This window comes from Monodon monoceros, unplaced genomic scaffold (genome assembly GCF_005190385.1).
Source record: "Monodon monoceros isolate NGI ecotype Baffin Bay Population unplaced genomic scaffold, NGI_Narwhal_1 Super_Scaffold_21, whole genome shotgun sequence".
NCBI lineage: Eukaryota > Metazoa > Chordata > Mammalia > Artiodactyla > Monodontidae > Monodon > Monodon monoceros.
The window spans coordinates 32,395,223-32,467,311 of record NW_021703778.1 but is presented as its reverse complement, the minus strand read 5'-3'; the positions used below and the strand labels follow the sequence as shown (position 1 = coordinate 32,467,311).

The window sequence follows — 72,089 nt, the reverse complement described above, 5'->3', positions numbered from 1 at the left end:
TTTCATTCTTTTTAATGGGTGAGTAATATTCCATTGTATATATGTACTGTGGGGGAGGGGTGGGGGGAAGGGATAGTCAGGGAGTATGGGATTGACATGTACACACTGCTGTATTTAACAGGGATAACCAACAAGGACCTACTGTATAGCACAGGGAACTCTGCTCAGTGTTATGTGGCAGCCTGGATGGGAGGGGAGTTTGGGGGACAATGGATACATGTATATGTACGGCTGAGTCACTTTGCTGGGTACCTGAAACAACATTGTTAATCGGCTATACTCCAATATAAAATAAAAGGTTAAAAAAAAAATAGAGACACAGTTCAAAACAAGAGAGGAAGTTGTCTACTCTCTCTACCATATTTTAATCACATCTCCTTAATGCTATTCATCCAAAAATTTATTAATCTGATTGATATTGTTTGAATGTCTTCTAAGTGCCAAGCCCTATTCTGGGTTTGGGGGACAGCTCTGTTTATAGGAAGTAATCTTGCCTTTAAGGAGGTTTATATTCCAGCAGGCAATACAGAAAGCTGAGGTGATGATGAGACATTCTATTGGAGTCATCACGACCATCTCTTTCACTAGATAGAGTGCTCCTGGAGGGCAGGGACCATCCAAGCTTTTTCATCTCTATGTCTTCAGTGCCTACCCCAGAGTGAGCAAATAGTATCTAATTGCTGAATTAATAAATATAGGTAATTCTGGACTTATGCCAATAATTGGGCCATATCTTGACCCTGCAATCCCACTCCTGGGCATATATCCAGAGAAAACAATGGCCCGAAAGGATCCATGCATCCCACTGCTCATTGCACCATGAGTTACAATAGCCAAGACATGGAAGCAACCTAAATGTCCATCAGCAGAGGAGTGGATGAAGAAGATGTGGTACAGATCCACAATGGAATACTACTCAGCCATAAAAAAGGACAAAATAATGCCATTTGCAGCAACATGGATGGACCTAGAGATTGTCATACTGAGTGAAGTAAGTCAGACAGAGAAAGAGAAATATCATATGATATCCCTTATATGCGGAATCTAAAAAGAAATGATACAAGTGAATTTATTTACAAAACAGAAACAGACTTGCAGACTTAGAGAATGAACTTATGGTTACCAGGGGGGATGGGTGGGGGGAAGGGAAAAAGAAAAAGAAAAAGAATTGGCCCATATCTTCCTAGCTAACTGAGCTATTGAGATCTTAGATGAGCCCAGAATTTTGGAACCTAAAAGAACCTCAAAAATCAAGGAGTCCAGTCCCTCATCTATAATTTCAGTTTCTTCTATAATATTCCTACAGTTGATTTCATGAAAATGGGTAAGAGTTCCTAGGAATGGAGGTATCATGAGAAAATAAGATGATGTTATTTTTGCTAAATTTTAGATGCGGTAGAGATGGAGATTTAAGAACCACGGGCTCCAAGAAAGCCTGTGATCCGTCTCAAGCTGACATCTATTGGTGGTGTTCCTGTCCTTCATTAGTACAGATAATGTGACATGCAATTCAGACTCTGTTACAGTGAGCACTATGGCAACCGGAATTTTTGCCTAATGAAACAATTGCCGAGCTTCAACCCACAGCCCTCTGATTCCACACACCAATCATCCCAGCAAACTCAAATAAAAGAATCTGGACAGTTCATTGAAATTCACTGTGATCCTATTTGTCTCAGAATTAAAACCACATTAAGTGGGGATGTGTGACAGTTCATTTGGGCTCCTTTGCTTTGGCTTGCTGTGCGAATCAGGAATGGATACCAGGGCAATATTTAACCCAGTTGAACATGAGTAAATACACGGAAACAACATCCAAGTCCTCTTCAAACCGCTTTGGCAACGGTGAGATTGAGGACAAGTAATGAAAGTGCTAAACACAAATAATTTCAATTCTTTTAAACGCTTGCTGGTTTCAGAGCGCAGCTACTCAATATTTCTCCCATAGCATCAGCATCACAAGAAATTAATATATGTCATATGGTTGAATTTTTTCAAGTCTTTACCATTTTCTCACTACCTCCTGTTCGGGGAACACGTGAAGCTTTGTGATATGAAGACTCAGGGGAGCTTGGGAGGGCCTCTGGGATTATGGAATCTGTGATTTTAATGCCTCGCATGATAAGATGAGTTGTTAGGTTCCCATTTCATAGGGACAAAGCCAGATGGCAGAAATTAAGATTTGGGGATTCAGAGAACAGCAACACATGTTTATGCTCTTGAGAATAAACTTGGGAACATCTGGTAAGGACATGGAATGCATCTTTAGGAGCCAGGGTTATCCTATTAACTAGAATGCAGAAGGGCAAAGTGGACGCTCTGGAGACACAAGCTTAGGTTTGTATCGCAGCTCAGCTCCCTAGAAGTTGTGTCCCCTTAGCCTACAGACCTCCCCTGATTGCCTCCCTGTAAGATCACCTGTAAAAGGGAGGAAACTCCAAACTCCCAGGATGTGGGAGGATTGCTGGGAGAAGATGGGGTAATGCATACACAGCAGCCAGCTTGGTGCCTGACACAGACTCCTACTCACTGTGATTCTCTTCCCCCTCAAGGAACACTTGGGTTTACCCACGTGCACACAGAGTCCCTGGAAACAGTACATTCAAGCAACCAGTCTGGGGGCCCTTTAAAAAAAGAAGCATCTACAGGAACAGTTATGGGAATGATTGATTAACTTTAACCAGTACAATTCATTATGAAGGCCAGGAGGGAAGATATTACCGTGACAAATTGCTCGGCTATTTTTTTTTTCTGTCTTTACATGAACACATTTGTCAGCACAAGAGGAGGAGAGAAAAATAAACAAAAGAAGTTCTAATGTCAAAGAGACCTCTTATTGATATAGTTCTGCATGACTTTCTCATTCAGAATGAGACAAGGTAGTCTCTACATATGAGGATAGCCCTTCCCCGGGACAGGAGAATGGCCAGGTAACCTCAGGAGGTGGCTCCAGAGTATTGTCCGTCCAGCCCTCAGCTTCTGTTCCCCCCCCACCTCTTTTTTTAGCAGGGATGCTGGAAGAAAAGAGGAAGGGGGCAAAGATAAATGAAAGTAGTATTTCCTTCTTTGACGATGGCCTGAGTGTATGATGGCTAAGAACTTCAGCTTCAAAGTTGGAGAAATCTGGATTTGAATCAAGTCCAAGTTCAAAGTTATAGCTGTGTAACTTTGGATCTACTTACAAATCGCTCTGAGCCTCAGTTTCTGCATTTATAAAATGGGCATAACAATACTTGCTTATTAAAGATGGGGTAAATACTGAGTGAGACAAATGACATTTATCAATGTCTGATATTCTATTCTATTATTCTTCGGCTTCTTTGTATATCGTATGTATCCCCACTCAATTATAATTAGGGTAGGAGAACTGTGTGTTTTGTTCACCCCTGTATTCTCAGCATCCAGGACTCTGTCTAGCACATAGTTGGCACTTTATTAAGATTGATTGGATGAACAAAGAGTTTAGCTCAGTGTCGTTATATAGTAAGATCTCAAGGTACGATGGCTTTCAAACATGCAGTGAAGGGGTGAAGGAATCTTTGAGATCTGAGAAGCCAACTTAGATTCAACAAGAATGTGAACTCTTATTCCACAACACCTGGGTTTAAATTCCACATCCCCACTTTTTAACCTGACCCCTCTGGGCCTCTGTCTCCTCAACTGTAAAACTGGGTTGGCAATAACAATAGTTCCCACTTCAAAAAACGGTGGTGCACACAAGTGTGATGCTTGGCTCATTGTAAGAGTCTACTGTTCTTAGTTGGCCGTGGATGGAGTGAGCTGACACGAAGAAGGGGCATAACACAGCTGGAATCATCAGATCCCATGGGTCTTGAATGAGCGTCAAAAGTCACGGCCAACTAGAGTTCCAGAGGTGAGACCTGGGGCCTGGGCTGGTGTCAGGCCTGTGTATCCCATCCTGGGACTGAGGTTCACTGCAGTTCCAGTCCCATGGCAGGTCTGGGGAGGGTCCTTCCCGGTGGACGAGGCCTCCTTAAAGGCACAGGGTCTCACACTGGGGTAGGCACCACGGAGAGCACAAGGTGATTCTCACTCCCAAGGAGGGCTTCTTTGAAAGTTCTTGTCACCTAGCTCACCACCCCGCACTCCAGGACTAAGAGCCTTTTATTACAAGATCCCAGGACACCTTTCCCCGTCTACGCGCATGTGCCACGGGGGTGAAGACTTGCTCCATGTGTGTCTCTCCTGACAGACTCAGATCATGAGGCCAGGACCTGTGTCTGACTGTTCCCTCCTCTAGGCCCAGCAGCCGGCACTGTCCCTGGCACATCATATGGCTTCAATAAACAGTCTGTAGAAGGAAGGAAGGAAGGAAAGAAGGAGGGAGGGAGGGAGGGAATCAGTTTATAGGCAAACAAGGAAAGTCTAGGAACATGCAACATGTTTGGCTGAATTACACTTCCTGTGCCACAAATGTGCCTCTTTGCTCTCTCTCTCTCTCTCTCTCTCTAATTCAATCCCTGCCACTTGCATTTCAGTAATAAAACACTGCAGGCATAACCTATGCACCCGGATTTCCCACGCAGACTCAGACACACAGGAGGTGGGTGCATTTGGGTCAGGACGCCCCACGGAAGAGCCCCAGCTGTGACCACAGGCATTTGCAGACCCTGCACGAGGTTGGCTCCCACCTGACGGTGCCCTTCAGACCTGCACAGAACATCCTTGTGCCCAAAAGTCTGGGGCCACTCTGAGGGGAGATAGGGAACCAGACCGCGAGGAGCCAGAGCCCGAGCCTCAGAAAGCCTGGCACGTAGCTTGCAGCCAGCACTGGAGACAGTGATTTATTTCAGAGGGATGTGTTTGCTGTCCAGCCGCACAGCCAGGGAACCTTCTCTTCTCCACTGGCCAAGCACGTGCGCGCGCACCACCCACACACAGACCCTCACACATACACCCACACATTCACACAAACATAAACACGCTCTCTCACACCCATACACGGAAACCCACACACGCCTTGGGTACTAACATACTCACACGCATACTTACAACTGCATGCGGTGCACACGTTAATCATCCTGGCCAGTGAGAGAAGAGAAAAAAATGAAGCCGTGTCCTCGCCTTTCACCTCCGCCCTCACGTGTGTGGCCCTCCTTGCTGAGCTCTGCGCCCTTCCCATTGGGCAGCCGCTGACGCTGACAGGCCCAGCTGGGCCTTGCGCGCCTTCCCAGTTGGCCAGGCCTCCCTTGGCCAGGTCTCCCCAGTTGCTGGCTGCAGAATTCCCCACACCAGCCCCTTCGGACCGTCCCTTTTCATCCCTCTATTTTTTTTTTTTTTTTATAATAGTCATGAGCATTTATTGAGCTTTTTTTTTTAATATTGTTTTTTATTTTTTTTCTTATTGGGGTATAGTTGCTTTACAATGTTGTGTTAGTTTCTGCTGTACAACGAAGTGAATCAGCTGTACGTATACATCTATCCCCTCCCTCTTGCGTCTCCCTCCCACCTCGCCCCCATCCCGCCCATCTAGGTCATCACAGAGCACCGAGCTGAGCTCCCTGTGCTATACAGCACCTTCCCACTAGCTATCTGTTTTACACATGGTAGCGTGTATATGTCGATCCCAATCTCTCAATTCATCCCCCTCCCTGCCATGTCCATACATCTGTTCCCTAAGTCTGCGTCTCTGTTCTTGCCCTGCAAACAGGTTCATCTGTACCATTTTTCTAGATTCCGTATACATTCGTTAATATATGATATTTGTTTTTCTCTTTCTGACTTACTTCACTCTGTTTGACAATCTCTAGGTTCATCCACGTCTCTACAAATGACCCAGTTTTGTTCCTTTTTATGGTTGAGTAATATTCCATTGTATATATGTACCACATCTTCTTTATCCATTAGAGAAATGCAGATCAAAACTACAATGAGGTCTCACCTCACACCAGTCAGAATGGCCATCATCAAGAAATCTACAAACAGTAAATGCTGAAGAGGGTGTGGAGAAAAGGGAACCCTCTTGCACTGTTGATGGGAATGTAAATTGATACAGCCACTATGGAGAAAAGTACGGAGGTTCCTTAAAAAACTAAAAATAGAATTACCATATGACCCAGCAAACCCACTACTGGGCATATGCCCTGAGAAAACCCTAATTCAAAATGACACATGCACCCCAATGTTCATTGCAGCACTATTTACAATAGCCAGGACATGGAAGCAACCTAACTGCCCATCACCTCTCTGTCTTTCCCAGCAAGTGATAAACTCCCTGGCCTCCCTGTCCCCTCCAGCTCTTCCGCCCACCCCGCCCCCCCCACCCCCGTCCCAGCAGGAGATGGGCTGCAGGGCCTGGGGGAAGGAAGGAAGAGCACACACGGGCCTCAGAGTCGACCGACACAGGTCCGGTTCTTGCCTGCTCGCTTTCTGTCTGTGCAGATTTGGGCAGGTCTGTCAGCCTGTCCTGATCTTGAATTCCCTCATCTGCAGACCATGACCCCTTGAATCTGGGATCAGTAAGTAAATGAGATAAGGAGCAGGACAGACACAGCGGGCGCTCTGTACCTGTTCACGTCTTCACTCTGCTCTCTCTTCCCCAGGTGAATTCCTCCATCTGCGCCTGGGTCCCTCTCCTTCAAAACACGAACCTTTCTGTCTGCTTGGGCTTCTGTCCCTTGACCTGTAACCAGGCCATAATCTTCTGCTTCCTAAAGAAAGCCTCCCTTGGGCTTCCCTGGTGGCGCAGTGGTTGAGAGTCCGCCTGTCGATGCAGGGGACACGGGTTCGTGCCCCGGTCCGGGAAGATCCCACATGCCGCAGAAAAAAAAAAAGAAAGCCTCCCTTGACGATGCCTCCTCCATCACCCACCCCCTTCTCATCATTTACTCTACAGTAATTTCCCTGCATATGAACAAGTTCCATTCTGAGAGCGCGCTTGTAAGTGCAATTTGTTTGTTAAGTCCAACAAAGTTAGCCTAGGTACACAGCTAACACAATTGGCTATATAGTACTGTACTGTAATGGGTTTGTAATACTTTTCACACAAGTATATTATGTCTGCTGAAATAAACATAGATACTAGGGATCCAAAGAAATCATAAAGACCACACATAATACTGAACTTGGTTTTAACAAACGTGGTCACAGTGAAGTAATTGGATTAAAAAGATGGTAACTGAGTTTTACCTATCAACCCAATATCTCTAATATCTAATGTACATTCCTATTCAAAATTCTTCAGAGTGAAATTATTTTATGGGCTTGAAATATAATTTTTAATGTCTTTATTGAATTTGTTACAATATTGCTTCTGTTTTATGTTTTGGTTTTCTGGCCACAAGGCATGTGGGATCTTAGCTCCTGGACCAGGGATCAAACCCACAACCCCTGCATTGGAAGGTGAAGTCTTAACCGCGGGACCACCAGGGAAGTCCTGAAATGTTTTATTCTAAGGTTGCGTATTCCAAGAAGTTCTGCACTAGTACCAAAGAAATTAACACTTCTATTTTTTACTGTCCTCTATACAGTGCTGGACAGTGAAGGACACAAAAGCACAACCACTTGTAGAGGATGCACGCACATGACAGTGTATGCCAGACACGTGAACTCACTTAGGTGGTTGGACACGCAAATGCACGTTCACATCTTTTTTTTTTTTTTTTTGCGGTATGTGGGCCTCTCACCGTTGTGGCTTCTCCCATTGCGGAGCACAGGCTCAGCGGCCATGGCTCACGGGCCCAGCCGCTCCGCGGCATGTGGGATCCTCCCGGACCGGGGCACAAACCCGAGTCCCCTGCATCGGCAGGTGGACTCTCAACCACTGCGCCACCAGGGAAGCCCACGTTCACATCTTTGAAAGTTTGCAACTTGAAGGTTCGTACGTAGGGGACTTACTCTATTAATACAATATTTACAATATTGCTCTTCAGCTCCTGCTTCCTCCTCTCCTGCACATCACAATGAGCTGTCCACCTACTCCACCTCCAGTCTCTTTAAATGACACTTGCTCATGGCTTCCCTGGGGTCTGCTGTGCCCAATTCAATTGCATCCCCTCCGGGCCTCCTGGTGCTGGTGCCAGCACCGCCCCCTTCAGCTGGGGGTAAGGGTGGAGTAGTGGGTGGCCAGAGCACAGGCCTGACTTCCAATCCCAGCTCAGCCACTCACCAGCTGTGCCACCTTGGGTCACTCACAGTCCCTCTCCAGGCCTCAGTTTCATCATCTGTGAAATGGGGCCCCAAGGAGCACCTGCCGTACTGGGCGGTGGTTTTGAGAGCTACATGAGGTAATGCACGCTGGGTGTTTCCCATGTAACAAGCGCTCGATCATCATTATCTCTTATTTTGACCCTTCAAATCTTCCCCTCCCCAGAACCTTGAACCTCCGACCTCCCCTGGTCCTCCTCCTCATGTCTTTTTTTTATCCTTTCAATTTGGAAATACACCATATATGCAATACAGTATAATGTGTGTATAGTTTGAAACGTGGTCTTTTTTTTTTTTAACTTTTTTATTATGGAAAATTTCAAACAACGCAAAAGTGGAAGCAGTAGTATAATAAACTCCCATGGACCCATCAACCAGCTTCAAGAATTATGAACACAACGTTACTGTGGCCTCGTCATGTCCTCCCCAGTGCTCGTACATGGATGCTCTGCAGGGCTCTGTCTTCAGGCTCCAGGGTGTGTGCTAGAAAACCTGATCCCTTCCACAGCAGCCACCCTCCTCTCCTCTCAGAGGACCCCACCTCCAGGCCTCTGGCCCCGGTGCCTCTCTCGGGTCCCAGGTCTGCTATGGGACTTTCGCACATCTCTACCCGGACAGGGGTTCCCACTTCCTGGGTTTAGATTGCCATCTCTGGTCTTTGAGCAGGGAGCTGCATGATCGGGCTATTCTATCTTGTTGGCTCTAACGGCAGTCCTGCAAGGTAAGTGGTATTGACCCCATCTCAAAGATGGGGGGATGGAGAGGCAGCTAACCCCAACCCTGTCACTCCACACCTGAAACAATACCTTTTTTTTTTTTTGGCCGTGTCACGCAGCTTGTGGGATCCTTGATCCCCGACCAGGGATCGAACCTGCGTCCTCCCGCATTGGAAGCACTGAGTCTTAACCACTGGACCGCCAGGGAATTCCCAACAATATCTATTTTAAACATGCTTTTCTCTAGGCACTATGCCAGTTACCTTACCATTTTAATTGTTCCAGTGACCCTAAGTAGGAATGATTCCCATTTTACAGATGTGTAAACAATTTCAGTGACTTTCTCAAGGTTGGGCCGGTACCAAGCTGAATTCCACTGATGAAAAGAGTGACCTAAATAAGGTCACTGTCAAAGAGTCAGCTAAGCTCCCTCCTTGCCTCCCTTTTTCCTCCCTCCTCCCCTCTGTACCTGCCACACTTACCATGCATGCACATAGATAACAATTCTGAAGAGACCCAGTTTCTGGAAGATAAGACAGACTCTATGCCATAAGCACCCCTGCTAGAAAGGCTGACAGAGCCATGCCCTGGAGTGCAAGTCTATGCAGGGTTGTCTTTTTATACCCATCCTAGGGTATACCCATCCTTTATACCCTAGGAGAAACCTAGACTTTTAGACTATATTTCTTTGAGGCCAGTTACAAAAACTCTTCAAATCAGAAAAAAGCAGCTCTGTATTTCATAATCTAGTAAATTTCATGGTTTACTGCAATCTTCCACAGACAGCAAAAGTTAATTTCAAGGAGATTGTCCTTTGCGTATGGAACAGATATTACTTTGATTTTCTTTGAAGAAGCAGACTTTTAGTTCCATGAAAATAGTGTAAACGATGCAACAGTTGACTCAGTGAGACTGGGTTTACTTCTGAGTAAAGCCAGTGCAAGCGGCTTCCAAGATGTAGCACTGCACCCTACAGTTTCAGACTTAGGTAAAATTTGAAGCAAAATGGTTTGTAGAAAGAGCACTGTCACAGAAATGAGAAGCCTGCAGTTAAAGTACCATCTCTCCTACGTGCATGACCCTTTGTAAAATGAGAACGGCAATACTCATTTCTCATCGTTCCTCAGGATGCAGGAAAACACCCAAAATTTTTCTTAAAAAATTTTTTTGGAATAGTAATACATTCACATGGTTAGAACTTCAAAAAGTACAGAAGGGTATATAGTGAAAACTCTTCCTCCCACTCTATTTCCCGTCCTCCGAATCCCATCCCTCTGCAAAGGGTAATCACTGTTATTAGTTACCCTTCTAAAGATGTCTTATGCACATAGTTAACAATACAATGATATATTCTTTTTAGCACCTTAGTTTTTAAACAAATAGTGACATACTAGACACAATTTCTGTGCTCGACTTTCCTCACTTAATGTGGCTGTTAAAACTTTCAAGTGATGCACAAATGCAAGGAGTTATTATTATTATTTTAAAATATTATCTCAATAACGTACAATGATAATTATGAAGATTAATTTTTCTTAGAATTTAGAAAGGAAAAAAGAGGAAACTTTAGTATAGTAAAGCTTGGGTGCTTAATGAAATAATTGTGTACAGAATGTATGTGCTACATATTACAAATTTCTCTAAATTTAATTTGAATACTCCCTGAGTCATAAATAACTAGCAAAAACACTTTACGTACAAAGGACGCTTTCCCGCTCCACTGCGACACTGGACCACAGAGCTGTCTTGTGTTAACAGTGCCACCTAGAGGCAGAAGGTCATTCCCCACCACAGGATTTCTTCCCCAGCTGATTTATTCTTGGCTTATCTACACCTCAGGAAATCCATTTCCTACACATAGACACATTCATATCTCTTCTTTTGATTTCCTTGCTTTCTCTCTGTCTTTGAAAACTGTTGAACACAGGAAAATCAATTCATTTCCTTTTTTCTACATTTTAATTTCCATTACAAACTGACTCCAAGTGTGGCCCAAGGGAATTCTTTTGGGTCCCTTGAAAGGAAAGTCATCAGTTTTCAAGTGGCATCATACAGAATAAGAAGCAAGTGGATCCTCGGGTCCTGTGAAGGCACCAAAGCCCTCTTCGGACGCTCGAGCCTAGTGGTCTTCAAGTTTGAGTGTGCACCGGCATCATCTGAGCGGGCCTGTTAAGATCCAGAGTAGGCTTGAGGTGCGTTTCTAACAAATTCACAGGTGAAGCTGACGCAGTCTCCTGTGCTAGATGCTGTGCTGCCCAGAGCCTCGCTCCAGCCCGGAAACGCACAGTCCCCCGGCCACAAGAGTGTTGGTGGCTGAGGCTCTCCGGTGATCTGCTCTCTGGGAATTGCTTTCAGCTTGAAGAAAGCCTTCTCTCCCAAAGCCACACCATGCCCCAGAGGCAACATCTCTGAACGTTATTCCCTGCAGAGGCAGAAAGGCCCCGTCCCTTGCTTCAAGGTGGGACAGCACCGCCAGAGATCCGCTTGTGCTGGGCCCAGCTCTCGCCCGCAGCTGCCCTGTGGTCCACATCCTCCTCCCTCCTCCCTCCTCCAGGCTGCTGATCCTATGGGCACTTCCCCGTAAACCCTGCAAACAAATCTCTGTCCCATCGTCTGACTCCTGGAGACCGTAACCCAAGACACCTTTCTGAAACTAAAATCTTAGCCTTGAAATATAGAGAAAACTATGTAAGCAACAATGTGAAAGTGCTTTGTAGATTTTGTCATGCTGTCTGTACGTAAAGGACCATTATAGTTACTACATGTATCATTTTCTTCAAATTTGTCTTACGCTAGTTTTTATTACAAATAGAGAACGTTCCAGCTAATTTACAGAAGTTTAGCCTCAGGAATTTATAATTCACTGAGCATTCCAACCCCACATTAATAACATGCTTTCTAAAGTAAGCGCCCTTTCTTTTAAAAGCAGCAACTCGTGTGACTTTTTCACTTTTAATACAAATATGAAGACATACTCCATTCATTCCTTTCACAAATAGTCATTGAAGTCCTCTGGGCTTGGCACTGTTGTGGGCGCTGAAAATGCAGCGTTTATGGAGATTCCATTCTAGTATGAAAAATAAATAATTATGTCTGCATAATGACAAGTTCTGCAAATGAACTAAGATAAGTGATGTGCATAGACGGTGACTTCTAGGAGTTGAGCTACTCCTTGATCTTGTATAAAACACAGGTCTCAAGAGCATTATGGACTGGACCTCCAGAGCTGGGCTAGGACGGCAAATGCTACATTGCTCCTGTGGGTCACATGAGAGCTTTGTTCTACAGTTCTACAGATATTTATAGCATGCCTACCCTATGTCAGTAGCGGTATTGAAAAGGCTTGAACTTCCAAGTACAGCAGGAACAACAGTGATAGAAGTGTGGCTACCCTAGGGAATAGCTCTTGACCTAGCTGGTAGACGAAGTTAGTCTTCTCTGGTGGGTGATAGACCTCACCCACCGGAGAAGGTGGGTGAGGTCAGTGATTCTCACACTTGAGCATGAATTAGAATCACCTGGAGGACTGGTCAAATTACAGAATACTGGACCTCCATCCTTCCCCCCTACCTCTGAGGTTTTCTCTTGCAGTAGATCTGGGGTGGGACCTGAGAATTTGCATGTCTACCATGCTCCTATGCTAATTAGCACTGTGTTCATTATTATTATTATTTTTAGAATAACCACTGCCCTTTGCTACTAGACTCCTCCCTCCTTAGGTTTTCCTCAAGCAAGAAGTCGATTTTTCCACCCCATTAAAATCAGGCTGGGCCTTGTGACTTGACCTGGCAATGAAATGTAAATGGTGTGTCACTTTGGAGCAGAAGCCCTAAGAGCCATTATGTACTCCTGCTATCTTTCTCTTCCCCTCTGTCAGGAGACAGGTATGTCCCAGATATGGGGCTGCTCATTCAGCCTGGGTCCTGTAATGAAGAAGAACTGAAATCTAGCTGCACTGATTCGTGATGAACGTGCAACACAGGACATAAACGAACCTTTGTTGTTATAGGCAGCTGAGGTTTGGGGATTGCTTGTTAGTGCAGCATATCATGGTCTAAACTGACTGATACAGAAGACTTCCTAGAGAACACGATACTGAGTAGGGTTTTCAAGGTGCATTGTCCAGGCGGAGAAGAGGCGTTTGAGATGGCAGGCAGGCTATGTGGGGTATCTAGCGCATGAAACACTTCAGTATAGAAAGTGATGGGAGAGGTAGGCAGGAGTCAAACAACTGAATCTCGCATGTCAAATTTCATCCTCTAGAGACCAGATGACAAAAACCTCAGATGGAACATGCCCCAAATAGAGCCTCAGATACCATTCCCTATCCCCAAGCTGTTCTTTCGAAAGTCTTCTCCAATAAATTAAACAGTACCGACACTTACCCTGTTCCTCAAGCCAAAAATCCAAAAGTCATCCCTGATCAACTTGTGTCATTCTCTCACCCCTCGTCAGCAAGTCTGGTTGGCTGCACCTACAAACACAAGCTCAGTCCTTTCTAAATCCACTGCCTCACGCTGGCCCAGCCACCAGCATCTCCCCCTAGAATCACTGCAACTACCTCCTGACCAATGTCCTGGTTTCCAGCCTTGCTTCCCTGTGGTCCATTCTCCACACTGTAGGCAGAGCAAGCTCCTAAAAGTATAAGTCAGATGATGGGTTATGTCATCTCCCTGCTTGCAGTCTTCCAGAAGCTGCCCATTATATTGAAAATAAAACCGAACATCCTTATTGTGGCTGATAAGTCCCTACATCACCTAGCCTCTGCCTACATCACCAATTTCTCCTCATACCAAATTCCCTTGTCCAGTTCACTGAGTTCAAGCTACCCCGGCTTTCCTTCGCTCTGCAAGTTCCCTCTGGCAGAAATGTTCATCTTCAGTCCTCCATGCACCACATCCTGGGGGGAGCCTTCCCTGGCTACCCTAACTCAAGCAGTACCTCTGCTCCTAAGCTGAAAATCTTTCTTCATTACGCCTATTGTTGTTTGAAATTATTTTATGTATTTGCAAGCGATTGCTATCCATTAGAATAGAAGTCCCAAGACATCAGGTCTAAGACTTCCATGAATTCATTTGTTCACACATCCACTCAACAAATATTTATTAAGCATGTAGTACGTACAAGACATTGTCCCTTCTGGGGACAATATTTCAGCCATGAGCCACTGCCCTGGCACATTCAAGTTGCTTCATAAATACCAGTTGACTAACTAAATAAATGAATAAACCGAAGGGTAGAAAAAAGATTGGATCAGAAAGAAGTATACAGGTCACACATACATTGCTAATGAGAAAACTGAACTTTAATGATAAAACAACAAAATGCTGTTTAGACTGGCTGAGACACCCAGATCAAACAGCATCGGTCCCAGAGAAAATGAGCTAGGAAAGGCTCCCTCACTGGGACTTCTGAAAGTATACAAGAATCATTAAAATGGAGAACATGACTGCATAACCAGCATAAAAATACCACGCACATGTTCTTCTATTAGCAGGATAACCACTCAGTAACTTATCAGGAATCATTGATTAAGTGCTTTCCTTGACAAAGGGAAGGAAGCTGTATTGTAATTAGCCACACTCGCACCACTGATTCCTAATGATAATTTTATGTCCAGGATGTAATGAATCTTCAGGGAATTTCAAAAACTGCTACAAGTTGAAGTCGATTTTGAGACAGGAAAGCAACAGTGTTTGTGTGGGTTGAAGCGCGGTGGCTGGTTCCAGCCAGGAACTCCAAAGTTTTCCTGATTTTGGATACGGGTATATTTTTCACATAAGACACTATCACTTCTATGTGACGTCATATGTACCTTCTCCCTCTTCTTTCCGTTACAAGGAGTAGTGAAGGCATAAACCAATTCCAGGTACAGCAAAATCTCAATAATTCAGGCTCAGCCTGGAGAAAGCCAAGGGCAGCTATGGCCAAGCCTGAATTCTAGAGGAAGGAAGTGGTGTATATGCTTTTTAAAAAGGTACATCCAATATTAACCAAGTATTGACTTTTGCTAGTATCTGGGGGGAGGACTCTAAATTAATATAGGATTAAAATGACTTACAATGGCATATTGCAATTGATTTGTCCTCTTAGGGAGAATAAACATTTTCTTCTACAAGATTAGCTATATTGGTCCGTGCGTGCTCGCCGGCGGTCCTCGTTCTCTCCATGTACGTGATGGACCCGCGGCCACCCCCCGGCCGGCACTGCAGGCCCCCAGGAGCCTGGCCCCGAGGTGTGAGATATTTCAGTCAAAGGAAGAAATAGCTCTTCTCCTAAGATGGAATCTGTTGTTTGCGAACGTGGGTGATCAACTTGATATGTGGGCCAAGTGGTGCCCTATGTAATAAAATGAAAAGAAGAGGCAAGACGATGTCATTTTCCCATATTGTGAAACCAAAAACAAATGCCTTTTGTGAGACCAGGTTAACAAACCTCTGATGGTGCAAAGAGGATCTGTTTGAAGAACTTAACAGTAAGATAGAAGTACTTACAAGCTGAGGCCTGCAAGCGTATAAAGATCTAAAATACATAGTGAGGAGGCCTGATCATCTGAATCTCATTCAGTCGAGGAAGCATGGCTATGAGTTGGATCGTCTTCATTCTGTGGCCCTTGACTTTGTGTGTGGGGCATATAGGTGGACACAGTTTGTTTTCCTGTGAACCTATTACCTTGAGGATGTGCCAAGATTTGCCTTATAATACCACCTCCATGCCTGATCTTCTGAACATTATGACCAACAGACAGCAGCTTTAGCGATGAAGCCATTCCACCCTAGGGTGAACTTGGGTTGCTCTCGAGATTTCCGGTCATTTGTGCACTCGATGCTTCTATTTGTATGGAATACGGACATGTCACACTTCCCCGCCCTAGGCTCTGTCAGAGGGCTTACAGAGAGTGTTTGAAGCTCGTGGAGATGTTTGGTGTCCCTTGGCCTGAAGATATGGAATGCAGTAGGTTCCCAGATTGTGATGAACCGTATCCTCGACTTGTGGATGTGAATTTAGCTGGAGATCCTACTGAAGGAGCCCCAGTGGCAGTGCAGAGGGACCACGGTGTTTGGTGTCCCTGAGAGTTGAAAATTGATCCTGATCTTGGCTATTCTTTTTCACACGTGTGTGATTGTTCATCTCCTTGTCCAAATATATACTTTAGGAGAGAAGAACTTTCATTTGCTCCGTATTTCATAGGATTGATTTCACTCATTTGCCTCTCTGCCACATTATTTACTTTTTTAACTTTTTTGATTGATGTCACAAGATTCCATTATCCTGAAAGACCTATTATATTTTATGCAGTCTGCTACATGATGGTATCATTAATTTTCTTGATTGTGTTTTTGCTTGAGGACCGAGTAGCCTGCAATGCATCTAGCCCTGCACAGTATAAGGCTTCCACAGTGACACCAGGATCTCATAATAAAGCCTGTACCATGCTTTTAGTGGTACTCTATTTATTTTACTATGGCTGGCAGTGTTTGGTGGGTAATTCTTACCATCACGTGGTTCTTGGCAGCTGTGTCAAAGCGGGATAGTGAAGCTATTGAGAAGAAAGCATTGCTATTTCACGCCAGTGCCGTGGGGGCATCCCTGGGACTCCAACTACCATCCTTTTAGCGATGAATAAAATTGAAAGTGACAATAAAAAAAAAAAAAAGATTGGGGCTTCCCTGGTGGCGCAGTGGTTGAGAGTCCGCCTGCCGATGCAGGGGACACGGATTTGTGCCCCGGCCCGGGAAGATCCCACATTCCGCGGAGCGGTTGGGCCCGTGAGCCATGGCCGCTGAGCCTGCGCGTCCGGAGCCTGTGCTCCGCAACGGGAGAGGCCACAACAGTGAGAGGCCCGCGTACCGCAAAAAAAAAAAAAAAAAAAGATTACTTATATTGTTTCCTTAATTCACTTTTTCAGAATACTTAGGCAAAATTCAATCCAGGTCCAGTCCATCTGTATGCAAACTTTGGATTTGTGGGTCTGAATTAATATTTTATCATAAAACTAAAAAGCATTCTTATACCCAGCATGGTATAGTCTCTCTAACGTTCTCCAAGGTCTCGTCAGAGACCTCTTTCTGTGTTTAGGTGTCAAGATAGTAATTGCTTTTGCAGAAGTGCCGTGACTCATGTTTAATCACTTTTCTTTAATGACTCAAGCTGGGAACTCAGTGACGTTTGTGAGTGGCAGGATGACATTAAAGAAGCTGGGTGAATTCTCTCTTCACCATCCTCCATGGTATGATTTCACTAGCTCAGGCTTCTGCCCAAGTAAGCTATCATTCATTTACTTCAGGGCGAGGAACGCCTAACGTCTCAGGGTTGAAAAAATTATGTCAATGTTGTGCTTACACAAGAACAGATGACGGGACAAATGGAGCAGAATAAAAAGTCCAGAAAACCATATATACTTTCAACAGACTAATGTCAAGGGGGGGGAAAGATGAATTTTGTAATAAATAGCACCGATCAATGGATATACAAATGGGAAAGAAACGTATCTTAACCCCGTACCTCATAGCAGGTATAAATATCAATTCCAAAAAGAATACATTATTTTTTTAAAATATATTTATTTATTTTTGGCTCTGTTGGGTCTTTGTTGCTGCGCGGGGGCTTTCTCTATCTGTGGCGAGTGGGGGCTACTCTTCGTTGCGGTACGTGGGCGTCTCATTGCGGTGGCTTCTCTTGTTGCGGAGCACGGGCTCTAGGCGTGTGGGCTTCAGTAGTTGTGGCTCGCGGACTCTAGAGCGCAGGCTCAGTAGTTGTGGCGCACGGGCTTAGTTGCTCCGTGGCACGTGGGATCTTCCAGGACCAGGGCTCGAACCCGTGTCCCCTGCATTGGCAGGCAGATTCTCAACCACTGTGCCAGGGAAGTCCCCCCAAGAAGAGTACATTATTAATAATGCCATTTGCTGCAACATGGATGGACCTAGAGATTGTCATACAGAAGAGAGAAGAGATTGTCTCTCTCCGAAGTCAGACTGAGAAAGAGAAACATCGTATGATATCGCTTACATGCGGAATCTAAAAAGAAATGATGCAAATGAACTTACTTATAAAACAGAAACAGACTCACAGACGTAGAGAACGAACTTATGGTTACCAGCAGGGAAAGGTGGGGGGAAGGGATAGGGAGTGTGGGATTGACATGTACACACTGCTGTATTTAAAATGGATAACCAGCAAGGACTTACTGTATAGCACAGGGAACTCTGCTCAATACTATGTAACAACCTAAATGGAAAAAAATTTGAAAAAGAATAGATATATGTATAACCAAATCACTTTGCTGTACACCTAAAACTAACATAACATTATTAATCAATTATAAAAAAATAATTTTAAAAAAGGAGTACAGATCTAACCATGAAAAATAAAACAATAAAGCTTCTTAAAGAAAGTATACAGCATCTTTATGACATTGGAGTCTGCACAGATTTCTCAAACAGGACTCAAATTGCCAATCATAAGAAGAAAATGATACATTTTTATGTTAAAATAGAGAACTTCCATTGATCAAAAAGACACCATTAAAAGAGTAGAAAACGCAGCTCACAGAATGGAAAATCGTATTTATAATGTATATCTGACAAATAACTCATTTCCAGAATTTGTAGAGAATGTCTACAAATCAATAAGAAAAAGACAAAAACCTAATAGAAACTGGCAAAAATGTGGACAGGCACTCCACAAAATATGAGATCTAAATGGTCAATAAACATACAAAAAGGTAGCAAGTCTTATTAGTGACCAGAAAAACACAAATTAAATACACAATGAGATACCACTACACACCGAGCAGAATGGCTCAGATGAGAGACAGTATCGATTGTTTCGTAGGATGTAGAGCACGTGGAACTCCCATATATACTGCTGATGGGGCTGTAGGTTGGTAGAACCATGTTCAAAAACTTCTTGGCAGTGTCTACTAAAGCAAAACATAAGCACATCTCATGATCCAGCAGTTTTACTCCTAGGTATACCCATTACAGAAATGCACATACAAGCATATTCACAGCCCCAAACTGGAAGCTACCCGAATGTCCATCAACAGTGGAATGAATCAATAAATCGTGCTATATTCACAATCAGTGCAATGAGAATGAGAAAACTACATCCACATACCACAGCATGCATGTTTTTCACAACATCATGTTGAGTGATACAAAAGAGGACACACTGCATGAAATACATTCACACGAGGCTTTAAAACAGGCAAAACTAACACGTGCCTTGAAAAGTCAGGACAGTTCTTCTCTGCAAGGTTTTCGCTGGAAGGGGGCCTGAGGGAGCTTTCTGGGGTGCTTGAATGTTCTGGTTTTTGATCTGGGTGCTGATCACATGGATGTGTTCCATTTGTGAAGAAGCATCAAGCTGGACGCTTATGATCTGTGCGTGAAACTGACATAATTCATGCGTAGAATAAAATCTCACGGCATGCTATTTTATCATGTTTCAGTTTATTTTCGATTATATTTGGAGAGGCAGATGCTTCAAACCAACCATTATACATTAACCAAATTTTACACAAGCCATTTGAAAAAAGATCTAAAAATGTGCTTAGTTATTGGTATTATATAACAATGATCAAGCACCAAGAGTGTGCTGAGAGCTTTTCAGAACAAACATAGAAAAGACGAGTCCCTGCCTTCACGGATACCCATTCCTTTAGAGTCTTGCACATAAAACTTGACCTAATATTTCACACCCCTTTACTCATAAGGCATAAATAAGGAAGTTTGTTGCATTTCTCATTGTTATTTAATAAATATTTAATACCCTTTCCCCCAAGTATACCAACTATTACTAATATTTTTGCCTTTAAATACAAATTCCCGAAGTACAATATACAGTATACTCTGATTTGGTATTCACACGGTTGACCACAATATTCTTGCAGGTTGGTTATAATATGAAGCATGTTGAATTTCAACATTCACACATTTTTATACCACTTAACAGAATCGTTTACTATTGGCAGAGCTTTTTTTGTTAAGAAAATGAGGTGTCATTGCTCTTAGATTGATAAACTGTAAACAAAAACAGCACTGCCTTGATTCCAATAAGGGTGTCAGAACTTATGGTACATTCAGAACAGTGAATCTTAGCACATCTATCAAGCTAGCCTTGCAGATACCAACTACATAGCTACATGCCCTAAACTACTAACAATTTATGATCAGCTAGTAATGGGCGATATAAGTATGATTTGCTTGACTTGTATTTTCCGTTTAAAGGAGAGGATACTGGCGTAAAATATCTGAAAACTGTGAGCTGGGAAATTTTTTTGCTTCTCTGCAAGGCTGTGTTCCAAGCAAATTCAGAATGAAAAAGAGGATGCAATGATTCCAACTTTAATCATTGGCTAAAGAGATCTAATTTCAGAACAATCCCTTAACGACATCTGATTGTTCATTTTTTTAAATGCAAGAGAAATGAAGTGAGTTTTCATAGTGTAGTGATTTTTGGTTTCGGCACAAGAAATCATACTTCGCGTGAAAATACCAGAGAGCGTGGTAGAAGCTGGCGCCCACTACAGAAGCCGGGCCAGTCCCTATGTCACCTCCAGGGAGCTCACAGCCTCCAGGGAGCTCACAGCAGCAGGAGATTAGAGGCAGGTTTTAGAGGGATGGGTAGATGCTTCCTTCCCGGCCAGACTCTGGTCTTGACCCTTTCTGCAAACAGGATGGAGGAACTGGAGGGAGTCTGGGGTCCAGGGAAAGAAGGTGTAACAAGCTTGGGATCAATGGAGAGAAAGGACCCAACTGTGAACTTCACCTTATCTAGATTCCAAGACCCCAAGACCCCAAGCATCCATCAGGATTCAAGCCGTGGATAATCCCTTTCCAGAGGAAACCACCTTGCCTTTGGGCCACCACTGTGTGGTTTCCCAGGGGTATTATCAGGTCTGGATGTTTCCATTACGTGGCAATGATGCTGAGCTGAATTTTAAAGCTACACTGGACTTAGAGCAAAACTAAATTTCTTTCACAACCTCTCCAGATATGAAAATAGTAGAAGAAAATTCTACAGAGTCCCTTCTCTTCTATGCATGGGGTGGGGCTTATAATCATGCCCTCCCTACAGAGCTAGGCACATGGCCCCAACAGGGCCCATTAGGAATAGATTCACCCAAGGGCAGTGGCAATAGTGGTTTGGTCCATCCACCATGATCCTACCTGGCAAATGAAGGAGTCCGAAAGGGATTTGACAATTTTTTTCTTATCCTGGGTAACTGCATCTCCACTTCTCTGCCAATCATAGAGCAAGAGATTGGGAACAACCCATCTCTGCTGCTCTTGTGGCTTAACCTGTGATAAAGGTGACAGTGGCAGGACTGGGGTGTGTTCTAGAGCCGTACTGGTTGGGAGGAGAGCTGGGATGGCCACACCCAACTCCCGAGGGTATTAATCTAGAATCCCTTTTGGGGTGAAAGAAACAACCTTACTGAATGTGCCCAACCCAAAACAGAGCACCAAAAGACTAAAATTCTGACAGTAGACAGTAATATATATATTTTTTCATCTTCGATGATAAATCCTCAGTTTTCCATACTAAGGCTTAAATTGCAGTCACCTAGCTGAAAATCTGTACATACACGTGAGACTAGAAACAGATGACATGAAGACCTCTAAAAACGAAGGTTCACTACAGATGAAAGCATCCATCCCTTATTTATTAACAACATGAAATGTTCTGACTGCCCTTTACAGTGAACAATAGGATTAGACCCAGCAAGCTAAGCATTATTTGGAAGATTTTAGGATGGGTGCTGAACGCCTATTGCTTTAAAATCTGAGATGCTTCCCAAACCTCTCTTTCAGGAGTGTATTGTATCATCCAGAGTGATGATTCTTACCACCAGCATTTATTTATAATCCACCTTGTTCTCAGAAGAATTAAGGTAGCTAGTTTCTATCACTCGTTTTTCTTTAACCTGTAACAAGACAGTAGGATCAAATGCCGAAAAGGATTCTTTCCGTCCAATTATGTCAAAGCACCATTCAGCAGGTGGAAACGGAGATCAAATTCTAATGAAATTACAACGGCTTCCTTACACTGGAGAAACCTTGCTCTCAAGTTATTTAACAGAGATGACAATAAACCAAACTTAGGTATTTAGATAGACATTATAGATAGATAGATAAACGGTTAAATAGATCATTTTTTTTTTGCACAGCTGACAAGTATTCAAAACTCTGGAGTAGGTGTTGGGGTAGTTGAGAATACCTCACAGCCTTTATCATATTATTGACAAGCTTTCAAAAAATTTTTAAAGCCATTGGAAATGGTTGGTATTAGTGGTGCACGGAAACCATGGTTTATAGTTAGAATGTGAAAGTTCAGCCATTGTCTCTACTCTTCAAGGCACAAGGACAAGTTCCAAATTCTTCAACTCATGTGCGAGAAGCAGAGCAACAGGTACCACCAGGAGACAGAAGATTGAGAGGAACCACACACCAAAGCAAGAATGGGAGACCCTTTGGGATGCCGTGACTTTCAGATATCGATCGTTCGTCGTTAGCAAGCAACTCTCCCACACCTTGAGGTGGGCACAGGAAGGTCTCCTGGCCTGAATACCTTGGCCTATTGAGCAGAGAGCACACTTCACGCCATGCCTGATTTGACAGTCCAGCACCTTCCTACCCGGGGCACCAGGAAGAAGGTCCAGAACGTTTCCATGAAGATGTGCAATGAAGACTGTAATGATGACAGAAGGGCAAGAATGAAAAGTCGGTAGCCCTTGATAAAAGTCAGCAGAGAAGTAACCCCCTTTATGGATACATACCCCGTTTCTTTGCCAGCGATGGTCTAAGAACATTAAGGGAAAGAGAACCCATGCTTTTTTTTTTTTATTCTCATCTTGCTATCTCGCTTAGCTTCCCTAAAAAAGGCATGGATTAACCATCTCCTCTATAACATATTCCCCGCCATGAAATTTCATCAAATTGGAAAGAATCCAACCAATCAATCTTCCTCTTTTTTTTTTGCTTGGAATTCAGTTTGTATCTACTGGTAGTCCATTACATTCTTTTGGTAGGAAAAGCTATTGCACTTCTTAAAATTCATCCATGGAATTAAGTCAAAGCTAATAGGTAGGTAGATATCTCTCTAGAATGTATACTTTCTGAAGGCCATCGTCCGTGTTTGCAGAAAAGCCTCCGTGATTTCTGTTTCAACAAACTGTGGCCCCATTGGCACGTGATTTTAAACTACAGAGGGAGACGTCGGTCGTCATGAGCCGTAGGCAACGTTGCACGTCCAGTGGCTCATGATTTCATTGTGCAGATGGGCACGACGATGACCAGGATGACTGTGCACGTCGCTGCAGCGATCAGAGCAGCGATCTTGCAGACCTTGGCTCGTCTGAACTCGGCTTCTTTCCTTTTCAGTAATGAGTCGTAGCCTGGAGTATAAATATCTTCCATCCAGTATTCTAAGTTGTTTGGGTTTAAAGATTCTTGAGTCTAAAAGTGAAGAGAAGATGTTAGAAATGTGGTGAATACGTGCAACAGGTTCAAGACGTTCCGACAATCCTCACCCCTGAAGCATCTCAGAGCTGCCTGCAGCTTGCAGGGGAGATGACCGAGGAGCCCAACGCTGCCCACCAGCCCCTCCTGAGGTGGACCACCAAGGACTCGGGCTCCCGCACATCCCAGATTGGACCTGCCCCTCTCCTACTACAAAGGTCATGATGGGGGACTTCCCTGGTGGCGCAGTGGATAAGACTCTGTGCTCCCAATGCAGGGGGCCAAGGTTCGATCCCTGGTCAGGGAACTAGATCCCATATGCATGCCACAACTAAGAGTTTGTATGCCACAACTAAGGAGCCCATGTGCTGCAACTAAGGAGCCCGCCTGCCACAACTAACACTCAGTGCAACTAACTAACTAACTAAATATTTAAAAAAAAAAACAGGTCACAATGGTCTTGACACAGGAAAACCCAGGGATTTCCTGGGAGCAAGCAAAATAGGGCCGAGAAACAAGACTCTACGCCTCAAGGGCGTACGGCCAGGAACAGGCTGGCCCTGCTGCATGGGAAGCAGGGAAAGTCGCTGAAAAATATTCTCCACTAACGGTCCCTAAGAACAGAGGCGCCTAAAGCAAGGCTATTGTACTACTCTGATTTGGTTCCCAGTTCTTCAGTAAAGCCTCTACTGAAAAATCAAAGGCACCTCCCAGATAAGCAGGTCAAACAAAACATAAAATATTTCCATTTCAAACATCTGTCAGGCCACTGCTCACAGGCCACCCCCATGCCAGGTGCAGAGTCCCCAGTGGGAGAGACCCCCACCCACTGCCATTTGTTTCCCAGCCTCCCTGAGATTAGTGCCTGTCTGCAGGAGAAGTATTATATTTAACCTGTTATCACCCAGGAATCTCATTCCCCGTGGATGACTAACAATCTTTCCATAAAGAAAGGCAGTGTCCTCATCTTACGGCGAACATTTAATAATGTGACTGTCACATAAAAGCAGCAACACATTGCAATTCCAAGTGAGGTCGTCTAAATCTTTGAAACACAAGCAAAATATCCATTTTGAAGACTTTCTCAGATTGTTTAATGCTCATAAAGGTGGGCATGTTACAGATCTCACACACACACACACACACACACACACACACACACACACACACTATGTACTATGTTATTGGAATATTGATTATTCTAACCCCTATTAGTCATTCTCCACCTGTCCTTTCAGAACCATTCTCTGTTCTTTGCTGTCTTGCTCTGTGCCCCCAGGAGACCAGCCAATATGGACACATCCCAGGTGGATTCAGTCAGTGGGGCACAGTTCCCCCTGCTCCCTCCCTGATGGGCCACAGTTCTATCAGGTACCTGCTCTCACAGCTGTGGGTCTTGGTGGGTTTCAGAAACAGCTCCCTTTCCTTGGCCTTCAGATCCAAGGGCAGCAACAGCCTCTCACTCATGCTGGTCCCTGGGCGCTTCACGGGCTCTAAACCCTGCCTACACCGCCGCCAAGAGTCCCCTCCTTCCCACTCCTATCATCCGTGAGTATGCCATCTGCTTCCTGCCGGGATGTCGACGACCCACATGCCGTGGACTCCTCTGGCTGCTTTATTGCTCTCCTGTTTTGTTTTTGTTTTGTTTTGTTTTTTGGCCATGTGGCGCGCAGGATCTTAGTTCCCTGACCAGGGATAGAACCCGGGCCCCCTGCATTGGGAGCACGGAGTCTTACCCACTGGACCGCCAGGGAAGTCCCTGCTCTCCTGTTTCTAATGGCCTTCCAGTACAGGGGCCGGCAGACTCCAGCCCAGGCGCCAGATACAGCCCAGCACCTGCCTTCGTACAGCCTACCAGTTAAGAACGGTTCTCACATTTTTAAATCATTGAAAAAAAATAAAAGGAAAACAATAGTCAGCGGTATGTGAAAATCATATGAAATCAAATCTCCGTGTCCCAAAATAATATTTTGTCACAACACAGTCATATCCAGTCATTTACAAGTTGCCCACGGCTGCTCGAGACAATTATTGGCAGAGTTGAGCAGTTGTGATGGAGACTGTAAGGCCTGCAAAGTCTTAAAGCAGTTACTCTCTGGCCCTTTAGAGGAGAGTGTGCCAATATTCTAGAATATTCTGTACAACGTTGCATAATGAAAAGAGAATGGGACTTCGGGGTCCCTGAAATCCTCCCAGGTCCCCTTCCTCACGGAGGCACAATGTTCAAAGACTTTTCCAATTGTTCATGTTATCTGGAAGGGCGGGGAGGAGTGGTAGGCAATGCTGGCCATTGCGAGGACCCACACCATGAGAAACAGGACATGCTCCATGATGGAAGAGTCCTTAAAACGCAGGATTGTCTGTTCAGACTTTGCAAGAAGCTCCTACTCCAGCACTTCTGCTAAGTCCCAGGAGCCACGGTCTCCCTGAGTTGCCCAGGGCACTTCTGCTACTGCCCAGCTCCGGCTGTTAGGACAAGTGTCCTTATGCTTGGGCTGCAGCTCTTTCCCCAACACAGCTCTGTCCTCCATGGGCACTTGGGATCGGTCTGTTTCCCTGGACATGAAAGCTCTTCAGCAATTTAATGGGTACCTAGAGGGGAGCCAGGGAGCCAGGTGGGCATGTTAAGCTGGGGACTGGTCTGCAGGGCTGGGCGGGTTTGGGTGGAAGACTGAAGGGGCAGCTCTCCCTGCTCTGACACTTTGGAGACAGGCTCTGACCAGAGAGGCTGAAACACCACCTCTTCTTCCCAATATTCCCAAGGCGGGCCAAGGAGTAAGCAGTGTGTAAACGACACATCAGATTTTGTCTTGTTCCCTCCAGCTCAGACAGAAGGAAACTGGCTCTTTCATAGGTAGCTATGCTTTAGGGGCTGGGATTCATCCTGTGAAGTCTATTATTTTTAATTACTTTTTCCAATAACCGCAAGCTCTCGTGCCACCCAGTGGGACACAGGGGGCATCCTCGGTTGTTAATTACTCCTGCTGAGCGCTGGAAATGGAAACGGGGCCTGTACCTTTGCTGCACCCTCAAGTGGTCATAGATGGCAAATTTACATCTTGACGCCACGGGGCCCCAAGAAGATGGTCCAGATGCGGAAGCTGCCCTAAGACAGTACCTGGGTCTCTGCAAAGCGATGAAAACAAGTAAGGTGGCGCCTTTCTGCCTTCATTCAGCTCCTGATACCTGTTCTGTTTTGCTGCAAACACCCTCGAAAGGCTATCAAACTCTTTCCTGTCTTATATTTTTTTGTGAGACTAGATACACGATCCTTTGCATTTTTAAGTGATGTCACCTAAAGCTCTCTAATCTAAAGATCTTTTATTTTTTATAATTTTGCCTTTATGCTTCCTAAAGATTGGCACTTTAAAATTGCATGTATCCGTAGGAGTGAAATCTCCCAGACTCTGCCTCCCAAATTTTAAAAAGATGTTTCTCAGTCTATGACTCATTCAATTAATCTGCTCCTGTCAAGGTCATCCTATGTACTGGTGAAACATTGACTATTCCACCAGGTGAGCCATTCACACCTCTGGGCCTTTTGTGACTCGCCTGCAGCTCGTGGCATCCTAGTACCCACAGGTTGCGGTGTGGTAGCCACAGCAGAGCACTGGGACCCTCCTGCAGGAGAAGCAAATCCTATCTAGATTGCTTGTCAGCAGGATGGTGACAGGAGAGGACGTGGCCTGAAGGGTCAAGTGGCGTGCAGCTGGCATGGGGACAAAACATGCAGGAGGTGACAGGGGCCAGGAGTACCTCTGAGGTGGTCCTGATATCACCACCCACTTGACTCTCAGGATCTGGCCAGAGATATCCCTTCCCATAATTGCTGTCATTTAGGGCCCAACATAAACAAATGTCACCGCAGTCATTTGTGTGACATGAAGCTCTACTCTACTGTCATCAACAGAAAAACGACATGGTGGAAAGGCAACACAGGAGGAAGTACAGGAGTCTTATTGCCAGATAGTCCATTATGAATTTAGACTTGTCAGGCCTGCACAAGTTCTTGTGCTTCTCGGGGCCTCGATTTCCTCATTTATAAACTTGAGATGAACATCATCACTCCCGCCTGCAGGCCACTGTGCCTTGCGTGAGAGACCGTGATCAAAAGTCCCTTACAGGGCTCCCCTGGTGGCGCAGTGGTTGAGAGTCCGCCTGCCGATGCAGGGGACATGGGTTCGTGCCCCGGTCAGGGAAGATCCCACATGCCACGGAGGGGCTGGGCCTGTGAGCCATGGCCGCTGGGCCTGCGCGTCCGGAGCCTGTGCTCCGCAATGGGAGAGGCCACAACAGTGAGAGGCCCGCGTACCGCAAAAAAAAAAAAAAAAAAAAAGTCCCATACAGAGTGGATCAATTTCAGCATCATTTCAACAGCGCCAAAATGCCTTTTCGGTGCCTTCTTAATGGCAGGTACTTTAAATACATTATTTTCATTTCTGACAGTGACTCTGAAAGTTAGATATTATTATGGACATTTAACAGGTGAGGGAACCAAAGCTCAAACAGGTGAACATTCCAGGCCACACAGCAAAGGAACCCTGGCTTAGAACCCACACACTGTGGGAAAACACATTTCTTTTCTCGCCACTGCACTGCACCTCCTGCAGCCCTCCTGGCTTTAGGGAGAGGCCATTTCAAGGGAGACCCTGCCATACCACCGCCCCCCCCACTGGCATCTCTCCAACTGCCCTTTAAGTGGTGTGGACCTGCCGGGACCCGTACGTGAGTGGTGGCGTTGGGATGATAGCCTCACTGCCCACCAAGCTAGCTGGCAGGTGGGGACAGGGTACTTCCTGTGCTCCCGAGGTGATGCGGACACACAGATAGACACAGTGGGGATGGAACCAGGTGGAACTGCCCACCACAATGAAAGTGGCCAAAACCCAGCCCTGCCTGTGGTTGAACAGAAAGCATGCCCTCCAGCCACAACTGTATTCACAGAGCTTCCGGGGATGGCGCTTACCTGGGACTGCTCCGTATGGAAACATAATCCATAGCTCGGCTCCCACAAATATGCTTTTATCCCACGTGCTACATGTGGAAGGAGAAATCAGCTTGTGTTTCATTAAACAGTTGGGCTGAGGTCTTGTGAGCAAATACGAGAATCTGCACTTGGTATGGAGTCTTAAACGTATCGTTAGCAAATCGGATGGCCAAAGTCGATCAAGCAAGCAAGCAAGCATTCCCACTGCTACATGTTTACGAAGCAATAAGCGAAATAGCAGTCTCCTTGCGAAAAATCTCTGCTCTACGATGTTATGCAGGTTCCGAATTCCACGGTGGGGACCCAGGGAGCTGAAGGTGAGGGAGCGGGCCGGTTAGGGCATCCGCTATCCATTCCTGCATCCGCCAGCGTGTGGCTGGGCTCCCCCCACCCGGGGCAGTGAGAGGCTCACCTGCAGGTCCAGGGCTGTCAGCTTGCCCTTCTCGCCCGCGTTGCGAGCATACTCCTCGATGGTCCAGGAAGACTGGCCCCGCTTCACCTCCAGCTCCGTCAGCCGCATGTCTGTGTACAGAGGGCTGTTCTTCATGTGGGCCTTGAGGGAGGCGGGGTAGGGGTGAGGGCTGAACACCTGCTCCACCAGGAAGCCGTCTTTGGGCTGCTTGGGCAGTCGGTGCTGCGGGGGGATGTCATACTGCCTGTCTGCCTGCAGAGGGGCACAGGGGAGTCCAGAGAGCGACACAGATGCCGTCAGAGAGCCCACAGTGCCAGTGGGCAGACACCAGCTTTTCACCACCGGGCTCTGCCCGGGTAGCAACATGCAGTTATTCACGAGCAAATAGAAAGAATATCTGGACTGGGGGACATTTACTAGGAAAAGCTTATGACATTGATAATACTCAAATGACCCAACATTTCTATGCCAGGAAGAGATGATTTTATCTAACCCTCATACCATGACTACTATCATTAACATGCATTGTTCAGCTAAGGAAATGGAGCCCAGAAAGACTCAGTAATTTACCCCAGGGTGCACAGCTGCCAACGGGAAGAGCTGGCATTTAAATCTATCATCTGGCTTCAGAGAAGCTTTGCTTAACTACTGCATAGTATTCCCCCCCCTTTTTTTTTCTTTTTTTTGCCGCACCACGCGGCATGCGGGATCTTAGTTCCCTGACCAGGGACCGAACCTGCGTCCCCTGCAAGGGAAGCGCAGAGTCTTAATCACTGGACTGCCAGGGAAGTCACTGCCCCCTCTTTCTCTTACCAGTTTCTACCTGGTACTGAGGAGTAAAAGATATGGGGTCCTTCCCCCTAGGAGCTGGCTGAAACCACTGATGCCACACTGCTTCTCTGGATGGAAGAAGCCAAGCCAGAAAGCACGTGGTGGGAGCCTCTAGTGATTTTCAGAGACCTCTGCGTGGCCTTCAAGACAAGGGAACAGTGTGGACCACAGTTTGGAGGCAGGAAGGTGCCCAACACAGCTGCCATCACTTACGTTCTCAGTCCTTGAGTTCCACCCGATCCTGGGGGCTCCGTTCTCCATGAACCCTGTTATAACTGGAGTCTTCTGGTACTTTCTACTTCTAACTTGAGGCCCTCAGATCTCCACATAGATGTCACGTCCTCCAGAAGTACTCCCTGACCAAGACCGGGTCAGCGCCCATCTACGTGACCCCTTCAGACTGTGTACAGAGCCCGCGGCCAGCACTGTCTGTACTGTAACTGAACTGTAACCGCCTGTTTGTCTGTCTGTCTCCTCCGCCAGACTGTGAGTTCCCCGAAGGCAGGGGACAATAGTGAGCACATTTTTTTTTTTTTTTTTTTTTTTTTGCTGTACGCGGGCCTCTCACTATTGTGGCCTCTCCTGTTGCGGAGCACAGGCTCCGGACGTGCAGGCCCAGCGGCCATGGCTCACGGGCCCAGCCGCTCCGCGGCATGTGGGATCTTCCCGGACCGGGGCACGAACCCGTGTCCCCTGCATCGGCAGGCGGACTCTCAACCACTGTGCCACCAGGGAAGCCCAGCGAGCACCTTTTAATCGCCCGCTCAGCAAAATCATACCACCAAGGAGAAGGCACTCCAATCTTTTTAAAGGGATGGATCCCAACATCATGGAGTCGTGCACATGAAACAGAGAGCCAGAAGAGCTGTGGGTGTGAGCAACAGACAAAGAAAAAGGAAAAATAAGAACAGGAGTGAGGGACGGTGTGGACAAGCAAGAGGTGGGGAACGGACTCAGGTGTCAGGAAACGGAGGGTTTACGTGCGAGCACCTGATGAGATAACGTGTGTGAGTGGGAGTGCGCGCATCCTACACGTGGACGGGGACCAGAAGCACGCTCCCAGCTACCAGCAAACTAGACCCATCGGCCCTTGCTCAAATACAGTATAACTCTGAGCCCTTCCAAACCATTAAGACCGCTGCTACAGAGAAAGCAGGATAAACTTGGCCAAACCCAAATAAGGAAGTGAGGTGTCCTCTTATTTTTTCTAGCTCATCAAACCCAAGTATCTTCTAAAAGGTGTCACTGAGTTTATTCATTCAGCTCATCACCACTACCGAACACTCAGAGGGCTCCCACGGCATGCAGGGCCCGTGCCCGAGCTGGGGGCAGGGCAGGTGCCAATAATAACAGCAAGGCATCATAACTACAATTAACTGAGGGCTGACTGTGTGTGTCTCCTGCTGTGCTCGGGGCTGAACACGCGATATCCCATTTCAGCTTCTCGAGAACATCGGCAAGGCTATAACATTATAATCCCCGCTGTGGATGTGGAAACTCAGCTTAGAGAGGTTAAGGAACTGGCCCAATGTCACACAGCCAGGAAGTGGCAGAGCCAGGATTTGCATTTGTTCTCGCTTCTGAGATGGAAAGTTACCCGCTGCCCACGCTTTCCTCCCTGCTCCTACCACGGAGGCGTTTGCGTTCTAACATGGCAGTCGGTATGTATACCTAAGATACTTTTAAAATAAAGGTTGGTATCTACTCTGTCGGAACAAAGAGGATGAAAGGCAGGAGATCAGAGACCAGCAATAATCTTGGGAGGCTTTCAGAGGCTTACGAATTAAGAGGCCTTGAGGGGAACTGGGTCTAGATCAGCACCGAGGAGATGGACAGGACACTTTTTTTTTTTTTTTGATGTGGACCATTTTTAAACTCTTTATTGAATTTGTTATAATATTGCTTCTGTTTTATGTTTTGATTTTTTGGCCACGAGGCATGTGTGATCTTAGCTCCCCGACCAGGTATCAAACCCACACTCCCTGCATTGGAAGGTGAAGTCTTAACCATTGGACTGCCAAGGAAGTCCCTGGATAGGAAACTCTTGATGGAGGAATCACGTGAGTAAAGGTTCGACAGTGGGATGGGGCCTGGCCATCCTAGGTACTTGCTGAATGAGTGACTGAGTGAACGAGGGTGGCACTTTTGAGGAAAACCAGGTAGACGTATCAAGGTGGAGAAGGGCCCAGTCCAGGTGAACTGGAGCCCTCCTGTTGGGGAGAAGGACATGATATGCCGAGGGTTTGAGTGGCTGGACTGAGTGGCTTGAAGCTTTGCTGAGCAAAGGGGAGTCAAGGAGGAGTTGGGAACGGGAGGCACTGCACACCCCCGAGTGGAGCTTTAGGAAAGGGAGCATGGCAGTGGTGGATGGGATGAGATGGAAGTGGCGACAGAGGTGGGGGGATGATGAGCGAGAGAGACCAGTTACAAATGTGCCCCCAAAGCCCAGGTGGGAGGTGGTAGGAGCCTGGACTTGGGGGAGGGAGGGTGGATTTAAGCGGAAAGAAACATCACAAAAGATAAATCCACAGGGTCGAGTAGCCCAACTGGATGTGAGAGAGCCAATGAGGGAAGTCAGAGATGAGAGACATCCCTTCAGTTTGGGGAATGGCTAGAATGGCGACCCCAGAATCGGTACAGGGAGAGGGAAGCCTGGCTTTGAAGGAACAGAAAATCTAGCTGGGACCTGCAGATTTCAACCCACGGCAGACATCTGGGGGAGCTGGCCTTCAGCAGTTTGAGATTTGGGAGCAAAGTTCAGAAGGGCCCCAGGGTTGGTCACCACCATGGCAGGCATCAGCCCAGGGATGGTGAGAGCCACACATCGGCAGGGAGAAATGAGGTCACAGAAGGAGGCCAAATGAAGACCGCTCACCCCAAACACTAGCAACTTTGAGCTGTGTATTTCAAGGGATCTTTCTCAAGCTTATTTCTGGTGGTTTCTGGGGCCTTTGACATTTTATGGGTTGGACGCATGGCTAGTTCAGTTAAACTTGATATATCTATAGAAGTGCCAAACCACTGGAGTGCTCTAAATGGCCATTTTCAATGCTCCCTAAGACCCAGGGCTCCAGGAACCTGGCCAGACTCTAGCAGCTAATTGACACGACAGCAGTGCCAGAGGAGAAGACCCACAGCTGGGCATCTCGTCGGAGTGTCGGCACATAATATATTCTGGTTTCTGTCCGACACCACGCGTCGTAAGTGGCTACGGAAGCGGACAGTGGCCGGCACAGGTGCCAGAGGTTCCTTTGGGATCAGAAAAAAATCACTTCTTATTTTACTCTTTCCCTGCTTTGGACCCTGAAAACTTCCTTAGGGCTCCATTTTCTAAGCTTGCCCTTCTTGGCATTCGAGGGACTCAGCCTCCTTCTCTGTATTCAATGTCTGCAGCCACACCTCTTCACTCCCTCTCTGATGACTGGTCCTCCGAGCCCTCAGGAGGCCCCGTGGTCTGTCCTTTAGAATCAGGGTAGGGAACTGAGATGAGCAACAAATTGAAATGGCATCACTTTGGCCAGAAAGGGTTCAATGTAACCTACTTAGAAGGAGGAACAGCAGCCACAAGTACCGCTGAAACAAATCATCCCTACTGCAGGGGCCGAGAAGAAGAAAGAATGTGAGTATGTGTGTGTGTGCTCACTCCAGCACTGACAGAAAGATGCTGACTATAAAGGTGCAAAAACGCTCACGTTCCCATAAAACTGTGTAGGAAAAAACCTCAAAAGCAAAGAAAGACATCATATTAAGAGTTGCCATCCTTGGGCGGTGGAACTGTGAATAATTTCCTTAATTTATCTTCTTTTCTTACGAATCATCTATTGATCCTAAAATGAAAAAAACTCAAACTTTTAAAAAGGAGCACCGCGCATGCCACAAAGTACGTGAAAGGGCCATAGGAGCTAGCTCGCTTTTAAGTCATTTCCCTCCTTTGCTTTGCCTGCACCCTGCCCTTTCAGAAAGGACAGGAAGAAAGCCCTGGTGATGCTTGTCTGCTCTGCCATGTTCCCCATTCTATGAAAATCAGGTCTCGAACCACCAGTCCAATATCTGAGCCATGCTTTCTCCCATCGGCAACACAGCAGCGTGTGCTCCTCCGGGCTGATGGACAATTTGGAGGGACCAACCACCAGGCTATGCTGTCCTCTCTGCTCTAACATGGAAAGTCTGGAAGGATTACGAGCACAACAAGGGCAGGCCTCTTTTTCGTGTAATGTAAGCTTCCAGGCTTGGAAACAGACCAGGGCTATATCGTAAGGCTGCTGCCTAGTTACGCGAGCTTACATGCGCATTACCTCTTTAGATTTTCGATGCCAGTCCTTACTTTCCCCAGGGCCTCTGTCTTTCACATCCTCCTCTCCGACGCCCACGCGGTTGGTGTAAGTGATGGTGCGCCAGTCCCTGGGCGAATTGGAGATGCTGGCGATTTTGGACTCTGTGGCGCTGTTCTCCGTCAGGGACCTGGAGGATGGCCTGGTGAAGAGGCTTTTTTTTAACGCCTTGACACGAAGGCTTTCGCTGTTGCTTCCGCTGGCGTCTGAGGAGCACCAGTCGGCCGAGTTCTCCAGTTTGGGCCCGTGGGAGCCATTGTGTGCACGGAACATCCGGGGAGAGGCGCTCTCATCGGACGGAGCCTCGCTGGTCAAGGAATTCAGATCTATCTGCACACTCACCTTCTCGGGCTGCTGTATCTTCTGATCCAGCTTACTGAGCTTGCCCAGGACCTGGGAGATCTCCTCGCGGACACCCGACAGCGACTCGAGCTTCCGTTCAATTTCACCGATCCTGAGCACCAGTTTGCACACGCTGGTCTTCAACTCCTCTTCCGAGTGGTGGCTGTCTTCAGGCCGGTTGCCCTTTTCTCCTTTGCTGCTGGGGAGCCCGTTGGCGATTTTGGTTAGGTTGTGCTCCGGTGAACTGTCACAGTCCGACTTGTGAAGCTGGGACAAAGATCCTGTGCTGTTGTAGCAGGATGACTGTATCACTCCCGTCGAGCCACTGATGCTCATGTCATCAAGAAATCGGAAAATGTCACTGATGTCATCACTGACAACTTCCGAGTCGTCATCTGACTGCTTCATGGCGTGCCTGTCACTGTACTTGCCCTGCCCAGAGGCACACAAGTCTTTGCATTTCTTGGGCTCCAGGACGTGCTGCTCGGTCTGAGTGCCCACGCTACTGGTGTCTGAGCTGAGCTGCCTGCTGGTGCAGCTACTGCTCTTGTCTTTAAATTTTTTGACCGGTTCATGCTTCTCCAGGTCAACGGAGGATGAGATCTCTTTAGATTTGAGCCCGTTTGGCTTGGCCACGTAGCCGACGGGGAGAATTGGCTGTTGCTCCTGCGGCATGAGGTAAGCTGGGCGCCTGTCTGGGGTTGGGAAGTTGGCGGTCTGGCTGCTGGGATTTGGATAGCGGAGCTTCTCCTCGGAGGGATTTCTATTGAAAAAGGACCGTTCAAAGTCAGGAACTTCTTCAGTGTTTAGGCTCCAGCTTTTGGCCGGCCAGGGGGTCTGCTTGCCCGGCCTCCCGGGACAGCGCCTGGCCTCCTGGGTCCCCATCACTGGAGTGGGTCCAAAATACGTGGAGGCTTGAAGGTCATCTAAGCTCTCGTGCTTTGCCCGCCTTTTGTCAGGAACAGGGGAGTATTCGGGATTCAGGTACTGGCTGTTGTAGGGCATCTCAAAGCTGTGATTGGGGAAGGGTGTCTTGTGGGACTCCTTTCGGCCCTGGGGTTTCCCGTGCTCACCCTCAGCCTTGTTAGCGGGACTGGCCAACTCGGGGGACACAGTCATCAGGTTGTGAAACTCCTCTTTGAAGATGTTCCTTTTCTGGACGCAGGACTGGACCACGAAGGGCTCCTCATTAGAGATGAAAGTCTCCTTGATGCCCTGGGTGTGGGGCAGGGAGTCCTGATCAGACATGGACTCGCTCTCGATGTTCATGGGGAAATACGTTCTCTGCATCTCGCAGGGCTGAGGGCTGGCCACCGAGTAGGGGGCCAGAGCCTGCAGCCTGTCCAGGGAAGCCGCCCGGTTTTTCACATCTTTGCTGACCCCCAGCAGGAAGTTGGGCTCGGAGGCAGGTACAAACTGCGGGCAGTCCTTGCAGTCCATCTTGCGGCACTTGGAAGACTGGCGGGTGGGGTAGCCCCGGCTGAAAGGCTGGTCGCTCAGCTCGCAGCTGAGGGACTCACACTGGGCTGCAGTGCAGAGTTCCGTGTCCGAGCGGCCCAAGTCAAAGGCTGCCTCCTTCTTGCGCATCTTCTGCCGGCCACTGGGGAGCTTCTCCTTGGCCGTAGCCCCGTTCATCTGGATGAGGTTGAATATCGTCACGATATCTGCCGCCACCATGATTTTCTTCGATTGCTGGTTGTTCACGGTGCATTTCATCTTGTCTTTGAATAACGTGGCTGGAAAATTGGGATCGAGACAAGCCGTGTAGAAGAGGATGCTTCTCAGTTTGGAAAGCTGGGACAGATCAAAACGGGTGCACAGGGATTTGCACAGGTCCTGGTAGGAAACGGTATTTTGCTTGCTGTCCAGTTCCTCCAAGATTTTCACCAAGAAGAGGGAAGTTTCCTGATTGGCCTCCATCATTTAGAGTTTCAAAGCCTCACTGATGACACAAACGTCGAGGCAGTTCTACGGGGTGACAATATTGAAAAAGAGAAGCGGGGGAGAAAGGATTATAAACACCAGTGGAGTTTTAAGTCAAGCTGGTTATGAACCACATAAAGAAATGCAAGGAAAAACTTTTGAAGGTTTAAAAAATGTCATAAGTGCTTTAAAAATATTTATAATATACTCTGTAATTCGCTTCCCAGTAATCTACCTAAAGAAATTATTGACTATGATTTTGCATAAAGATGCTCATTATGTATATGTACAACTGATCCACTTTGCTGTACACCTGAAACTAACCCAACATTGTGAATCAACTATACTCCAACAAAAATTTTAAAAAAAATAGTTACAATTATAAAAAAATGATGTTCATTACAATGGCATTTATAATAGTGAAACAATGAAACATCTTAAATATCCAAATATTAGGGGAATGCATAAATAAAACGGGTTACCGTATACGATGATTTCTTACAAACATTAAAATTATATTAGGGCTTCCCTGGTGGCGCAGTGGTTGACAGTACGCCTGCCGATGCAGGGGACACGGGTTCGTGCCCCGGTCCGGGAGGATCCCACACGCCGCGGAGCGGCTGGGACCGGGAGCCATGGCCGCTGGGCCTGCGCGTCCGGAGCCTGTGCTCCGCAACGGCAGAGGCCACAACAGTGAGAGGCCCGCATACCGCAAAAAAAAAAAAAAAAAAATATATATATATATATATATTAATGTACATCCTTACAATGGAATACTACTCATCAATAAAAAGGAACAAATTACCAGTACTTGTAAATGACATGGATGAATCTCAAATGTATTGTGCTTGAGTGAAAGAAGCCAGACTCGAAGGCTACCTATTATATGGTTCCATCTTAACGATATTCTGAAAAACAGATCCGTAGCTGCCCGGGGCTGGATGTGAGGCAAGGTGCTGGCAAAACGGCACAGAGAAATTTTCCTGGATGATGGAACTATTCCACATCTTGATTGGAGTGGTGGTTGCATGCCTCTATGCATTTTTCAAAACTCACAGAACTGTGTGCTAAAACGTGTGAATTTTAGCTATGTAAATTGTACCTTAATTATAAAATTACACACTGAAGACTTTTTATGACAAAAGAAAACTGTGGTACAATACTGAGTGAAAAATGTGAAAATAAATATGTTATGTAGTAAGATCTTAATTATATAAAATTATATCTTCTTGGAAATGAAACTGGAAGAAAATAAAATACACTCAAATGTTAATGGTGGTTACCTTTGGATTGTAAATACGCATGTTCTTTCTGAATTAGTCATCTTTGTTTCTCAATATTTTATTATGCAAATTTTCAAACATACAGCAAAGTTGAAAAATTTTTTTTAATTAATTAATTTATTATTATTATTTTTTTTGGTTGAGTTGGGTCTTTGCTGCTGCGCGTGGGCTTTCTCTAGTTGCGGCGAGCGGGGGCTACTCTTCCTTGTGGTGTGCGGGTTTCTCATTGTGGTGGCTTCTCTTGTTGTGGAGCACAGGCTCTAGGCGCACGGGCTTCAGTAGTTGTGGCTCGTGGGCTCTAGAGCGCAGGCTCAGTAGTTGTGGCGCACAGGCTTAGTTGCTCTGCGGCATGTGGGATCTTCCCAGACCAGGGCTCGAACCCTGCATTGTGTCCCCTGCATTGGCAGGTGGACTCTTAACCACTGTGCCACCAGGGAAGCCCTGAAAGAATTTTATAGTGAACACTCATATAACCACCATCTGTATTCCACCATTAACATTTTACTATATTTACTTTATCACATATCTATCCATCTACCCTTCATGAAGCCATCTCGTTTTTTTTTAAAGCACTTCAAACTAAATTGCAGACAGCGGTACACCTCCCCCTAAAGATTTCACCATGCATATAATTAACCCAAGTTCAATAATTGTTTACAGTCTCTCTTTTAATATAAGATTTACACACAATGAAGTGCACAAAACTTGAGTCTATTTGCTGAAGTTGTGACAAACGTATATGCCTGTGTTATAAGCAAAACCCCTACAAAGATCTAGAACGTTCCCCTTGCCCCTTCCCATTCAAGCACAGTTCTTATTTTTTATAGGTAACTCTAATATTTTCTTTATAATTTCCCTTCTTTTCCAAAATTCCTACCATGACCACGTATTATTTTGTAATCACCAAACAATAACTAACCTTATTTTGAAATGGGAAGAAAAATCTACATTAACATATCTTGGATGGAAAAATGAAAAACATCAAACTGAAAGCTTAACAAAGCCTAAGGGAAAATAAAGCTCCTCAAGGATAAATATGGACCCAGGTTCTGAGATTTACAAGGAAACATCAAATCACACACGTTACCCTCCCCAGTCACACCCTGCTTAGAAAAGGCATTTTGACGATTGACTTATTGATTTTAAATTTGACTCAGGGCTTCCCTGGTGGCGCAGTGGTTGAGAGTCCGCCTGCTGACGCAGGGGACACGGGTTCGTGCCCCGGTCTGGGAAGATCCCACATGCCGCGGAGCGGCTGGTCCCGTGAGCCATGGCCGCTGAGCCTGCGCTCCACAACGGGAGAGGCCACAACAGTGAGAGGCCCGCGTACCGCACAAAAAAAAAAAAAAAAAAAAAAAAATTGACTCAGCCCACACACAGCCAGCCTATTTTCTAGGGAAACAGTGTCTGTGGTGGGGGGTGTTAAATTTCAGTTGCTCTGGACCGTGGAGTCTCTGTCCACCCTGAGGGCAGTGCTCTCAATGGGCATCTATGCACATCAGTGAGCTCTCTCCACGAACGTCTGCGGAGACACGCAGAGACCAGTGGTTTGGACTTTCTTGTATGGAAAAGGCAATGAAGCCCCGAGAGGCTCTGCTCCTGTCCAGAACAAGTCACAGAAAACCCACGTCTCCCCACGCAGCTCTCCCTGCCCTGCCCCAGCCGCCCAATCCGTGTGATAGAAGCACTGCATGTCAGGATGTTCTGGTTTGTTAAAGGTGGGGACAACCTGCCATGCTTGATCTGCAAGGAAATAAATAGACACAGAAACCAGAGTGGAGGACAAATGAATGTAATTGAGGGAAGAGCAACTACCACTCATGCACATCATATTTCACAGTCTGGTGACACAAAGCACTTTCAGAGATACTCTTTGCTAGAATTCCCATAACAATCTCAGGAGGATTCTTTCACTATTACTCTCCGACAGATGAGGAAACAGGCACGGAGCACTGAAAGCAGCAACTGGGCGCAACTAGAATCATCAGAACTGCAGCCCAACCCCACGTTCCCGCGAGACTGTCTCAACTTTCTGTTCTACTCTGTGGCTAAAACTGTATTAATCCCAGGTCAAAAAAGAACTCGGAAGACCAAGGCCCAGTGTCTCCTGAGTGAATAAAGGAAACACAAGTGATCTGCTAACCCTGAGTCATTTTCTATTAAGACTGAAATTGAGGGGATTATGAATGGCCGGGAAGATAGGCAGGTGCCCCTGTGCAAATGGGCACGTGGCCACATGCCTGGTGTGCGTGCATGTGGTGATGAGTCACCATAGAGAAACTCCATGTAGATTTTCCACAATATGCTAACGAAAGCCATAGAGGACTAAGGAGCAAAAGAGAGGCTCAAAGGAAAAAGCAGAGTTCTTGGCTCTGTGTAACAGGATCCGGCCTGCAGCACGCAGCCCCTGGCAGCTACCTCTTCTGGCCACACAAACAGCTCTGTGGTGTGCGAAGAGCACTCCCTTTTCACAGATGAGGAAACTGAGGAAGGGAGAGGGAACTTGAGTTGCCTGGGGTCTGCCATTGGGCTAGGGCCCCAGCAGACCACAGCCCGGGATGAGGACATGCTGTGGGATGAGTAGCAGGCTCCGTCTCATGCCAGGAGGAGCAAAAGCATAGCCACAAGTGACAGATGTGAACTGGTGGAGGCGACAGGCTGACTGGGACAGGCAGTGCAGTCTGACCACCTCCTGTGTACTAGGGCTTTTTTTTTTTTAGTATCTTTATTGGAGTATAACTGCTTTACAATGGTGTGTTAGCTTCTGCCGTATAACAAAGTGAATCACTTATACATATACATATATCCCCATATCCCTTCCCTCTTGCGTCTCCCTCCCTCCCACCCTCCCTATCCCACCCCTCTAGGTGGTCACAAAGCACCAAGTTGATCTCCCTGTGCTATGCGGCTGCTTCCCACTAGCTATCTATTTTACACTTGGTAGTGTATATATGTCCATGCCACTCTCTCACTTCGTCCCAGCTTACCCTTCCCCCCTCCGTGTCCTCAAGTCCATTCTCTAGTAGGTCTACGTCTTTATTCCCGTCTTGCCCCTAGGTTCTTCATGATCATTTTTTTGTTTGTTTTTTAGATTCCATATATATGTGTTAGCATACGGTATTTGTTTTTCTCTTTCTGACTTACTTTACTCTGTATGACAGACTCTAGGTCCATCCACCTCACTACAAATAACTCAATTTCGTTTCTTTTTATGGCCGAGTAATACTCCATTGTATATATGTGCCACATCTTTATCCATTCATCTGTCGATGGACACTTATGTTGCTTCCATGTCCTGGCTATTGTAAATAGAGCTGCAATGAATATTGTGGTAAATGACTCTTTTTGAATTATGGTTTTCTCAGGGTATAAACAAGACGAAAAGACAACCCGCAGAATGGGAGAAAATATTTGCAAATGAAGCAACTGACAAAGGATTAATCTCCAAAATTTACAAGCAGCTCATGCAGCTCAATATCAAAAACAAACAACCCAATCCAAAAATGGGCAGAAGACCTAAACAGACACTTCTCCAAAGAAGACATACAGATGGCCAAGAAACACATGAAACGATGCACCGGGGCTTTACAGGAAACGTCCACAACAGCCTGGAGAGGGAGGCACCACCACTCTGCACCCTCTGCTGGAGGCGTGAGCAAAATGAGGCCGGAGGGATTACACGGACGAGGAGGACTTGAAGCCGAATCTGTAGAAGGCCAAAGCCCAGGCTCTCATCTCAGTGACAAAAGAGCAAGGATGGAACATCGGCCCGACAGCTCTGGGGGCTGAGTGAACCTGCCGTGGAACGTGTATGTGTGTGTACACACAGCGACGCCCACGCACACACACACTCATACCCTCACACACACAACCGCACACACGACTCTCGGCCACAGTTCACACACGTACACACGCCCTCACTGCCACACCCACGTGGATGGGCACACACCCTCTCTCACCCACACCCCTTCTCTCTTTGGGCTCTCTCAGCCGAGCCCTCAGGGCTTGAATATTCTTAAGCTCCCAGCACAGCCTGATGTGCATCTGGGGAAAGGCCAAGGCGTCCACAGAGCCACCCTCCCTGGCGTTTGGACGCCCACCCCCAGCACATCGCCTGCAGTGACCAGTCACTGCTGAATCACGGGATGCACCTGGAGGCGGCAGGCACCACTCACAGGGCTGCACAGCCCCTCCCGAGACAGGAGAACACGCCCCCCCCGTCCCCGTTAAGGCGCTGAGAGGTGGCTGGCGGGGTCCCACCCCAGCCCGCACTCGGGAGCCACCTGCGAGTAACGTGCATGCACCCCCGGGGGCAGGAAGTCCGGCCTGGGGAGCCCGTGAGCAGCTGGGCTTCTGGAATTCAGACCCATCAGGACTTCATCAGGACCCCCAGTGGTCCCCAACCGCCCGCCCAGCTCAATCCTCACAGCCCAAGCCTCCCCTGCCTGCATCTCCTATGTCCACTCTGCATTTCCCCCAGGGAGGCCTGTGCCCTCTCACTGCCCACACCCCGGGAACCCTGCTTCCCTTCCAGGGCCCGCCTCCAACAGCCTTGCTTTCCGCCAACCTCTCACTGATCTCAGTTGGAATCAGTTGCTCCCTTCTCGGTGCTCAGCGGGCCTCTGTCCGCACCTTGGTAATAGTGTTACTCACACAGGAAAGACTTGCCTCAGATGGTTTAAACCATATTGAGATCTGGCCCCCCCAACCCCAGACCAACCAATTAAATCAGAATTCCTGGGAGGAGTCCAGAATCTTGGGAGTTGTTAAAGCCACCCAGGTATTTCTGAAGCGTGGGGTTTCAGACTGAGGGACTGAGAAACCCCATTTAGAAAGTAAAGGGGTTGGCATTAAACGGAATGAAACTGTGCCATTTACAGAGATGTGGATGGACCTAGAGATTGTCATACAGAGTTAAGTAAGACAGAAAAAGAAAAACAAATATTGTATAATATCACTTATATGTGGAATCTAGAAAAATGATATAGATGAACTTATTTGTAAAGCAGAAATAGAGACACGGATGTAGAGAACAAACCTATGGTTACCAAGGGGGAAAGGGGGGTGCAATGAACTGGGAGATTGGGATTGACATATATATACCACTGTGTATAAAATAGATAACTAATAAGAACCTACTGTAAAGCACAGGGAACTCTACTCAATGCTCTGTGGTGACCTAAATGGGAAGGAAATCCAAAAAAGAGGGGATATATGTATACGTAGAGCTGATTCACTTTGCTGTATAACAAGAAACTAACACAACATTGTAAAGCAACTATACCCCAAATAAAAATTAATTTTAAAAAAGGTTTCAAATCTTTAACGAATTTCTGAGTAAAATGTTGACTGAGCTTAAAAAAAAAAAAAAGAAAGTAAAGGGGCTGGGTTTTGCAAGAGGCAGTGCAACCTGAAGGTGGAGAAGATGGGCACACAGGTTCCAGCCCTGCTCGTCACTAGCTACATGACCTCCAGAAGGTCACCTACAGTCCCCAACCTCACTTTCCTCACCTGTAACAATGGGGTTAATTAACAAGCTCATGTACAGCACTTAATAAAGTGTCCCCCAATGACAGCCCTTCCACAAATGACAGCAGTCGTTCATGGAACAGCGGTGGCAGTGGGAAATCTAGTAGTTTCCGTGGGTTTATGCCTCACAGCACCTTCTGCAGGTTAGGAAGTAGGACCACGTGAGCATTTTGGGGAAATGACTCCATTCTACAGAGAGAGCAAGACACACCTGTGCCTAAAACAGCATTCTGGCCTCCCTAGTTTTCACATTTTCAATCTCTTCAAAGACTTTTACGGGCTTCCCTGGTGGCGCAGTGGTTAAGAATCCACCTGCCAACGCAGGGGACACAGGTTCGAGCCCTGGTCCCGGAAGATCCCACATGCTGTGGAGCAGCTAAGCCCGTGTGCCGCAACTACTGAGCCCGCATGCCACAATTACTGAAGCCCGCGCACCTAGAGCCCGTGCTCTGCAACAAGAGAAGCCACCGCAATGAGAAGCCTGTGCACCACAACAAAGAGTAGCCCCCGCTCACCGCAACTAGAGAAAGCCCGCACACAGCAACAAAGACCAACGCAGCCAAAAATAAATAAATAAAATAAATAAATTTATTTGAAAAAAAAGACTTTTAGTTTCCCACTGTAGAAAACTCTGTCCTCAATCACGTGCTTTCAGGGATCCGCATTAAACCCGTGAGTTACTGCCTCTCTGGATTACACCTCAAGAGGAGAAGAACAGGTTGTGCACAGAGTTCTTTATTCATCTCTTTTTTAAATAAGAGGAAAGTTCATAAACTGATTCCATGAGGAAGTTCTGAAGGCCAGAGGTTGGAATTATCCGCTCAGAATAAACAGGGGTGCCCTCTCAGCCACCTTATCACACGTCACTCTAAGACCGGGACCCCCTTGTCACCTGCCTGATGCCCACCCCGGGCAACCACCTCAGGTCTTCTTGAAGATTCTGCAGGCATTCGGAGCTTCACAAACCGTCTGAGCAACAGTGTGTACATGGCACTGTGCAAGGGACCACGGTGAGCACCCAGGCTAAGCCCCTTGCCTTTACAAACTGGAAAACGGGGCCTAGGGCCATCATTTTTCAAAGCCACATGGAGAGTTAGTGGCAGAATCGGCCGCAGGACGCAGGGCTTCTGACACCTTGCCTATTTTCGCAAGTGTCTGTGCAGAAACGCCAGTCCTGGCTGTCAGGTGCCAGAGAAGCATAAACAAGAAGCTGGGGACCCGGAGGGAGTGAGAAGAATCCCAGCCACAGGGAAAGGCCAGCTTCGCAGAGGAGGCGCCATCTGCAAAGGCCTCGAAGACTGAGGAGGAAGAGGGTGTTTCATGGTCTGGAGGAAGGAGACAGGGGGCAGATTCCAGGGCAAAGGGCAGAGGCGTGAAGGTGCAGCGGGGTGGAGTCTGACTGTGGAGCTGGGCAAGCAGAGGGCATTTAGAGAAGGCAGGGCGCTGAATCTGGGCTGGGAGTCTGGACTCGATTCTGCGGGCAGTGGGAGCTGGGAGCACCAACAGAGCAGGTGCTGGAGGGGCCGGGCCTGTGGCTCAGGTGGGCACTCGCCCACAGGGTGCGCAGACCGGGGTCCACATTCTCTTCTTCGGCAATGCCTCCTGCACGTACACAGCCAGGAGGACCACTCCAGGCTCTTCCAGCTCCAGATCCATGGCTCTTTCCACCACACAGCGGTCTGTAGGTTTGGGAAGGGCAGAAAACAGATGCCAGATTTTTTTCCCACTACCTCATGACACTGTGTGTCTTTCTCATGTCCTGCTCCAACTATGACAAATGCAGCTGTTCAGTGTACGAGGCTAAAGTGAATGTCCACCCTTTCATGACCTTCTGCATTTTTATCTGCTCAAAGCCTTGACATCGGATGTTGATCAAAACAGAGCAGAAGAAAAGGACACGATTTAGGGATATAACTTGCAGGATTGCTGCATGAATCTTTGGACAGAAGACAAGCTCTCTGAATTTCATTTCCACCAACTCCCTTAAAGGTTTCACCTTCCCTTCTGCCAAGAACTCCAAAATCTGATGAGAACAAATGACACCAACCTTGAACTGGATTAGCAAAACTCGGTTGTGAAGTGTTCTTTCTTTTTTTTAATTTTTAATTAAATTAAATTTATTTATTTATTTTTGGCTGCATTGGGTCTTCGTTGCTGCGCATGGGCTTTCTCTAGTTGCTGTGAGCAGGGCTTCTCTTGTTGCGGAGCATGGGCTCTAGGCGAGCAGGCTTCAGTAGTTGTGGCACGCGGGCTCAGTAATTGTGGCTCTAGGGTGCAGGCTCAGTAGTTGTGGTGCACGGGCTTAGTTGTTCCACAGCATGTGTGATCTTCCTGGACCAGGGATCGAACCTGTGTCCCCTGCATTGGCAGGCGGATTCTTAACCACAGCACCACCAGGGAAGTCCCTGAAGTGTTCTTATTAAAGCTTTCCCATATGCCACGATATATCGATCTTTCCAACACTGAAATAATGGGCCAAGATGGAATGTGGGCACAATGTTCTCACTTTACACTCATGAAAAGCACAGTAAAGAGCATTTCTCTGTAGCATTTGTGTAATTCCAGCCCAGATACTGACCTGGCTTGTTGTTTTGGATTTTGTTTTTTTTCCAGGATGGTGAATGCTACTGTGATTCAGTGAAATTCTGGATTCAATGAAACTACAAAAGGAAGGCATTCCTCTAGGAATCTAAAATTTATGGATGGGAATTTCTACCTCCCCTTGTGTCACCTACGATACATTTCAAACTGAAAGGAGACCCCTTTCTCTCTTAATGGCAGTTTTCCTCCACAAAGCTGCTAAAGAGGGCAGCATAGAGATGGGAAGGGGGCTTTGCTCCTCTTTGCCAAGATGTAGCCCCACAGAGCTCAACCCTAGTGCAAAGCCCTTGATTAAGAAATCAAGACATGAAGCATTTCCCAGGTCTGGCAAGAAGGCAAGCTTAGAAAATGGGACGAGCCTCCCATTATGAACACCTAGAAATGCTGGATAAAATATGATTTTTTTTCTTAATGTGTGCAGCTAAGCTTGCAAAGGAACAAGGTAATCTCCAGGTGCCAGAAACAGAGACAGGATTGAAAATCACAGAGCTGGTAATGGAGCTGCTCTGGGGGAGCTGGTGCAGGAGGTTTCTACTAAGTTAGAATAGAAGCGGCCCTCCATGAGATGGTGAGTGGGAAAGAGGTCTGCAGAAAGACGGGACCCTTTAAGGACTATTCTCTAACTGTAAGTGAGAGTATGAAATAGAGGGAAAACCTGCTTATGAGCACAGGAAGCAAGGAGACTTGTCAGCTTCTGCCTGGGCTCTTGGTTAAATGTAAAACAGGGCTTAGAATGTAAAACAGGGCTGATGCCTTAAATACGTTAGGGCTCAATTTATGTTGCTGGATGGTTTAAGGTCTCTTGAGTTAAGAAATTAATGTGCAAATAGGTTCTATGTTGGTGATATCTTTGGATTCAAGCAAAACAAGTGCAGAACTGCTCCGAACAATCAAGGGTGCCCCAAAGAGAAAAGAAGCCACACTAACGTGGAATACTATTTTTAAAAATTACAACACACAAGAGGAAATACACAACAGTAACAGTCAGCAGACACAAAATAATCAGGAGGATTAGAACTTCAGAACAACACAACATGGAAAACAATCTTTAAAAAGCTATAAGTATATTTAAATAAGTAAAGATATTTAAACATTCTGGAAATCCAAATTAAAGAAGATGTGAAAAAATGAACATATGCATCTGGTAAAGAATGAAACAGTACTTCTAGAAATTAAAAATAATCATTGAAATAAAAATCACAGTGGACAAAGCAAATTACATATTAGACATAAGTGAAGAGAAAATTGTTGAACTGGAAGATATATCTAAGGGAATTTAGCAGTATGCAGTGCAGAGAAATAAAAAGGTTTTTAAAATATGAGATTGAGGTTAAAAGGCATAGAGCAAAGGAGAAGTTTTAACAAATGTCTAACAGGAGTTCCAGAAAAGATAAGAACAAATGGTGGAAAGTCAATAATCAAAGGGATAATGTCTAGGGAATGCTCCAGAATTAAAAACTTGAAGTCTCAAAGTGCAACATACACTCCAAATAAGGCATACAAAAATGAATTCACCTTTAGACACCAACACACATCATACTGAAATTGAAGAATACCAGAAGCGAAAAGAAAGCCTTAAAATGGGAAGGTGGTGAGTGAATTACCTAGAAAAGGGTAAAATTAAAAACAGATTTTTAAAGAATAAAAAAAGAGATCAGAAGACATAGGCATAAAATCCTTAAAGTGCTAAGGAAAAATAACTTATAGTTTTACAATTCTATTACCAGATAAACTATTATTCAGAAATAAAGAAAAAATTATAATTTCAGACAGTTTGTCACTCACACTCCTCATTGTAAAAGCTATTAAAGAAGCTCCTTCAGAGAGAAGGAAAGTGAATCCAGAGAAAAGAAAGAGGTAAACATATAGTTAATTCTAAACATATCAACTGTATAAAACAATTACTAATTTTAGAGGTAAAATGGAAGGGGCAATGATCAGGGTTAAAACTCTCTAAGTATTACCTGTATTCTCCAGAGGAGAAAAGGGATGTTAAATACATTTAATGTTAAGTAAAAAAAATGTATAGTAGAAAAAATTTATGCATAACCACTAATAGAACAGGAAGAAATTGTAGAACTTAATGTAAAACTACTGAACCAGTGTACAGAAAACATGGAATAAATAAATTCAATCGATTAATAGAAGGTAGGAAAGTGGGAAATAAAGAAGCAAAGACACATTAGGACAAGTAAAAATTACAAATAAGGTGACAGAAATATTTCCAAATACAACATACACAGAAAATGTAAATAGGCTAAATTTACTGGTTAAAAGACTGTGACTCTCAAATTGGATTAAAAAAATTTTTTATAAATATTGCAGTCAAATGCTACCTATAACAGACCTACCTAAACATGTTGTCACAGAAAGGATGAAAGTATGCAGATGGGATAAGATAGTATCAGTCAAAACCAAATCAGAATGTAGTTGGTATCTGTTACAGGCAGAATGGTGTAAGTGTTAAAGGTCATGACTCCAGAGCTAAATTGCCCAAGTTTAAATCCAAGCTCTTCCAGTTACCAGCTGTGTGACTTGAGCAAGTTATTGGTCTCTCTGTCTCAGTTTTCTCAGCTGTAAAATGGGGATGATAATAGTATCTATCTCATGTTATACGTATTAACGTCTGGCAAACATTAAGCAATTTGGCAATATGGATACGGCTCAAGATAAACAAATCCTACTGCCATCCAAATCCACCTCTGGTTATGTTGCTTATCTATGGCTACCAGAGATAACCATTCACATGGGCTCAGAAGGAGGCAAAACTGTTTGTTAAAACACTTTTTAATAGTAAAATAGTACAGTGGAGGAAAAGATAAACTTGGGGTTATTCAAATAATTGATAATATACAGCAGCTAATATGAATGCATTTATTTAAAATAAATTTAAGGATAAACTTCAAAAACATAAAAGTGCATGGAAAAAGAAAGTTGCAAATGGACATATATCATTGATACAATTTTTTTTAAAAATAGAATGTTTAGGGATGTATATATAAAAAGGAAAGTACAAAAACATATATGGAAACGACATATACCATGTCTGGCAGAGTGGTTTCCTTTGGAGAGAAAGAAGGGGAAGGAAAAATGTGGTTTAACGCCTAAAATTAAGGCCCAGTATTATGTGCTGTCTTGACATCTGGTGAGACCTGGAGGGTCTCGAATGATCAAGCCACAAGCTCCTCTCCCTACTCTGCTCCCACAGATAGGATCCCCTGGCCAAATAACCATCCTCATCAAAGGGACCAGGTGGTTCCTACTTATCCCTGGGTAGCAAGTTTGGTAACCTGCCAGACCAGGGATATTCAAACAAGCCAATCACATCCTCCCACAGGAACCAGGGGTCACCTCACCCTCTTGTTACTATGAAGCCTGCCCCTGTCAGACCCTGCTTGTTCACTCTGCTCCCAAGTCAATCCGGGTGTGGCCCTGTGTGATGTACTGTGTCCTCCACCCAGACTGTGAGTCTATGTGATTAACAAGCTGCTCTCAGTCTCATCTTCCAGAGTCAGATGTCAGGCGACCATTCCCATAACCCTAGGGACAGAATCCTCCTTCTCCAGTGGGGTGAATAGCTGGCGATTAAACAAAAGGAGGAGCAGGTAGAACTTGAACTACCACATAGTCTTTTCTTTAAAAAAAATAATAAAGCATGGAAGCAAAAATGACAAAATGTTAACACCTATTTAATCTCCATGGTACGTGGACATCTTTTAGGTTATTTTCTGTACTTTTCTGCATTTAAAAAAATATGTGCTAATTTAAAATGAACATCAGTTTTAAAAACTAGATAAACAAGTTCCCACTTACACCTGTCAAAATAGAGCCAAAAGAAAATTTTTATAAATAAGGCTGTAAAGGTAACTATTAAGAAAATTGACGACAGCTTTTTGTTGTTGATTATGTTTTGCTGATTTTGCATTTTTATGGTGAGAGGCCTGTGTGTTAAAGGGAACGCTAAATAGCTATTTGCTTTATTTTAATTAGTTAAGAATTCTGGGTCGAAATGGCAATCTATTGGGATAGACAAATTTTAAAGCCTACTATACAAAGCTCCTATAAGTATAATTTGACAGGTAAATCCATGGAACAGAATAAAAGGACAAGAAGCATACCTAAATGTAGCTAAGGATTCATTCTATGAGGAAGGTGGCATTTCAAGTCAATGAGAAAATAATGTTTTATTCAGTAAAGCACGTTACTGAATAGTTAAGTAATAGTTAATAGTTAAATATTATTAGAAAAATCAGTTAAACAGTTGGTAAAAAATTAAGTTAGCTCTCATTCTTTGCCATATACAAAAGTAAATAACAGATTAAATGTAAAGAAGGAAATCTGAGCCAGGATTAAATAATCTGAAGTTGTGAAAAGATTTTTCCACACAAGATTCCAAAAGTTGAAATCATGATGAAAAAGATTCGTCAACTTGGATAAATGAAAATGACTTACCTTGTCAGTAAACATCACAGAAATTGAAAAAAGAAAAGAATGCAGAAACGTTTTGCATCTTATAGAAAACTTTAAATATTAATACGAAAGAATGAACCGCCCCAAAGACAAGGAGTCAATATTCAAAGACAGAAAGGCAAAGGAAAAAATGGGCAACATCCTAATAAACAAAGAAAGTAAACTAAAACAGCAGTTTGTCTGACTGCCTTATCATTACACATCTAAAGAAAATAAAAACGATATTTTCTTTCTAAGGCGAAGAAGCACCAAAATGCTATGGAATTTTTGCCTGCTGAATTGGGATTGGTTAAGAAGACTCATACCACTGTTGGGGAGAATGTGGGAAAGTGGGCCCTCCCAAGCACTGTTGGAGAGAGAGAAATTTGTGTGATCGTTACAGGAAGTAATCTGCATAAAACTTGAAATATGCACATCCTTTAAATAAAACAAATCCACACCTGTAGGTACTTATCTAAAGGAAATAATCAGATATGTGTAAAAACAAGTGCTACGAATATTCTCTTTAATGTTGCTTATAATAAGAAAAAATCAGCAATAACCTTTGTAGCTAACAATTGGTTATATAAAATTGCAGTACACCAATATGGTGAAATGTCATGCAGCCACTAATAAGCCATGTTGCATAGATATACATATTGACATGTTTAATTTTTAATGATGTATTCTTAAGTAAAAAAGTGTGCTTCTAAATGGCATATTGTAATATGATATAAAATTATCTATATGCACACCCTATATACCAAAATGTTAATAAAAACTATCTCTCAGTGCTTTTTCCTTCCCTTTGTTTTAGGTCTGTATTAGTTAAATGTTCGGAATATGTGATTTTCTAATAAAAAATAAAGAAGAAAAGATTTGTAGGCAAACCCCAGCAATGGAAACTTGGGGAAGTAAATTATTATCTCTGATCTTTGGTGTTCTCACCTAGAAAAGTAAGATATCAATTCCTCCTCCTGGAATTACTAACAGGGTCAAATGAGACACCCATTTATTCATTCAAAAATATTTATTTTGTAACTGGCATGTGTCAGGCATGGTTTTAACTACTGGAAATACAGCAGGGGGACTTCCCTGGTGGTCCAGTGGTAAAGAATCTGCCTTCCAATGCAGCGGACGTGAGTTTGACCCCTGGTCGGGGAACTAAGATCCCACATGCCACAGGGCAACTAAGCCTGCACGCCACAACTACTGAGCCCACATGCCTCAAGTAGAGCCTGCATGCTGCAAACTACAGAGACCACACACTCTGGAGCCCACGCACCACAATGAAGAGCCCACACGCCGCAACTAAGACCCAATGCAGCCAAAAAAAAGAAATGAAGTAAAATAAATTTAAAAAATAAAAGAAATACAGCTGGGTATTCAAAAAGACAAAAAAAATGAAAAACAAAAACACCTACCCTCATGAGCTTATATTCTAGTGGCGAGACAGATAATAAGCAAAATAGATAAGTAAAATGAATAGTACATTAGATGGTGGAAAATGCTATGGAGAAAAATAGAGGAGGGGTTAGAAAGCATGGGGCCAGGGCTGGGGGCTGCAATTTTTAATAAGATGTTCAGAGAAGTCCTCAGGGGAAAGATTACATCTGAATGAAGTTCCTAAATACCTATTTGGGAAACCAGAAGCAAACCACGTGCAGAGGAAAGCAAGCATCCCAGGCAGAGGGAACAGCAAGTGCAAAGGTCCTGAGGCTGAAGCATGACTGGCATGTTTGGTTGGCCAGGAAGGCACTTTATACAATATGATGCGCAAATAAACACTATTTATTAGTTTATTGTCTCTGATATAATATTTAGCTCCAAGGTGATTATGTTCTTTACCAAAACATCTCCAAAAATAGCTCAGGCACCACTCATGTTCCATTTTACAGTGAAAAAATAATGAGAGCTGGGAGCATCCTTAACTTCCCCTCTATCCACCTAAAGTCATCCCTATGTCAGCCTCCCAATCCTGACCTTTGACTTCCCAGGAAGAGATGAGGCCCTGGACCAGACGATGACTGTTGGGATGAAGAGGTACAGACACATACCATTTGAGGGAAGTCAAAATGTTTCCTAACAGTATAAGAACCCTCTAGTTCATTTCTCATTTAGGAAAGTTTTTCCAACCCTCCTTGCATGTATTTTCCTATATATGCCGTTTGGGAAAAATGGTATGCCATTTTTCTATGATTTGTCTTAATTTACCTGTTTGTTTTCGTTTCATTGTAAATGCATACTCTAGATCCTGTGTGTGGCCGTCTTATAACTGCGATGGCTATGTGGTCTCAGTGACTATTCGCACTTTGGGGACAGTGTTGAACTTTTATTACTGTGTTTCTGAAACTGCAGTCGATGGAACCTTTGGTCTCTGTTGAGTTCACCGTAGAGAGGGTAGAGTTTCAGGATTCAAGAAACACTGACCAAGGTGAAGATCTGATCAGATTCCCCAGAATGTCCAGTGCCACCAGAAAAAGTCAAAGTTACACCTCTGGTTCTGCAAAGTTCTGTGGCTTCCCAACACTTAGGTGGCAAATATCGATCATCTCAGAGGTTGTGCTGTATTCGTTTCCTATTGCTGCTGTAACAAATTACCATAAATATAGTGGCTTAAAACCACACAGATTTATCATCTTAGAGTTCTGGAGGTCAGAAGACCAAATGGGTTTTTAAGTCAAGGTATCAGCAAGGCTGCACTCCTTCCAGAGGCTCTAAGGGAGAATCTGTTTGCTTGCATTTACCAGCTCCAGGAGGCTTCCCAGTTTCCTTTGACTCACGGCCCCTTCCTCCAGCTTCAAACCAGCAATTACATCATTCTGAGCTCTCCTCCAGTGGTCACATCTCCATCGCTAACTCTTCTGTCTCCTCTTCCCCGTTGGTAGACTCTCGTGATTACTTTGAGCCACCTCAATCATCCAGCACGATCCCCCCATCTCAAGATCTTCATCACATCTGCAAAGTCTCTTTTGCCACGTAAGGTCACAGATTCACAGGCTCTGGGGGTTAGGACGTGGCCCTCTTGGGGCTGGGTACCTCTTTAATGGAGAGCCTGAATCCCTGACCACCAGTGCACACAGGCAAGGAAGGAAGTCTTGTCCTCTCCACTTCCTTATATTTACGGTTGACATAGCTGGAAGGTTTGCAGTCCTTCTCAGAAGGCAAACGCTTTGCTCTAATTGATCAAATAAGATCTGGTTTGCCCAGCCTGTCAGGTAGAACCCTCTACTGACTGGCCGCTGAGGGTAATGATAATTTGTGATGTTGATAAGGACTCTCTTGTACTGTAATCCTGAAATACATCCTAAAACCCTGGACACGGGGAAGGTCATACTGTCACATCCCTCTCCCCATTCTCCAAGCTCACAGCAACCCTGACCCATGCCTGCCTGGGCACCACGGCCCCAAGACAGGGAACTGATCCTTCCCGCGTCCTCCAACCATTCACTTCAGGACCTAGCTGCAACCGCCCTGTATCCTTCCTGTTGATGGGGATGAGGTCTCTGATTCGCATCTTCCCCTTCCTCAGGCAACTCCAAACAGCACTTGTAACCGTGGAGAGATAAACAGGGGCCCAGGCCTCAAGCCCAGCCATTCTGCCGATGCAGATCAGGTATAGGCCTGAAATCTACATTTATAAAGATCCCCCCCGGGGGGGGGAGGTGATGAGTTGGGAGATTGAGATTGACATATATACACTATTGATACTCTGTATAAAATAGGTAACTAATGAGAACCTACTGTATAGCACAGGGAACTCTACTCAATGCTCTGTGGTGACCTAAATGGGAAGGAAGTTAGAAAAAGAAGGGATATATGTATACGTAGAGCTGATTCACTTTGCTGTACAGCAGAAACTAACACAACATTGTAAAACAACTACACTCCAATAAAAATTAATCTAAAAAATACAATACAATACAGTACAATAAAAGATCCCCAAGAGGCTTTGGTACTGTCCTTGCCCTGACAGTTGCCTGGGAATGCTGGACTAGACACATCTTGGCATTGATGCACCCTGGCACTTTAAATAATTTCCAATTGGCTCGTGGGCTTCTGGAGTTAAGCCTCCTTATACTGAAGTACAGAAAATAACGGATGTCCCCTTCCTCGTTCCGGATGCCATCTTTCAGCTAAGGATCTTTCCAGTGGCCACACCGTACTGTTGACTCAGACGGAGGTTACCGGACTGAATCATTCCATTTTTTCATCATGCGGCAGCTACAGAGCCAGGCCTCCCCCGCCCCTGCAGAGGGCCTCTGAATCATCCGACGCGATGCTCATTCCCTCCTCCACAGGGACAGCGCTACTGTACTGCCCAGCCTGTGCCAGTTCCGTGCCGGTCACTGGGGCAAGACGGGGACTGAGACACTGTCCCACTCCTCCAGCGGCCCACAGTTCGGTGGGAGAGGCAGACCTGCACGAGGTATGTTCAACACAGCACAGGAAGTGCACCCGTGGCGGCGGGACAGATAGGGAGAGAGGGCCCAGAGCCAACTACCCACTGCACCCATGCCCACTCACTACCCATCTCCATCCCCCCCAACCCACCCGCCCACCACCTGCTCTCCATCCTGCACCCACAATGTCAAACGGCTTTCCATGTTCTCCAACCTCAACTCCAGGCCCCATTCCCGTGTCTCTTGGCTGGCCTTCTCACGACTGTGGTCAACCCTCCAGGCTTCCAGGAGGTTCTAGAGCCCTTCACACCCACAGGACTCCCATCAATCCCTACTGGCCTATTGACCTTTTCTGGTTTGTTTTCTCAGCTGTTTACTTGAAGTCTCCTTAAGTAACCATAAAGCTTGCATGTTTAGCATCCTGCATACATTTTTTCTTTCTCAAAATCCCAGTGATGTTACAGAGGTCGCAATGTGGTAATCAAAGCACATCAGCCACTGGAAGTCAAAACTGCTCGCCAGGACACAAGGAGAAAGGCAGGAGGAAAGGGCACAGCAGGTGGAAGGGCTTCTGAGGAAGGCTTCCACGGCGGAGAGGAGGTGGGGGGCTCGCTGGCTGAGAGCTTTTGTAGGGCACTGTTCCCACAGGCCAAGCCAGTAGAAAAGCCTGCCGTGAAAGCTCCCATTGGCTGAGAACATGGGACAACAGAGCCCCAGAAGAATCATGCAGTAATCGTGCTCAACAAATCACGCACTAAGCATGGCATTAAATGGTGTCTGTGTGTATGTATGCAGTGCATTCAGCAGGTAGTTCTCGAACTTGGATAAAAAAGGAAACAACAGCGTGTCACAGCCATATGACACTGGCCCTGCGGCTCACTCCACTAACTCCCCTACATTTCATTCCAAGCTCACAAAACAGCTCCTTTTTTTGGGGGGGGGGTACGCGGGCCTCTCACTGCTGTGGCCTCTCCCGTTGCGGAGCACAGGCTCCGGACGCGCAGGCTCAGCGGCCATGGCTCACGGGCCCAGACGCTCCACGGCATGTGGGATCTTCCCGGACCGGGGCACGAACCCGTGTCCCCTGCATCGGCAGGCGGACTCTCAACCACTGCGCCACCAGGGAAGCCCAAGAGCTTCTTTTTATTATCTGCCTTCTAATGGGCATTTCTCCCTGACCGGTGAACACACTTAACGATTCACTTTCTTCCCACTAACCTATTAAGCCAGCGTTTTATGTCTTATGCGTCAGGCCTTTGGTTATCATGGGTCCTTCTCTAAAAGATCGGCCTGGGTATATTAGCAAATGAACTCTGCAACCAGCAAAGATGACAACACATGCCTCAATCACTCCAAGGTTCTAATAGCCATGAAGCCCTGTCTCAGCAACCTGGGCCTTCCTGGATAACACTGCTATGCTGATGTGTTCTGATCCCAAACCAGCATTACCCTAAGCTCTTTACCCAAGACTGTCCCCAGATTCCAGTGGCTTCAAACACCAGTGGTTTATTTTTTATCCATGGACATGACCAAGGTGAGTCAGCCAGGGGCTCTGCGCCACATCACCTTCAGTCTAGGACCCAGGCTGAGGGGCAGCCCCAGTGCAGCTTATGGGATCTTAGTTCCCCGACCGGGGATTGAACCCAAGGCCACAGCAGCTTGAAAGCTCCAAGTCCTAACCACTGGACTGCCAGGGAAATTCCATGGAACTTTGACTGTCCTGGAGCAGAGGAAAAGGGAGAACAAAGAAGTGAGGCACCTGCTAGGTCTGAAAGCTCCCAGCCAAACAAGGCACAAGGCCACATCTAATTTCATGTGACCAGGGAACTGCAATCCTCCACGTTCCCAGAAGGAGAGACAGTCGGACTCTTTATTAGCAGAATAATAACCACCATACGCGTGGTGCTGATGACTTCTTAGAGCAATCGGTTCCCAACCTGAACTAGTTTAAAGGTTCTTCTTGCAATGAGTCAAAATCTGTCTGTGCTAGGCAGCAACAAGTCAGTCAAAGTCCCTGCCCTCCTAAGGTTTATACTGCAGTCGTTCCATCCATTAGTCCCTGTTCGGTCAAAATAACTTTACTCCCTCACTTTCTTATCCATGCAGCAGGCATTTACTAAGTACCTACTTACATGCCAGCTGCTGTGCTCTATTTAGGAGCTTTCGGGCTGGAGACGTCCTGATCTTTCTGGATTCCACGTTGTAGGGGGTTAGCTAGCCATCGAAGAGGACCAGGTGCCAGATCCTCCTTAATAACACAGAACTAGGTGACCACCATAGTTCATTTCAAACACTCAAATGCCACATTCTGGAGAGAAGGCTTCTAGGGATTCTCTTAACTGTGTTCTGGGGTGCCGTAAGCGGTTCCAAGAGGGTGCTTCAGACATTACCTTGGGAATGAACAGGCTGCCATGTCCCTCCCTCATCTTTAATCTGTTTCATATACTTAACTTTCATATAAGATTTAACTTAAAGAGTTCTACTCTTAAAGAGCTCTACTCTTAGAGAGAGAGAAGGAGGGGAAAAAAACGAATGGTCTAGTCTGATGCTCTGTCATTTTATATAAACATGCAGAAAAGTTAAGTAACTTACCAAGGTCATACCGTGAAGTTAGAAGCATACCTGAGGCTGGCCACCAGCTGCCTCTGCCTGTCTCTAAACTCCATACCCCTCTTTTTTTTTTTCTAATTTACACCAAGTCTGCAGGTAAGCTCCAAATGTCAGTGGGAAAAGCTAATCAGTGGGCTTTAGCAACACAGCCCCAGAGGAATCTGGAACCTTTCCCGGCTACTTTGAGAACACACATCACCACTTGGCAGAAGCAGGGAGCAGGGTCTTCCCCTTCCTTCTCTTGGTTATCAAATCCCTGCCCCCGCAAGCACAAAGCCATAGATGCAACACTGCTTTCTGCTTCACATTTGTCAAGATTTGAGAAAGGGCTTATTTGGGGACTCCTGAGTGAGAAAACCCCCAGACCAGTTCTGTGTGCAGTGGGTAGAGACAGGACAGACATCTTAACCTCACAGAGGCAATTGAATGTCTCGGAGGGAATATCAGAGGGTTAATAGCTACAAAAGCTTTGGAAGCTGGAAAGACGTATCAATTTTGCCTCTAGCACTGGCCAGGAAAAAAAAAAAAAAGGACTTTATATATGTAAAATTCAAAAAGAACACATCACCAACAAAGAAACCTTTGTCTGTCTTCCAAGTATTAACTGCTGTACAACACTTCCTCACCAAACTCATCAGAAATGCAAATAAACTGTTTGATCTATTATTTCCCTGGCCATTTATTTGCACACAGACTCAGATTTATACAAACCTCTCAGACACGCACAATAAAAATCAGACTCTATTTACCAGACATTTAAGCTTTTCCTTCCAGGTTCCAGTAACCTAAGAAAATCTCTAAGTGTGTTCTTTCTGCAGACTCCCCCTTCTCTCTCCTGCTCTGCCCTCCTCTGATACACAGAAAGAAAGCCCCTAAAGGGGAGGTGTACAACTCTCCCTGCAGCAGCAGGCACCCTACTCTCTTGAAGCTCCTTCTGTTACTTCAACTGTCCTCAAAATACTGCTGCGAGGGTCGCATTCCAAAAGACATCCTGTGGCCACAGCTGTCTGCTGTCTTCTACCTGCAGAGCAGACCCCAGGGATGCTGGTGGTCATAGAAATGGGAAGGAAGGGTCATTTACCCAACTTCTCCATCTGGGGGAGGTGGTGGCGACAGCTTGTTTGCTGGAGAAAGGGGTGCATACCTGGCTCCATACCCTGCTGCCAAACCACTCCTGGCAACTCTCTATGCCACGCATAAAATCGCAGTCAGCTGGGGCAGTGAAGCTCCCAATCACAGCCATGAGGGCGGCAGCATGGACTCTGCCCCTTGCACAAGACAAATGGGCTAGAAGCCTCTAAGATACATCTCTATTGGTTTTTTGTTTTGATCTCTATTGTTTATCGCATAGACTCTGGATCCCCCAGCTGAGGTCTTCCGCAAACGATACTTAATTCCCACTGAAAAGTGTGCCTGAACCCAACCACCTTACACAACAGTTTAACACGGCTACAGTCTTCCAGCAAAACAATGCTGGATTGGGCACTGTTCCAGTGAAGCTGCTCAAATGCCGCCAGAAGCTCCCGGCACCCTTGAGAGAGTAGACAAACGGTTACCCTGGCTGGATGTGGTGGCCCGGAGGAATACTCGCTTAAAGAGGGAGGGCGGAACAGGTAGGGAAAGCTGCGGATGCACGAGGTAGACAGGGTGTGAGTGCACGCTCCTCACCCGCCAGGCCTGGCTTCTGTGTTTCTGGCAGGTGAAGTTGAACATCCTTATCTCCTCGGGAAGAACAACGATCCCATTCCACGTCAACGTGACTGGAAATCTCAATTTAAGAATTGGAGGCACTGGTCGGTCCAGCTGGGGTTCGTCCAGCTTTCCGTCTTACTTTGCGCCTCTGATGTGTCAGGCTTTTTGCACACAGTGCTCGCCTATTTAACCCTCAAGACACCGTTTTCTACAAGGGAATTTTCAGCCATGAAAACTTGCCCCAAACGGCATGATCCTTTCCCGTTGACTCGCTTAACGAACCCCCGATCTCTCCACCAGGTTTGGTCAAGCCCAGCACCGCACACACACCTTGCCCATCACAGCGCCCAACGCTGCGGCCCGCAGTGCTCCGGGGCCGAGGGGAGGCGGGGAGGTGCGCCCGCAGCCCCAGACCTCACACCCCGCGCGCGTGTGCGGCGAGCCGCGGGCACACGGCGTACACACCTCGCACCGGCACACTCAAGTACACGTGCGCTCCCACCCCCCGCCCGTCCCGGGCTCTCCGAAGTTACCTCCGAGGCTCCCCCGGCGCCGGGCCCACGCCGCCCTGCGGGGCTCCCACTTCTTTCCCGCCGGGCTCAGCCCGGCCTCAGACGCGGCGGCTTGGGAAGACTCCGGAACCCGCCGGGCCCCGCCGCCTCTCGGACACCCCGGGGTCCGCACCAGAGGCCGCACCCCGGGGGCTGGGGCGGCTGTGGCCTCGGCCGCCCCGGGTCGGGCTCTGCCTTCACCTGCGCGGCGCCCACCGGGCTGCAGCCGGGACTGGGGCCGGCGCACGGCGGCGAAGGCGGGCGCTCGGGCTTCTCCCGGGCAGCGGGCGGACGGCACCGGCTCGCATGGCGCTCTGGCTCGCAGCGGCCCCGGGACGTGGCCTCAGCTCCCGGGCGGCCCCAGCCGCGGTCTTTGTGTCTCGGCCGGCGCCGCCGCGTCACGGGCTTGCGGGCGGTGAGCGGCGCGGGCCGGGAAGCGGGCGGCAGAGAGCTCGGCTCAGCTTCCTCATCTTCGCCCGCCCGGGGCGCGCTGGCAGGCAGGGCGCACGGGCAGCGACTGCGCGCACCCGGGGGACGGAGGGGGCGGGCCCGGGAGGGGCGCGGCAGACGCGCCGAGAGGCTGCCTGTCTGGAGGCTGCGGCCGGGAGACAGGCTGCGGCCGGGGAGGGCGGGATGGGGACCCAGCCAGAGCTCGGGGAAGGCGACGTCCGCTTGGTCCCGGGTCGCGGCTGCAGCTCTGGGGGTGAGCGAGCCGAGGCTGTGCGCTGGAGGGAGCCCGGCGGCCGGAGCCGCCAAAGGGGTTCGCGTCTCCCCGCTCCCCTAAGCTGAAGGTGACTGCGGCCCCCAGCGGCCAAGCAGGGGCGAACGGCGTCCTCGCCGCTCCTCTTCCCCGGTGCACTCGTCTCACCCTTCCCCGGCCTCCGACTCCGCAGTCCTTTGCAAGGCCAGGGCAGAGTGGTCACTTCGCTCATTGATTTTCCCTCTTGGCTGCACTGGGCTTAAATGGTACCCAGATTGGAGCGACTGGCAGTCACGTGATCACCCCCTCCCCAAACACGCACAAATACACAAACACACACACATCCAAGCCCAGGGTTTCCAAAAGTCAAATTGGATACATCCATTAGAACAGGAGGCCTTCCGCGAGTCACCCGGCGCGCTGCAGTGAGGCTGAAACGCAGCAGCCGCCTCTGGGGCCACCATCTATACGGATCCTGTCCCTGCGGCTGGGGAAGCTCCAATGAACAGCACTTTGGGTCCCCTCGTCAAGAAAAGCGCGAAAAGAGTGTAGTTGCAGACCCGACAGATCCCATTGCAAAAAGAAAGCAAAGGCCCCTACCGAGTCGCGGAACAGAATTGCTGAGGAGCTTACCTCCGCGGGGACAGAGCCCTCTCCCAGGGCCGCAGTCTGTGGCTTTTCCGGGAGCGCAGCCAGGATCCCAGCTCAGACGTTTGCTACCTGTGGTCTGAGCGCCGGCCCCGGGGCGGGGGGCCGGGGGGTGGGGACTCAGACATGTTTCAGCCTCCCTTCTCGCGCTGCCTGGATGTCGCTGGCGACAGCGCTCTAAAAGTGAACCTGCTAATAAATGGATACTTTAAATAATGCCTGATCGGGGTGATACGTGCTGACTACTTGATTTTCTCAGAGCTCCTCTCTGCCCGAGGTTTAAAATCCATTTGCCTCTTAGTACCTCTCGTGAGGCAAGTTGAAACCCCTTCTATAGAGAGGGGGAAAGGATCTGAAAGGGTAAGATGGGAGCAAAGTTTGTCTGATTCATTCTACCTTGCCCCGGAGATTTAAAAATCGTAAATAGTACTGCCTGTCTTTTGTTGCAATATTGTTTTTAGCAAAGAGAGACATAAGTCCAAGGAATAAAGTGTGTCAAGGTAAGAAGTCTAGTGATAGCTAAAGTGACCTTGAGCCTCTCAGGATCCTCACTGCTCCTTCAGTTCAGAGGAAAATTATTTGAGACCTAAGCCAATATATATATATATCAATAAGTTTTACTTTTTTCTTGTTCTTTCTCCCATTTCTCCACAAAATACCACCATAGACACTAAGCACTGGGAGGAAAAACCAGAACTTTGTAAAGGTGAGAAGGGACAAAATGGACAAAAATGAGACAAGGTGAGAAGGGACAAAATGGACAAAAATGAGAAAAGGTGAGAAGGGACAAAAATCTTCTTTTCTCTTAAGTTCAGTTGAGGCAGGCTAGAGATTTATTTAAATTTTTTCCAGAAAAACTGTTTGGAAACCAACTTTTTAAACTTAAAACAGCGTAAAATGAACATGCGGAGTATAGATCTCAGACCCTAACATCACTAGATTCTAACCAGAAGGTGGCTAGTTGTATTCATAGTTACAAAGGGCTTTCCCTCCTGGCTCCCAACTTCCCTAAGCCTGTCCCAGAAGCCTTGGGAGGTAGTCCTCTCACTTTCTGGTTGGCTACCCACTTTGGCATTACTCTCTGGACAGAGGCTGGAATTCTATGAGTCCCTTTACTTTTCTACAGACACAAGGGACATCCTTGTACCCACGCCATCTTGCCCTCCTGGGGAAGAGTGAAGGTCATTTCTCTGCGTCACTCACTGTGCCAGAATGATACCAAACCATAGTCACCATTTCTCTGTGGACCCAAAGCACAAAGTTGGGGGAAAATGATACAAATTCATAGCACTACACTCCCAGGGTAAGTAAAATTTTGTTGTTGCTGTTGGGTTTTTTTGTTTGTTTGTTTTTCCTTTTTTCGTCTGGAGAACAGAAGGAGACAGAGGAGGAAATGGGGGACTAGGCACCAGACCACAAACAGAAATGGAATCAGCACCTGGAAACCATCCAGCCTCCACTTTTTTTTTTTTCTTTTTTTTTTTTTTTGCGGTACGCGGGCCTCTCACTGTTGGGGCCTCTCCCGTTGCAGAGCACAGGCTCCGGACGTGCAGGCTCAGCGGCCATGGCTCACGGGCCCAGCCGCTCTGCGGCATGTGGGATCTTCCTGGACAAGGGCACGAACCCGTGTCCCCTGCATCGGCAGGCGGACTCTCAACCACTGTGCCATCAGGGAAGCCCCAACCTCCACTTTTCACCCACTTCTTATGGAGTCCCTCCCAGATCCCCACATTGCATTTCTTAATATCATTGGTAAAGATGCGAAAACCCAACATGGTGTAAGAGAAACAGCCCTAAATTTGGAATCTGAAGATCTGATTATAGACATCCATTAAATGATATAAACTACCTGTGTGAACATGGACAAATTACTTGGCTTGTTTTCTATCCTTTAACACTTGAAATGTCGGATTTTACTTAAGTTTAATATATGGACTGAGAAACATGGTTTCCCTCAGACAGAATCTGAGCTTGATTATGAAACCTTCAGCAGTCTATGGGGATCCCTGTGATCCAGTCTCGGTAAAGTATCCTTGTCAGTGAAATACAGTCCAGCAGCCAAAAGAAATGTATCATTAATCAAATCCTTCATCCGAATTTCTCAGGGACTAACATCTTCTTCTCTGTGTCTTCTGTAATTCCTTCTTACCTCAGCTGTTTCAGAGTCTCTTTCTCACCAATATCCTCCAAATTCTCTCTAAGTACATAGCATACATCTTTCTGCTTCTCCCCCTTCCTTCCCTTACTCTGTTACGTAGATCTACCTATTTTCTCCTCCCTCTAGACAGGGGAAGGGAAAACTGTGGTCAAAATCAGAATTCTCTTTAGTGATAGAGGTAGGGGAGAAGGCTGTGAATATTCACACAATAATACCTTTTGGTCCATCATAATTAGATCTCCTCTGGGTACATTTTAAGTATATTGAAGTGTTAGAAAAGGGCACTGGATGCGGGATCAGTAGACAAACATTTTTATCTCCAGCTCACCTGCTGACTTGACACACACAGTTTCTTAACCTTTTCTGAGTTTCTGTTTCATCATTTCCAGAAGTGGAATAGGAACCTTCATAGGGTCATTGGAAAGACCAAATAAGTGCACAGTTGGAAGTATCATAACAGGCACTCAGCAGATGTTTGTGGCTTTTCAGATGACAGGAAGGAAAGAAGAAAAGAAGGAAGGGAGGGAGGGAGGGAGGGAGGGTGGAGGGGAGGGAGAGGGGAGGAAGGAGAAGGCCTTGCATCTTGGGCGTCTAGACAAAATCTTGATTGTACCAATGAACAAGAAATCGAAGCACAGGGAAACTGTTCCCTCCTCTGGCCTGAAAGGCTGAGCTGTAATCTACTTCTAGATCCCGAGAGGAGATGTTGCTTTGCTGGCCTGACAAAATGGCAAGCAGCACAATAAAAAACATCATGTCCCTGGCATGGGTGCCCCATGGCTAATGCTTCGCACCTCACTCTCGGATTCTCCTCTGAGCAGCCCAAGAATCCTGTATCCTTACTGCTCCTGTGTATTCCAGGCTTTTCACCTGCCAGTACAGCACTTAGTAGGCCTCACCCTGAACCTGGGTCTTCCTAGATCCCATCCTATTAAAGCTCACTTGTCCTGGATCAGATCTGACAACTTAAAAAGATATCTATCGAGCAGAAATAAATCCCAGAGATCATTTCAGACGTTGGTTTCAAACTATAGGAAGACAGTAGTCTCTACTTTACCTCCCAAAGAAAGCCTTTCTGATGTAATATCTGTTCCCAGGGGAATTGCAGCAGTGGCAGGGATTTCAAGTACAGTGACAGGCTTTCAAGACAACTTGGAGGTGCGGGTGTGGGGTACACAGTCACTCCCCACCCCCAATTACTTCACGGTGAGTTACATGGGTAGAGACTGTGTCAGCAGCTTACCAGTCATGAAATGAGGCCCAGAGGAGCTGTAAACTTCGAAGCCAAGCTGTGAATTAGTAACGGATCTGAAACTGGGACTGAGGTCTTATGAATCCTCCGTCAGTGTTCACAGTGGGCTGCGGCCCAAATGTCCTGAAATGTTGCCGGGGACGGGACGGGGCAGGAGTTGTTCTTAGGCACCGCCATGCTGCCTGGGAGCTTCCCTGACTCAGGCTGCAGACCAGGGCCTCTTCAGACCAAGGTGAGTCTCTCAGCACCCATGGTCATTTTCTGAAGGCTGGGCCTTAGGTTGGACATACCCTAGTCGAATATGAACCTGTGAGTTCTACTCTCCGCTTTGCATGTGGCCCCTTCCCAGCAGAAGCTGTTGTGGTGGGTTGTTTGCCAGGTGCAAAGGACATTTGTTAATTTCTTTGGCTGCCCAGATTCTGAATTCTCTTCTTATTTTGGAGGAAGTTGACCCTTCGTGAAACTTCAATACCCGCTCTCCTCCTGAACCCTGGCGGATGGGGCATGTGGCTGAAGCTTGGCCAACCCAACGCTCTTGCCTGATGCTATGAATCTGAAGCCAGTGGTGGTGCAAAAGAATCTGGTGACAGTCTGGTGACTCTCCTCTGTGCATCCCAGAATCCTTGCAAGCTTCTCACGGACGAGCTGAGGAAACAGAGGCCCAGAGAGTACAGTGCCTTGCCCAGTGACAGAGACAGAGAGGAGAGAGGTGGGCCTGAGCCCAAGCCACCTGCCTACTTGGTCAGTGCACACCAGGCAGCTCATGCATTGTGCACCAGGGCCCTGTGTCCCATGCAGGAGAGGGGGCTGCAGGAAGCGCTCTTTGCCTGGTGAGTTCAGCTCCCTTGTGGCTGGATGCTCTGAGCCGGACCTCATCCTGGTCTCCTGTCTGGGATTTCTACTCCCTCGGGGGTAGTGACCTCTAGGGTGCAATGACCTGAGTTCAGTATTGGGAACAGCAGAGCCCTAAACAAGGTTTTGACTGTGATTCAGGCTTCACTCCACCCCCAGTTTCCCTCAGTGCGTTTCCCAAGCCCGATTTTCTGGCCTTCCCACTCATTCAGTCAACTCCTAGGATCCTTCCAATAAATTCCTTTCTCACCCATATAGACCAGAGTCAGGACCTGAGGTTGGCAACCCAGAGTCCTGACTGGCAATGAGAGGTTGGCTTGCCACTCTTGGAAATTCTCATACTCTGGAAATCTCAGGGGTGCACAGAAGAGAGTCCCTGAACACTGTCCTAACGGCTAGGTTTTATCCCCTCAAAGAGTGAGGCTTCTGGGAGTGAGGGAGGAAGGTGGTGGGAAGGGAAAAGGAGTTTTGTCCATGGTTTGAGTGGTTTTTTAAAATTATCTATCTATCTATTTATTTATTTATTTTTGGCTGCACCATGTGGCAAGTGGGACCTTAGTTCCTCAACCAGGGATGGAACCCGGGCCCCCTGCAGTGGAAATGCAGAGTCTTAACCACTGGACCACCAGGGAAGTCCCTGAGTTTTTTCATTTCATTGTGTGAGATGGGAGAGGAGAGAGACGAGTGCCCTGGAACAAGGGTGAGTGGGGAAATCAAGAACTTTTGGGCATCGCTGTCTGGGGGACACAGCGCCTCCTAATTGCCTACTGATTTGCAGGGTCCAGATGAGATAAGCGTCACACATTGTTACAGAAGAACTATGGCTCCTTCTTACTTAGACCATAATTACACAAGAATGTTTAGACAATCCATAGATGTTATTGCTTATGTTAGAAGATGAGAATTGAAATATGAATCCCCAAGGGAAATAATTAGGCTTTTCTTCTATTTCTTTTCAACAGCACCCAAGTATCTGACAGCATCCAATTTACTTGGAAAGCAAAAGGATGAATTTTTGTGGATTCTGATCACTATGTATCCCAGGCAGTGAAACAGTGCCTGAAACATAGTTTGGGGCTCAGTAAATATTTTTCAAATGATTTAGGTGTTCTTAAAAAATTATTTAACATGAATCTCATTAGTTTTTAAGTCCCCAGATCCAAGTAGAAGGACTGGCACACAGTAGGTGCTCAGTCTGTTTGTAGAATCAGCTCTATATTTCCACAGTGTTTTATCTGGGCAGTTCCCAGCCCAAGCTTGATGTTAACCTCACAGTATCCTCGTGATGTCAGGGAGCAGGGGTTTGGTTTATATGTTTGTTGTCTTATCATGACTTGACAGACAGGAGAAGAAAGCCACAGCACTATGTATGAAATGACTCCACCAAGGTCATCCAGAAAGTAGGAATTCTCTAATGCTGATCTAACATTTTCTCCACTAGACCGAACTTCAAAAAGAAACAGGATTTCAATTCAGCCAACCTAAATAATATTTCCTGACAAAGAGGAGTTCATTGAAGGGAAACTCATTGGAGAAGAGTACTTAAGAAAAATCCATTTATGCTGTACTTGAATTGCTGGCATTTCAGGTGCTATTTTGTGATCAGATAAAGGCTGGCCTCTCTAGCTGAAAGTCTGGTAACTAAGTCTCATTCTGAGATCACATTATTTCCCTGGAGTTATCTGGATCCTTGAGATAAACAAAAATATTTTTAGGGTTGACACAAATGGGCATGCCTCCAGGTTTCTACCGAAATAACCATCTCCTTTATCATGTCAGGGATGTCAGGTTACTGGACAACTTGAATCATCCAGAATTATCAAGCAGCTAAGCAAAAAGAAAGGCAGCTTTGTTAGCACTGGATCATGGCGGGGTATGCATCTGTTTATTCCTTGAAAACGTCGAGTGCCACAATGTGCCAGGCCCTCTGTTAGCTGCCCCTGAATGCAGAGATGTCACCAAGAGCTGACTGTCATTTGGAATTTAGTACATGCCAGATATCAGTTCTGAATCTTACCTTACTTAATCCATACAAGAATCCTATAAGATGGATAATACTATTATCCCCATTTACAGATGGAAAATTGAGGTGCATAGAGGTTGTTACTTCCTAATGTCACAGACCTGGAGCAGGGGTTTGAGCCTAGGTAGTCTGGCTCTAGAACCTATGTTTTGGACCTTCACACTATACTGAGATGAGTGACATATAGCCCTCAAAAGTCTCACTGTCCACCGGGAAAGACAGATGCCAAGAAGTCCTTATAATTCAGGGTGATCAGTGAGTGCAGAATGGCATGGGGACACCGAGGAGGTGAGGCCATCGAGGAGTCATGGGAGTGGTACTTTGTTTATTGTTAAATAAATTGTTTAATTTATTGTTTTAAATAAGTAATACATTTACAACAGACAACAGTGCAAAATTTTACAATATTCTAAAGATACCAACCAGTTACTCTGTCTGGAGACAGCTGACTCACCAGTTTCTTACTTGTCCCTCCAAAGACAGACTATGAAAATAAAAGTAAATCAGCATAGTCTTTTTTTTTTTTTTACACAACGACAACATTCTATACACGTTGTCTTATAAATTAATTTATTTCACCATCAACAAGATATTTGGGGGATCAAACATCTATCAAGCTGCCTTCTTTTTTTAAATTAAACTTTTTATTTTGAGATATATGTAGATTTGCATGTAATTGTCTTATTCTATTTTATGGTTGCATAATATTCCATTGTACAGATGACCATAATTTATTTAATGAGTCTCCATGAATGGATATGTAGGTAATTTCGAAAGTTCTACTATTAAAAAAAAAAAAAGTTCTACTATTAAAACATTGATACAATGAATATTCTTGGTCAGATTATTTCACACTTTGAGAGAAAACATCTGCAGGATAAATCCTCAAAAGTAGAACTGATGAGTCAAAGGGTAGATGTAATTTAACTTATCAATATTAAAAATTTACCCTCCATCTCAATAGATGCAGAAAAAGCTTTTGACAAAATTCAACACCCATTTATGAGAAAAACCCTCCAGATAGTAAGCATAGAGAGAACTTACCTCAACATAATAAAGGCTATATATGACAAACCCACAGTCAACATCATTCTCAATGGTGAAAAACTGAAACCATTTCCTCTAAAATCAGGAACAAAACAAGGTTGTCCACTCTCACCACTATTATTCAACATAGTTTTGGAAGTTTTAGCCACAGCAATCAGGAAAGAAAAAGAAATACAAGGAATCTAAATCAGCAAAGAAGAAGTAAAGCTGTGACTGTTTGCAGATGACATGACACTATACATAGAGAATCCTAAAGATGCTACCAGAAAACTAGTAGAGCTAATCAATGAATTTGGTAAAGTAGCAGGATACAAAATTAATGCACAGAAATCTCTTGCATTCCTATACACTAATGATGAAAAATCTGAAAGGGACATTAAGGAAACACTCCCATTTACCACTGCAACAAAAAGAATAAAATACCTAGGAATAAACCTACCTAAGGAGACAAAATACCTGTATGCAGAAAACGATAAGACACTGATGAAAGAAATTAAAGATGATACAAACAGATGGAGAGATAACCATGTTCTTGGATTGGCAGAATCAACATTGTGAAAATGACTATACTACCCAAAGCAATCTACAGATTCAGTGCAATCCCTATCAAACTACCACTGGCATTTTTCACAGAACCAGAACAAAAAATTTCACCATTTGTATGGAAACACAAAAGACCCCGAATAGCCAAAGCAATCTTGAGAAAGAAAAATGGAACTGGAGGAATCAGGCTCCTTGACTTCAGACTATACTACAAAGCTACAGTAATCAGGAGAGTATGGTACTGGCACAAAAACAGAAATATAGGTCAATGGAACAGGATAGAAAGCCCAGAGATAAACCCACACACATATGGTCAAGTTATATTTGATACAGGAAACAAGAATATGCAATGGAGAAAAGACAGCCTCTTCAATAAGTAGTGGTTGGAAAACTGGACAGCTACATGTAAAAGAATGAAATTAGAACACTCCTTATAACCATATACAAAAATAAACTCAAAATGGATTAAAGACCTAAATGTATGGCCAGACACTAAAAAACTCTTAGAGGAAAACACAGGCAGAACACTCAATGACATATATCACCGCAAGATCCTTTTTACCCACCTCCTAGAGAAATGGAAATAAAAACAAAAATAAACAAATGTGACCTAATGAAACTTAAAAGCTTTTGCACAGCAAAGGAAAACATAAATAAGATGAAAAGACAACCCTCAGAATGGGAGAAAATATTTGCAAATGAAGCAACTGACAAAGGATTAATCTCCAAAAATTACAAGCAGCTCACGCAGCTCAACATCAAAAAAATAAACAACCCAATCCAAAAATGGGCAGAAGACCTAAACAGACATTTCTCCAAAGAAGATATACAGATTGCCAACAAACGCATGAAAGAATGCTCAATATCATTAATCACTAGACAAATGCAAATCAAAACTACAATGGGGTATCACCTCACACCAGTCAGAATGGCCATCATCAAAAAATCTACAAACAGTAAATGCTGGAGAGGGTGTGGAGAAAAGGGAACCCTCTTGCACTGTTGATGGGAATGTAACTTGATACAGCCACTATGGAGAACAGTATGGAGGTTCCTTAAAAAACTAAAAATAGAACTACCATACGACCCAGCAATCCCACTACTGGGCATATACCCTGAGAAAACCATAATTCAAGATGAGTCATGTACCAAATTGTTCATTGCAGCTCTATTTACAATAGCCAGGACATGGTAGCAACCTAAGTGTCCATCGACAGATGAATGGATAAAGAAGATATGGCACATATATACAATGGAATATTACTCAGCCATAAGAAGAAACGGAATTGAGTTATTTGTAGTGATGTGGAAGGACCTAGAGACTGTCATACAGAGTGAATTAAGCCAGAAAGAGAAAAACAAATACCATATGCTAACATATATATATGGAATCTAAAAAAACCCAAAAAAACCCCAAAAAAAACAGTTCTGAAGAACTTAGGGGCAGGACAGGAATAAAGACACAGATGTAGAGAATGGACTTGAGGACATGGGGAGGGGGAAGGGTAAGCTGGGATGAAGTGGGAGAGTGGCATGGACATATATACACTACCAAATGTAAAATAGATAGCTACTGGGAAGCAGCTGCATAGCACAGGGAGATCAGCTCGGTGCTTTGTGACCACTTGGGGGGGGGGATAGGGAGGGTGGGAGGGAGAGGCAAGAGGGAGGAGATATGGGGATATATGTATATGTATAGCTGATTCACTTTGTTATAAAGCAGAAACTAACGCACCATTGTAAAGCAATTATACTCCAATAAAGATGCTAAAACAAAATAGGAAAAAAAAATTTTTACCCTCCATTTAGGTTATACCAATACACACTCCCCACAGAATAGAAAAACTTATCCGCATGATTTCAACTTCGGGGGCGATTTGACATTTTCTTCATGGCTTGAATAATGGTCAGATTTTCTGAATTTTTGTTTGCTGAGCATAGACTTCAAAATATATCAGTTTATACCTTTTAAATGTGTTACTTAGATTTCTTTTAACTGCTCACTTTTTGCTCCCTTGCTCTGTCATTGACTGATGTAAGCTCTCTTAGTAATCATATGTTTTTGTCTGTTTCACCATTCAGTTTCCATAGTTTCTGCTTTACGAATGTCTCTTCCACGTTATTTGGTACAGAGATATTCCACCTTGTCTGAATTTAAGATGGTAACCTTTGCTCTTTCCGTTTGTTTGTCTCTATTTTCTCAGTATGCCCTTGTCCAGTCTTTAATTTTCAACTTTTGAAGTCACCTTGTTTTAAGAGAGTTTTCAAATGTCACTTCACCCCAAGTAAGAAAATAAACATGTAATGAAAGAAACTCTAATACTAGGAAGCATGACATAAAATACGACAAAAGAATCTAAACTAAAACGTAGGTCATAGTAATCTTTGTGAGTGTCTTAAACTTGCTTATTAAAGGTTGGATTACTATGCAAAATTCAACCATCAACTCTCCCAGGAGACACTTGGAAACTCTGCTAAAACAAGGTGACTTCAAAGCCATACTTCATCAGAGCGTGATTAGGAAGATCAAATGAGAAAATTAAATTACTGAGACCATAGACAGTAAGTCCCCTACAAACGTACCTTCAAGTTGCGAACTTTCAAAGATGCGAACGTGCATTCCCATGTCCAACAGCTCACGGGTCTGGCGTACATTGTCACGTACGTGCATCCTCTACCAGTGGTTGTGCTTTTTAGTACTTTACTGTACAGTACTGTATAGAGTACGGTAGTACAGTATCTTTATTTCAAGCCCAGGATGTCCAGAAGCAAGCAAAAAACCAGCGGTGATGTATTGATAGCTGGTACTACTGTACTTTTCAAGGTACTGTACCATGATTAAAATGTTTATTTTTTATGTCTGTTTGTTTTTTATGTATTATTTGTGTGAAAAGTATTATAAAGCTATTACAGCACGGTACATACTATATAACCGACTGTGTAGTTGGGTACCTAGGCTAACTTTGTTGGACTTACAAATTGGACTTACGAACAAATTGGACTTACCTAGGCTAACAAATTGGACTTAAGAATGCACTCTCTGGGGCTTCCCTGGTGGCGCAGTGATTAAGAATCCGCCTGCCAATGCAGCAACAAGGGTTCGAGCCCTGGTCCGGGAACATCCCACATGCTGCAGAGCAACTAAGCCTGAGAACCACAACTACTGAGCCTGCAATCTAGAGCCCGAGAGCCACAGCTACTGAGGCCATGTGCCACAACTACTGCTCTGCAACAAAAGAAGCCCACGCACCGCAATGAAGAGTAGCCCCTGCTCGCCACAACTAGAGAAAGCCCAGGCGCAGCAACGAAGACCCAACGCGGCCAAAAATAAATAGATATTTTAAAAAAGAGTTCCTGATTAGCTTGTGTAATATTTAAGATATTTGTTTTATGGTCTCATCTAGTAGCATTTATTTACCAAGAAGAAATATTTTCTATAACAGCTGACATTTCTTTAGGAACTCATTTTAGTTTACCTGCTAATATAACCAGATTTGAAAATATCTGTCATGAAAAAATGAATAAAACACATTTTAGTTGGGATAGAGACTCCCTCTTTTTTTAAACTTGTTGAG

General features: G+C 45.7%; 1 protein-coding gene and 1 pseudogene across 1 annotated transcript; one reads left to right on the top strand and one right to left on the bottom strand.

Annotated features, from left to right (window-relative positions):
* The first annotated feature begins 15,459 nt into the window (after positions 1 to 15,459).
* LOC114903799 lies at positions 15,460 to 16,522 on the top strand (annotated as a pseudogene).
* Positions 16,523 to 23,146: 6,624 nt separating this feature from the next.
* On the bottom strand, positions 23,147 to 36,483 carry MINAR1 (membrane integral NOTCH2 associated receptor 1). Its single transcript, XM_029239404.1, has 3 exons — positions 33,873 to 36,483; positions 28,747 to 28,998; positions 23,147 to 23,344 (listed from the first exon to the last, which is right to left on the bottom strand). The coding sequence occupies exons 1-3, from the start codon at positions 36,171 to 36,173 to the stop codon at positions 23,147 to 23,149; spliced, it is 2,751 nt and encodes a 916-aa protein (XP_029095237.1). The 5' UTR covers positions 36,174 to 36,483.
* Positions 36,484 to 72,089: the final 35,606 nt, after the last annotated feature.

What these genes read in the sequence shown, in the direction of transcription:
- MINAR1 (XM_029239404.1), bottom strand. Translation starts at nt 36,173, where the DNA reads ATGATGGAGGCCAATCAGGAAACTTCCCTCTTCTTGGTGAAAATCTTG. An exon ending in GGCATCGAAAATCTAAAGAG is followed by an intron (nt 28,999 to 33,872) that starts GTAATGCGCATG and finishes GCCCCTCTGCAG; the next exon opens with GCAGACAGGCAGTATGACAT. An exon ending in TGACAGCCCTGGACCTGCAG is followed by an intron (nt 23,345 to 28,746) that starts GTGAGCCTCTCA and finishes CTTCACTTTTAG; the next exon opens with ACTCAAGAATCTTTAAACCC.